This window comes from Hemitrygon akajei, chromosome 2 (assembly GCF_048418815.1).
Source record: "Hemitrygon akajei chromosome 2, sHemAka1.3, whole genome shotgun sequence".
NCBI lineage: Eukaryota > Metazoa > Chordata > Chondrichthyes > Myliobatiformes > Dasyatidae > Hemitrygon > Hemitrygon akajei.
In genome coordinates this window covers 119,375,017-119,447,105 of record NC_133125.1, presented here as the reverse complement: position 1 = coordinate 119,447,105, position 72,089 = coordinate 119,375,017, and the positions used below count along the sequence as shown (strand labels likewise).

Below are 72,089 nucleotides of genomic sequence, written 5' to 3'. Positions count from 1 at the left end.
TGGCTCTGAGCATGTATTCACAGGAGTACAGAAGAATGAGACGGGATCTGGTTGAAATCTATCAAATACTGAAAAGCCTAGAAGAAGTAGATGTGGAGAGGATGGGGAGTATAAGGCAAGAGGCAGAGTCTGAGAATAGAGGAATGTCCCTTAGAACAGCGATAAAGAGTAATTTCTTTACCCAGAGGATAGTGAACCTGTGGAAGTCAAGTTATTAGGTTTATTTAAAGAGGAGGGTGATAGGCGGGAGTATTCAAGGACATTTTCAGTCTATCACTGCTACGGGTGGAAGTTCCCACTTGCTTCTAAAAGGGAACAATTACACCAGTGTCTAAGAAGAATAATGTGAGCTTCTTTAATGACTATCATCCAGTAGCACTCACATCTACAGTGATGAAATGCTTTGAGAGGTTGGTCATGACTAGACTGAACTCCTGCCTCAGAAAGGACCTTCTGTGAAGATCACAATCTGTGCAGATTGGTGATAATATCTCCTCGCTGACGATCAACATTAGTGCACCTCAGGGGTGTATACTTAGCCCACTGCTCTACTCTTTCTATACCCATGACTGTATGGTTAGGCATAGCTCAAAGACCATCTATAAATCTGCTGATGATACAACCATTGTTGGTGGAATCTCAGATGGAGATGAGACGGTGTACAAGACTGAGATATACCAACTAACGGAGTGGTGTCGCAGCAACAACCTTGAACTCAAAGACAGTAAAATGAAAGAGCTGATTGAGGGATTTTAGGAAGGGTAAGATGAAGGAATGCATACCAATCCTCAAGTTCCTGAGTGTCAAGATCTCTAAGGATCTAACCTGGTCCCAACATATTGATGCAGCTATAAAGAAGGCAAGACAGCAACTATACTTCATTAGGGGTTTGAAGAGATTTGGTATGTCAACAAAAACACTCAAAAACTTTTATAGAGGTACTGTGGTGAGCATTCTGATAGGCTGCATCACTGTCTGGTAAGGGGTGGGGGGGGGGCTATTGCACAGGACCAAAAGGAGCTGCAGAGGGTCATAAATTTAGATAAATTTAGTTGGCTCCATCTTGGGTACTAGCCTACAAATTACCCAGGACATCTTCCCAAGGAGTGGTGTCTCAGAAAGGCAGTGACAATTATTAAGGACCCCCAGTGCCCAGGATATGCCTCTTTCTCACTGTTGCCATCTGGTAGGAAGTACAGAAGGCTGAAGGTGCACACTCAACTTCTCCCCCCTCTGCCATCTGATTCTTAAATGGACATTGAACCCATGAGCACTACCTCACTTTTTCAATATATATTATTTCTGTTTTTGCCCAGTTTTAATCTCCAATACACACACAGCATACTGTAATTCACTTATTTATTTATTTATTTGTTTGTTTGTTTGTTTATTTATTCTTTTATATTATGTAATGCATTGAACTGCTGCTGCTAAACAAACAAATTTCACGACGCTTGCCGGTGACAATAAACCTGATTCTGATTCTGATTAGTCAGGGCATTAAAGGTTATGGAGGGATAATAAATCAGCTATGATGCAATGGCAGAGCAGACTCGATGACGTGGTGACCTAATTCTGCTCCTTTTTTTTATGGCTTTATGGGAAGATTATGCAAAATTCATAAAGCTGAAAGAAAGGCAGAAGGAAAACTACCTACAGTTTTCCATCACATTAACCAGAACAATTTGGTTTGGAAATTGGATTATTAATTAACTAAAAATATGATGTGCATTGCATTAATGCTAACAGAAAATGTTAGAAATGGGATTATGCTGCGTTATATCCCAAATCATACATGGTAGCATATTGGTTAGCACAGTGCTTTACAGTACACGTGACTGAGGTTCAATTTCCACCATTGTCTGTAAGGAGTTTGCACATCTCCTCATGAATGCATGTGTTTGCTCCAGCTGCTCCAGTTTCCTCCCACAGTCCAAAGACCTACCAGTTGGTACGTTAGTTGGTCATTATTAATTGCCCCATGATTGGGCTAGGAGTAGATCGGGGATCGCTGGGCTGCATGGCTTGAAATGCCAGACGGGCCTATTCCACACTTTATCTCAATAAATAAATAAATGTTTTGATGATTTGTCACTATCTAAACATTAAGGCAGTGTAAAATATTCTGTTGCTGGCAAGGCTTGGATGAATAATGGGTGTCTTTATAGTATGTATGCAGTTTAAGTAGGGGTAAATATTAACGTGCCAGTCCCCATGTCCCAGATGCCAACTCATTGTCACTGAAATCAAAACAGATGAAAACATCCCCCACGAATTAATAATGCCTGCAAGATGGCTTGATGAGAGGTATAAGCTGTAAATTGGGAGCTATGGAAAAGATATTCTGTGGCTGCTTCAAATGATCTTGCGGAAAAGCAATTGAGAGGTATTGTGACTGTGACTAAGTCACTGAAAACAGAAGCTGGTGGTCATAAATGGTCTTCATCCATCATTAAAAGCTGACATTCTTTTGGAAACAATTGCAGTAGCATCTCCCTGAACAAAACTATACTGTGTTTTTATATTCTTAAGAAGAACAATAACGCAGGTGATTCAATACAATGTAAATAATTATAATAACATGGTCTACTTCAATAATTTAAGTCCAATAAATAGTTCTGTTGAATTACATGTTTACAGCAGGAGCACACTGTATCTGACAAAACATCTCTGAATGCCCAAACAACTTTGAAGGTGAAGATATTTCACATAGGTGATCTAAAAGGTTCCAAGTCCTGAAGAAGGGTCTCAGCCCAAAATGTCAACAGATCATTTCCTTCCATAGATGCTGCTTGATCTGCTCAGTTCCTCCAGCATTTTCATTGTGTTGGTCTATATGATTGTGGCAAGGGACACCTTCATAAAGCATTCCTTACCTTCCAAGACATGCTTCTTCTCATTACCGCCAACAAGGAAGAGCTATGCGAGCCTGAAGACCCACACCTAACATTTTAGAAACGGATTCTTCCCCTCCACCATCAAATTCCTGAACAGTCCATGAGCTCAGAGAAACTATCTCATTATTTCTCTCTTGAACTGTATTTATTGCAACTTATAGTACTTTTATGTTTCCTACTATGCCGCTGCCAGAAAACAACAAATTTCATGTCATGTGTCATGTTGTAACATGACCAAAGTCACTGGAGAAACACAGCTGGTAGATACAAATGTATCCTTTTATTCAACAAAATGAGGCACTGTCTGGAGGAAGAGGCCTATTTGACTCAATATTACATGAAATTTTATATGCAGAAGATCAAAGGACAATTCTATATGAGGGGTGACTGATAAGTTTGTGGCCTAAGGTAGAAGGAGTCAATTTTAGAAAACTTAGCACATTTATTTTTCCTACATTTACACACTTAGTCCAGCAGTTGTGGAGCATACGGATCCCTTCTTTGTAGAAGTCAGCGTCTTGGACCTCCAGAAGTGGTCCACAGGATTGGGTAATTGATAAGTTTGTGGCCTAAAGTAGGAGATGAGTTATTACTTCAAACTTTCTGCATTTTCACTCAGAGTTGAACTGTATGTGCATGTAACAAGATCTGTATAACTCATCTCCTTCTACCTTAGGCCACGAACATATCAATCACCCCTGCTGTGGACCACCTGGAAGTTCATGATGCTCTTGTTACATGCACGTGCAGATCAACCCTTTGAGTGATTATGCAGAAAGTTTGAAGTTAATACCTCATCTCCTTCTACCTTAGGCCACAAACTTATCAATCACCTGTACTATGGACCACTTCCACAAAGAAGGGATCCGTATGCTCCACGACTGCTGCACTAAGTGTGTACATGTAGGAGGGGACTATGTTGAAAAATAAATATGCTAGGTTTACTAAGATTGACTCCTTCTACCTTAGGCCACAAACTTAATTAATCACCCCTCGTATATACAATCTATCTACAATGTTTCCTTTGAATTACATATAACTTCCACACTTCTTTGCACCCACACTCCAGACATCCAAAATCAATGTTCATCAACATTGTCTGATTTTTCATTTAACTGCTGTCCATAACTCTAGGAACCTGATGTCCAGGGTTGCATTTTAAATTTAAACTACAACCCACATTCAGGTCTAAAGATTTGTACCTGAAGTTAGTTGCCAAAGTTAATATTTTGCTATGTACCTTAAGTCCAGAATATGCAATCATATAGTAAACCTCATTCTGAATGTGATTCTAAGCAAAGCAGCATTTTTTTATATTCTGTTGGACCCTATTATTCATTTGTATTTCTTAACCTTATCAATCCTCCAAAATGCATCACATCACCACACCGTGCATCTAACATTATGCTACATACCACTGAGGTATAAAGTAGGCTCATCTTCAGTGGGCTTATTCTTCTATTCTAAAATCAACCCACCAATATAGCCATCATTAACTTGCAATTGCCTCGAGAAACATAGTGGTGGTAGCGGCATTATGAATAGAACATCCTTTGCATGTATATCTTAGCAGCCTGGAAAGAAGCACTCTTGTATGGTTTAGCATACACAGATCCTTTATAGCCATACAAACAAGCTGCAGTGAATTTACAGAGCTGCTCATTCAGGTTTCCCAATGTCAGTGAAACACCCCGATTTCCTTGGCTGCTTAATTCTAGGGAAGACACTCTCAAATCTTGCCAAACACGTGAGATTGAGACATCTCGAACCTACCCCAATCCCTGGTTTGTGTGGGTTTGCTCCTCTGTTACAAACTAGCGCAACAAAGTAACAGACAGTACACTGCATACAATTAAGGTATTATATTTATGAATCTTAACTAAAGGGTTAGTAAAGAATAACAAAAAGAAAAGGGCCCATTCTAATTAAACAAGGTGCACATTGGATCTCATCTTGAACTTCTCTGTAACTCACGCCCCGGGCCTTCAGTCAGTGTGAACGCCCACAACGACTTCCATACATCGCTTGTAATCCATCTCGAACAAACGGGTCTCCCACTGGATCGCATGCTATGACCAATTCTCACCAGCGTCTTCTCTCTTCATCTCCTGCCAAACAAAAACCCCAAGCCCAACTTGAGTATCCCTCACCAGAGAAATCTCCCCTTAATTGGATGACACACATTTCTCCTCATGTCTTATTTTCAACAATAAACCAAACAAACTGAAAACAGAGCAAGCTGAAAATAAGCTGTTCTTACAGAACTGCTGCACTGATATACATGCGGTAAAGATATGAACCAGGGCATTACATCAGTAAAGTGTCTTTTTAACTAAACATCTGAGATAAAATAAGCTTTTAGTAAAGTCAAAGCATAATTTTCATAATTAGGACATAGCATGTGAGCTAAGATGTTCATTTACATCCATTCAAAAAGGAAACCTATAGGGACAGGAGTAAAAGTAATATTTCTCTTGGATTATATTTGTTACTTAATTTGCTGGGTGAAGTGCGTCCAAAAGCTCCAATCTCACCCAACATAAAAGGAGATATTTCATTAAATGAATGACTGGTGCTGAAAAAATGTAAGCAGTCCTGAAATGTGCACTGAATTGCCTAGGCTTATTTCCTGATGGGTGTGACGTGACATGACTGTAGGATAATCCAATCCTAGTTGCACCATATAATGGATCCATTTTCTTGGCATTTGAAATACAAAAAAAAACTTTATTTTAGGAAACATGATTAAACGACAGAAACTTGCATCATATTGCAATACCTGTTACTTAGCTACAAGTGGATCACAATGGAGCAGGCAAATATGCAGGGAACAACATTACACCAAACATTTTCTATGTGATTTATACTTCCATTTAGCACTGCAAACAAATACCGTAGAACTTTAGACTTGCAAATTTCACCTATGGAGCTTATGCACTAGACTGTTTAAATACAGATTTCAAAAGATTAGCTTTAAAAGGGACCGTATTAATGCTTATGCTTCTCATGCATTTTGTTCTGTTGTTAAATTCTGCTTGTGAAGTGGTCACACATTTGGTTTTTAATCATTTATTTTGCACTGGGTGTGTCCATTGCCAAATATCTTTATAAACCAAGAAAGTGGAAAACAACATAGAAATACAAGTCAAGGCTTGACATATCTCCTGTGGAGCAGGGTTTCCAGTTTTCTTCTGAGCTAGCATTTAATGTAGCATCTGATCTTGTGTTTAATGCAAATTAAATATTTTTTATTATATTTTGTGAACTTATCCAAAAAGCAATGACTACAGAGTCTGTAATTCACCAGGAAGCTGTGACAGAACAGATTTGTATGATGCAATACTGACACTTTGTCAAATCCCAGTGCACAGTTGGCCCTCTCATAAAGATTAAAGATTTTATGACATTTTCCTTAGCTGCTGCCTGCCGTGCAGGTTATTTTCGATGATCCAGCATCCAGTTCTTTTCTAGACTTTATGGGAGTTTGATGTTGACACATATACAGATTTCAGCAGTGATTACATTTCAGATTTATTTCACTGGTTGTCAAGTGCTTTGCAATATCTGAAATGAACAATAAAATTTAAGTTTTATTTTCTTCAAGTCATCCACTTCTAATACTGATTGTAAGTTAAGATGGTGTTACTGAAGGCAAGTGACAACTTACTGGTGGTTCCCAAAGCAAGCAATGCAGCTAAATACTTTATCAAAAACATTTTCTGCAGAAGTTTACAGTAAAGATCACTGCAAACAATGAAGGGATCTAAGGCGATGCTGAGTTGAGGTTTGAAGCATGCAGTGTGAGACAGAGTCAGAGAGAGGTAGATGCACGTTCGAGAGGAGTAGAACAAAGTGAAGGCGTATTTGAGATGGAGTGGAGTGAATTTGAGGCATGTTCAAGATACAGTCGGGATGTGTGAAGAGGAGAAATGCCTGCCTGTAAGAAGACGGATCTCAAGGTTGTATAATGTATACGTACTTCGATAATAAATGCAGTTTGAATTTTGAACTTTGAAGTTATTTCAGATTAGTTCTGATGACGTATAAATTTGGTTATGAAAGTGATATTCTCAATGAGGATGCAGCGTAAAAATTGACAGATGTTAATTTACTCTGTGACGATCCATGGAAAATCCACATGATTGGCTTTTTTGTACAGAATCTGGTGGTGTTTGATCTTGTGTAATATTGTTCATACATAATTATACTTGATTAAAAATGGTGAATCATAATTTGCTATGGATTTGCTGTTACCATTAATGGATCAAAGGATGCATATGAATACAGTACAGTTTTGTTTTCATTTATCAAACAAAGAACCTCCAGCGAGAAACAAATTCACTAGACTTTCCACCCCCTGTGTTTTACGACATCAGTTTTAAATAAAACACTAACGTACATGCTTACTATTTCCCTCAGGGGTTCAAACAGTTGTCTTAGTTGTAAAAGTATGCTGAGAACTTAGGTATTCATTTTAAGGTCAGTCAGCATCTCCAAAACATACAAGTAATTTTACCTATTTTAACCTCTGTCTACATAATCAAAAAAAAAACTGGCTCTCTTCGCCAAATATTTTGAGAGAAAAATTTAACTGGCATTGCTTCTATCCCTGTGAATATTTATCTGGTTATTTAATTTACCTCCATTCCACCTCTGGTAGTAATTGTGATTGTGTGCACATGGAATCAGTGAATGCCTCATTCATGCAACACTGTGCTGAGGCAAGCATTCTGTCACACCCTTTAGTTTTGATTACTACAATCCATTTTGAGTATTTGCCACCGTCCTTACTATCAATGGAAATTCAGTCGTGTCATTCATGACTGCATCTCTCCCTTCAGCTCAGGCATCATCTGCCCTGACACAAAGTAAACCTTCGTCAGAATCAGAATCAGGTTTAATGTCTGATGTTATGGCATGTGTTGCTAAATTTGTTAACTTTGCGGCAGCAGTACAATACAGTACATGATAATAGAGTGAAAGAAGAAAACTGAGAATTACTGTAACTATATATATAAAATCAAAAAACATAGGATGAGATGTTAATACCCCTCATGCCAATGGGTTTGTGAGTACTTGCATGAGACTCTCTTGACATATGGGAGTGGCACAGGGTTGACGCTCAAGGCTTTTCAAGTGGGCACCCTCCTTCCTCGATGTTTCATTCCATAGCCCACTACATCCCTGGAGGACTCGACAGTGACTTCTGGCATACCACAGACACCCGCCATTGTGTATTCCCACTCTCTTGATGCTATCTTGGAGCCCAGGAGGGGTCTTTTCACTTGATCGAAAGCCAGTGACTGCTTCTTTCCACCATCTCAGATGTGGCTCTGATATTTGCCACAGAGTCTGACCATGGATCCCTAACTCCTTCAGCAATATGATGGTGGATGTGGCAATAAATCCCTAACAACCCACTTCCACAGGACAAACTTTGGCTTTCCAGCCCTGTCGCTGAGCTTCAGATGCTGGGTCTGCATAGCGTAGTCTATTACACTCTCATGCTTCAGCTACTGAATCCTCCCACAGGGCTCAGAGTTCTATGATATAGACGGACTTTAGTGAATTGGACCAGAGAACCAAATCTGGCCTGAGGTTGGTGGTAGCAATGTCCGATGGAAAGATAAGTTGTTTATTGACATCCACCAGCATTTTCCAGTCACAGGCCATGTTCATCTGTCCTGTTTCTGGCTTAGGAGGGAGATTAGTTGGTCTTTTCCCTCTCTCCTGGACAAATGCTGCTGGTGTCAGAGCATTAGTCATTCTAGGAGCCAATGAATTGATTCTTCTCCTCTTGGTCTCGATTGCTGCTGCCAGATTTTTCAAGACCTGTTTGTGATACCATGTGACCTGTCTTCCTTGTCTGATTTTTCAGGTTATCAGATAGTTAAATTAAATAAGTAGTGCTAATAAAAGGAAATAAAAAGTTGTGAGGTAGTGTTCATGGGTTCAATGCCCATTCAGAAACCAGATGGCAGAAGAGAAGAAGCCGTTCCTGAATCATTCAATGTGTGCCTTCAGGCTTCCGTACCTCCTTTCTGATGGTAGCACTGAGAACAAAGCATAACATGGGTGGTGGGGGTACTTAATGATGGATGCTGCCTTTCTGAGGCACTGCTCCTTGAAGATGAAGCTAGTGCCCATGATGGTGCTGACTAATTATACAGTCGCTGCAACTTGCTTTGATTTTGTGCAGTAGCTTCCCCCCACCCCATATCAGACAGCGATGCAGCTGGATTGAATGCTCTCTGCAATACGTCTGCAAGAATTTGTGTCCTGACTTCCAAGCTCCTCTACTCTGGACTGAAGTAGAACCTCCTCAGGTCACTTCTGCCTGCATTGACATGCTCAACACCTCCAGAGTTATAGAACACAGCAGCACAGAAAAGGACCTTTAGCCCATCAGGTATTATTGATAACTTTCCTGTAGGTATGTGACCAGAACTGCACACCATACACCAAATCCTATACAAATTCAATGTAATGTCCCAGACCCTGTACTCATTACTTTGATTGTGGAGGCCAATGTGCCAAAATCTTTCTTTTTAAACCTGTGATGCCATTATCTGTATTCCCAGATCCCTTTGTTTTACCACACTTCTCATTTCAGATTTGTCCCCCCTAAGAAGAACACCTCACATTTGTCCGCATTAACTTCTTTCCGCCATTTTTCTGCCCATTTATCCAGCAGGTCCAGATCCCACTGCAAGCTTTGATAGCCTCCTCGCTGTTCATAATGCCCTGTTCTTTGTGTCATCCGCATATTTGCTGATTCAGTTTACCACATCATCTTCCAAATCATTGACATACATGACAAACAACAACAGACCCAGCTGTGAGACAGCACTAGACACAATTCTTCAGTCAGTGAGGCAACCATCTACCACCACTCTGTGGCTTATTTCACTAAGCCAATGTTGAAGTTGACTTTTTACACCAGCCTTCTATGCAAAACTTCATCAAAAGCCTTGCTAAATTCCATATAATCAACATTCACCAGGCCTTTCCTTGTTCAACTTTCCTGGTAATCTGATCAAACATCTTTATAAGATTGGTCAGGCATGACCTAAACAAACAAAGCCATGCTGATTATCTCTAACCAGGTCCTGTCTATCCAAGTACTGCCCCTTTGAATACCTTCCAATAATTTATGCTCCACTGACGTCAGGCATACTGGCCTTTAATTTCCAAATTTATTCTTTGAACCTTTTTTGAACAACAGAGCAGCATTAGTTATCCTTTAGTCCTCTGACACTCACCCATGGCTGAAGATTCTTTAAATATCTCTGCTATGGCCCCTACAATTTCTGAACTAGCCTCCCACAGGGTCTGAGGGGACATCTAGTCCTAGAGACTTACTCGTTAATTTGCCTCAACAGCAAGCACCTCCTTTTGTGCAATCTGAAGATGGCCAACAACTACACTACTGCTTTGCCTCAGGACTCTGTACCTATCTCCCGAGTAAATACAGATGTAAAAAGTCAATTTAAAATCTCCCCATCTCTTTCGGCTCCATGCATAGATGAACACGCTGATCATCAAGTGGACCAATTTTGCCCCTAACTATCCTTTTGCTCTGAATATATCCATAGAAACCTTTGGGTTCTTCTTCACCTTGTCTGCCAGAGCAACCTCATGCCTTTTTTAGCCCTCCTGATGTTCCACTTAAGTGCACTTACCATGCATTCTTTTGCCAGAAAACAACCTGTCCTAATTTACACCTGCCAAATTATTTCTGATGCCATGAGAATTGGCTTTTCTTCAATTTATTCTTTTAATTTATTCAATTCTTCAATTTTCTTCAATGGAGGGTTATGGGCTGAGTGCAGGTCAGTGGGACTAGGTGAGTGTAAGCGTTCGGCACGGACTAGAAGGGCAGAGATGGCCAGTTACCGTGCTGTAATTGTTACATGGTTATAATTTAGAATCTCAACCCAAGGACCAGGTCTATTCTTCTCTTCTCCTCCATAATTTTATCTTAAAATTAATGGAATTATGATCACTCGATCCAAAGTGATCCCCTGAACACACTCTGTTACCAGACTGGTTTTGTTCCCTAATTGGAAATCCAGTATTGCACTTTTCTCATTGTGATTATGATATATTGATGAAGGAACACATTTGACAAAATCTATCCCATCCAGTCACTTCACAGTACGGGAGTCCCAGTCAATACATGGGAAGTTAAAGTCACCTACTAGCATAACTGTATTTTTCTTGCAAGTTTCTGCTATCTCTCTTCAAATTTTCTCTTCTAAAACCTATTGACTATTGCAAGCTCTATAGTATAATCCAGTTATGGTTTGGAAACCAGGTAGGGAAACACCAATGCCCTTGAAAGGAAATTTCTACAAAAAGAAGTGGATATAGCATAGTCCATCAAGGGTAAAGTCCTCCCAATTACTGAACACATCTACATGAAACCCTATCACAGGAAAGCAGCATCCATCGTTAGAGAACCCCACCACCCATGACATGTTCTCCTCTCGCTGCTGCCATCAGGAAGAAGGTAAAAGAGCCTCAAGACTTACACCACCAGGTTTAGGAACTGTTACTACCACTCCACTCTCAGGTTCTTGAACTAAAAGGAATAGCTTCACTTGCCCCATCATTGAGAAGTTCCCAAAACCTATGGAGTCACTTTCTTCACCTCATGTTCTCGATAGTTATTGCTTGTTTATTTATATCATTATTTCTTCTTTTTGCATTTGCACAGTTTGGTGTCTTCTTCGCTCTGGTTGAAAGCCCTAGTTTGGTGGTCATTCATTGATTCCTTTATAATTACTACTCTATTGAGTATGCCCACAAGAAACTGAATCTCAGGTCATAGATCTTGACAATAAAATTTACTTTTTACCTTTGTATTGTGGCCGTCCCTTTCTTACTCATCATTTCCAGTCATATAGCCTCAGTAGATGAACACTCCAGTCTGTCCTGTCTGAGCACTGCCATGTCACTTTTCCTAATGAGTGATGCCACCTGTACCCTTTTAATACCACCCTTTCTGTCATGTCCAAAACAACAGAACACCAGAACATCGAACTGCCAATCTGCCGGCCTGCAACATAGTATCACTAAAGGCTACAATAGCATAATTCCACATGCTGATCCATGCTCTAAGCTCATCTGTCATAATTTCATTTCTCCCTGCATTGAAATAGATGCAACTGAGAGCATTTCTTCTAGCATGCTCAGCCTTTTGGTTCCTCTCTTTGTAAGTGTGCTTAACATATACTTTCCCTACCACCACTTCACCAGCTGCCCTGGCAAACTAGTTCCCATCCCCTTCATTTCCAATTTAAGCATCCCGCAAGGATATTGGTCCCCCTGCAGTTCAGGTGCAAACCATCATAGTTATACAGTTCTCAGGAAGAGATCCCAATGATCCAAAAATCTGAAACCCACCCTTCACCATCAAGTCAAATAAAGTTTATTGTCATTTAACTACATATATGTATATAACGTATATAATGTGTGCAAAAATTAGACACTTCTTCGAACCAATGTAAAGCAAATAACACACGTAACATACTATAACTTATGAAGGTAAGGAAAAAATCTACAGATGAGTCAAACATAAATAACAAACTAAAGTGCATTAATATTATTATTGTAAGGTACGGAACAGATTAAACAGTGACACTTCATATACGATGCGGCAGGGAGTTCAGAAGCCTAATGGCCTGGGGGAAGAAATTGTTTCTCATCCTGTCTGTTCTTGTTTTTGTATATCGTAGTCTCCTGCCTGACGGTAGAAATTCAAAGAGGATGCTAGATGGATGGATGGGATCCTTAATAATACTAGGCACCCTGCAGATACTGCACTGCTAACAAATGTCCCCCATGGTTGGTAGGGAGTCCGCTATGATCCTCTCAGTTGTTCTCACAGTCCTTTGTAGGAACTTCTGGTCTGATGCTTGACTGCTCCCATACCAGATGGAGATGCAACTTGTCACAACACTCTCAATGGTGCTCCTGTAAAACACAGTTAAGATGGGAGAAGGAAGCCTTGCTTGCCTCAGTCCTCCTATGAAGTGGAGGTGCAACTATACCTCTTTGTTCAGCGAGGTGATATTAAGAGACCAGGTGAGGTCATCCATGATGTAAACTCCCTCTCGAAGGTGGAGCCATGTATTCTCAGAGGATGTAGTTTAATACTAACAATGACCATTTGGGTTGGAAAGTTTCAAATAGACCTTGAAGATAGTCATCAAAATGGGATAAGCTGCTATACAAGACTGGAGGAAATAAGGTCATACATCATTAACTAACTAACTGACTTCAGAAACTCCACACTGTAACCCACACCCAATTTTCCCAATCCTAGTGCCACCAGCCCAACATTCATCGTTACGTTCTGAAAGATAACCAATATGCATGAAACCAATATTAGAGCCATGTTGAGGAATTCCCGTGGTTTTGGAAGCATGGCAAGATTTGTTAGGAAATGGTCAAGAGGTTGTATAATAATTGAACAAATTTTTATTAAGGAAATTGTGAAGTTAATGACATCAGGTCAAAAAACGTTTAAGCAATATAAAGGGCTTACAAATAACAGGTGGATCACTTAATAATAACAACTTGTTGGAAGAAATGATCATCTGCTTGGACCTAAGTGCCCCTTCACAAACACAGAAAGCTTTAACAATGTATTTAATTCAACACACAGATAAAACAGATACTGTAATAGATTTCAAAAACATATAATATAGTTGGTTAAAATCTGCCAAACAACATGTATAAGGAACACAATTGATTAGTAATGAAATCCCACACTTCTTCTGTTGTAAACCTTAAAGGAGTGAATGCCTTGACCAACCAACATTGGTCAGTCCTATTTGCAAGTGTAACACAGTCTAAGGCGGTACATCTGGAGTAAATCAATCAGTTGTGAAACAATAAAGATACAATAACAATGGACTGATAGTTGCAATGCTTAATTAGAATGCCCAGCAAAGATTAATATTTTAAAATCAGTGGCATCCACAAAGAAATTGTAAGGAGTTAAGGTTAAAGTTCCTTCCTCACAAAGTGAGGAGTCGTCAAAATGCAAGGGATAATTGGACTAAATCATGACAACCTGTTTTTTACATTGATCTGTTGGTGCTAATTCAAACATTGTAATAAACACACACACATCAATTTAAATCTTATTAACTTCCATAGCATGCGTGTTTGCTCCATACAGAAAATAGAAACAGTTCAGCTCTTTAAATTTAAAAGGGTGGAGAATAATTTCTCTATTAAATACTTCATATAACAAAGCTCATACATGCTGAAAAAGTAGGTGTCTATTGTGAAACTTCATAGAGTTAGAAATAAGGGGGCCCATGACTGGCTGGCTGAGTCAATTGTCTGGGTACTATATGTAATAAGTAAAGATATGCTTGTGTAGTATAACAACTGAAATGATTGCTACACCTGGCAAATAACTTGCACGTCCCTCCTACCAAGTTCGTCAACAAAGGCCGTTAAGATGGAAACTGGTTATGAATTGAGAAAAAAAAAGGTGGAGAGAAAAATGAGAAAAAAGGAAAGGCTATCTTTGTACTATAATTATAGAAAGATCCAACGTTCTTTGTGCTGCTGAGCCAGGGAGATTATGATGCAATAACTTGTTAAAACTCACATGTGAATACTTGCTATTCAGTATAATATTGTTGATTTGACTTTGATTCAGTGAAGTTGTTAACTCAAATGTTATTGTTAGTCACATTGTGAAGAAATTATTGCAATTTATAATAAATGATGAAACACTTAAAACATGACTATACTACTAAACACAGGAGATTCTGCAGATGCTGGAAATCCAGAGTAACATATACAAAATGCTGGAGGAACTCAATGGATCAGTCTGCATCAATGGAAAGGAATAATGAGCCAATCTTTCAGGCTGAGACTCTTCATAGGGATTAGAAGAAAAGGGAGAAGAAGCTGGAATAATAAGATGAGGGAGCACTGAGAGGTTGGAGGAGCAACATATCATGCCTCCAACCTAACCACATGAATATCACTTTCTCTAAACTCTGCCAATTTCTCCCTCATCCCCTTTCTCTCTTCCTCCATTCGTCTTTAAGAAAAATGAAGGTCTTGCTCTAAGTGAGAACTGGAATTTGATTGTAAACAAGGTGGGACAGCAGAAACCTGATTGGATGAGAACTAACCAATCAGGAGGAATGGAAAATGGGGGTATATATACCACCGTACTAGACGTAACTAAGCATCATCCATGATGAAGATGGCAGCATTTGTTATTGAAACATTGGTTAAAATCAATACCTTTACCCAGCTGGAAGCCCAAGAAGAGTTTACTCAGTAAATCATTTGTTTTTATTTCAAAAAAAGCAACCTCCTATATTTTAAATCACTATCAGTGATATGTTTTGTAACTTCAAAGCATTAAAATGAAGATGAGAACCTAAAATATAAGTATAACTTCATCTTTTACTTCCTGTGAAGTGAGCACATATCACATGGTAGCGTGATGATGTATGCAAATAAAGTAATTTTACATATAATCTGTAGTGAATTATTTAAATGAACAAGAATGCTTAATCAAACCATATATTTACAGGATTCCTCAAATATTATAGAAATATTAAATACACTACCCTCCTCCCTGCTTAGCTATAAACTGCAAATCAATATAGAATACATCAACTATTTATACACAACACTTTATAATACAACAATTATATACAGGCATTCACAGCGCAGTAAATTTTAAATTGTCTCATTCAGGCCAAAAAAAAAGAATCATTGTGGAGGATTATTTACTCTTGTGGGATAACATCTTTCTTAATAAGGTGAATCACTCTGCTAGGCAGGTGAGACTGTGGCTGTGAAACATTTTCAGGTTCTGGGGCCTCCTCTGTGGTGGTTGCATGGGTTGAATCTGAGACTGCAGGAAATTGATTCTGACAACTCTGGGCACTGTTCTGCTTCTTCCTTTTTCTCCTTCTAGATTGGGAAGGTGCATTTAGTTCACTTAAGTATTCCCCTATTAACCCTTCTCTTGCCCCCTTTATGATCTGATCTCTCCTCTTGTTTCCACTTCTGAAAAATCATCTGATGAATCCTCTGTTTCTGCATCTCCATTGATTTCTTTCTTTATGGCCTTCCATTCATCCAGCCGAGCTTTAGTCTCTGCATCTACTTCTTCAAGCAGATTTTTGCCTTCAATTTGAAATTCCTGCAATAACCTTAATGCACACAGAGTGAATTTTGGTTCTTTATACTCTCAAAAGCTGAACGCTTGCAACTTTCTTGAAGCCCCTTGGACTCTCTCTCAGCTCAAAATGTAACCACATTTCACAAATGACTTCCTGATTAACATGTCAGAAGTTCTCTCAGATACGTTGCCTAAGAAAACTGTTGTAGTTGACCCAATGCTTTATCATTTGCAAGACTCCTCTGAACAGCATGGCCTTCCTTGGTCCAAAATGCTTTCCAACCAGAGGCACAGAGGTCGGCACTACACCTGTTTGTCTTCTGTTGGGCAATGGTTCATGGTGTTCAGGATGGAGACACTAGTGGCAATATCCGGTATCTTTCTTAATTTGCTTTCATATGGCTTCTTTGCCGGGGATGTGGCATGCAGTTGGTGGATGGATCTACAATTAAGTTGTAGTTGTCTCAGCCAATCACATCCACATGATGCTGGTCCTATTTTTACCACATACAAGCTCAATGTGGCTTGTTGATTGTTGTGTTTCATGGCAACAGGTGTCATTCCCACAGGAGTTATTTTTTCTCCAGTATAAATTCTTAGTTGTATATCTGCAGGCTTCATTATAGTATTTTTGAAAGGCTGTTCAAACTATTTTGTGAAATGACTGAAACAACCGAACCAGTGTCCAATTCCGTTTTAATTAATTTGCCATTCGCTTCTGGCGTAAGCCATACTGCTTACCTAGTGTTAATTTTCATACTGTAAATCTCAAGGCTGCACAATCCTATGTCATTCTCATCATTATCAGATTTTTCATCAACAGCATGCAGATTAGTTCTCCTTTCGTAACTGCAACTTAACCTTTTTAGCCTTTTCTGTTCCCTGTGCAGTCCATTTGTTCTTTTTTTCTGCCTGAAATGCACTTTATATGTGTCTTATTTTGTTGCATTTTCTGCATGTTTCACCTTTAAACCTGCATTTGCTTGGCACATGTGAGACCTTGCCCCAGTGGTAACACAGTTTGGATGGAAGTTTTTATCATGCTCACTTTCATTCCGGACTGCAACCAAATTGTGTCTCTGTCTGCGGTTTCCACTGAAATGGTGATTTCCATTGCTTATTTGAACGCAAGCTCTGCTTCAGCTAGGAGCTGTTTTTGAATGATTTCTTTTAAGATTGTACAAACTAAATGATCTTTCAGTGCATCATTAAGATCATTACTGAGCTGACAATGCTCAGACAATCTCTTCAATTCAGCCACATTTTCTGAAATGGATTTCGCTTCTTTTTGATTCCACTTAGGCATTCTGCAATCAACAATGGCTTCGGTTCTAAGTGTTCCTACATTACTTTTACAATACCAGCAAAACTTATTTCAAATAGTTTGGCTGGAGCAGTTCAACTTAGAAGAAAACAGTGTGATTTAAAACCCAATGCACTCAATAAAATTGGCACTCACTTCTCATTGTCCATTTAATTTGCTTCAAAATACTATTTCAATAGTTCAGTATACATGAGACAATTACCCGCTATGTCATCAAATGTCAATCTTTCCAATAGAGCCTGACATTTCTGACTTTTTAAATGATTATTATCACCTGGTACTCACTCTTTATAAACCCTGAATTCTTTCGTTTATGGCCTTTTGTTTAAACTCAACGACTCTGCACGTGCTGGGCTGTTTCGTTTAAACTTGAATGTTCCTTGTAGCGTTTTATTTTATTTCAAATGTTTTGCTCCACTTAAACAACTCAGTAGCTATCTCAGGGTTGTTTTAAAAATACCTTGCTGCCTGTGTTATATTTTGCAACTTAACTTAATTTTGCACATGGGGGAGAGATTGATGCTCTTTTTAACGTTAGTGTGATCTTTTTTGCACGTGGAGGGGTTGATGCTTTCTTTGAACAGCTTCCATAGTTTTCTTTGTTTCGTGGCTGTCTGGAGAAGATGAATCTCAGAGTTGAATACTGTGCGCATAATTTGATAATATATGTACCTTGAACTTTGAACCTTGAAATAGTTGCCAAATATATCTGGCCTAAAAACTTTTCCATCAAATGCCTCTTTGTGAACGAATACTTCCAAGATATTGTAAATGTTAGATTCATACATATCAATGAGCCTACATTGGATTTTCACTTCAACATACAAAAAATGTGATTGTCATTAATATCAGATTTTGTGCATCTCTTTGACAGCGAGAAAGAAGTGATTGTGGATAAAAGATACTCTATTTTAATTCGATAACCAAGGCTCTCTGCTTGTCTACAACCACCTGGAACATTGGGTTTAGATTACAAACGAGCTGACTGCACTGAATTCAAATTACATTTACATGGAAAAAAATCCTTTTTGTGACATGCAAGGCCCCTCAAACATAAAATGGTTCAATACAATGACAATAGTATGAGCAGAAAAGGCAGTATTGTAAATTAAAGAGAAATAATATTGTACTAAAATGTTTAAAAATTAAAAAGCGTCGCTCTGGAGCGATTTTATTGAAGCACACCTCTTGACTACAAAAACTGCTACTAACCATCTCCGAGTCGTGTCACGTCATAAGAACAGACTCCGCAAAATAACAGATCCATTTTATCAGAAGGCTTGGCAAGCAGAGGACACTAAACACTTCTGAAAATAAATTCAATAGCATGCAGCCTAGAAGCAAATCAGGAGCCAATCAGTGCTGTATATTCTTGGCAGAGACAGAGATAAACTAAAAACAAACTCAGTATTTAAAAGACTTCCTCAATGGTATGCAGACCCATGCAAATAAATGGAGATACTATTAAAGGGAAAGTTGTGAATTGATCAACGCTGTTTGTTGTTTCTTGTTGTTATTTCATACAGTTATAAGTAATGCCTTATGCATGCAGCAAAGTGAATAATTCATATTGTTAAAGTAATCAATGTCTTGATGTTTACAATCAGAAACATGCATGAGAAAATACAAAGAAAAGATGGTATGACAAACATATTGTAGGTGAATGCTGTGACTTGACAATGGAAATTATTTTCCTGCGGATAACAATGCCTGATTACTTCAACAAATATGAGCAGTCAGTATTGCATTAAGCAGGCAAGAATACATTCAATATCCACCTATCAACTTACTGAAGTGGGAAAAGGAAATGCAGCTTTCATTTAAATACAGTGAGTTCTAGTTAACTGGGCCATCAGTTAACTGAGACAGCTAATTACTTGGAACTAAGAGCAAAACTTTTAAAGAGCAAAAACTAATTGACAAAAAAGCTGAGATTCCCTTTGTTTACTTAGGACACTATGCCACTTAATTGGGGCAGGAGACTGTATCAGACCTGCACAGGCAGGTGTCTCCTGGTCTACACCTAGCTAACAGGAATTACCTGCCAGTTGTTTCCAACTCTTCTCCTACAAACTATTTATACCCAGCACTCATCCAAAGTTGTTGTTCAATCAGTGAACAAGTTAGCCTCAAACAATTTTTCCAAGCCTTAAGTAACTGATTACCTTGTTGAGTTAAGCAATTGTTCTCTCTTGTTTTGTGTCGCCTCATGGCTTGCTATTTTGGCAGTTGATTAGTGAAGTATTGTTTGCTGCTAAATCATCTCCACTGATCTGCTTTAGGACTAAGCATCCTTCATGTTTCCTGAGAAGATGGGTGAACCAACGATTAACCCAGCAGAGTATGCTCACTTAAAATAAGTTGTCTGTCGATGGGAGTACATGATCATGAAACAGTAGGAAACTATTGATCATCTGCTTGCTGCTGTTAACCATCTCTTCATCTCAATACAGAAACCCTGCACTAGGTAACTTCCTCCCTCGGAGCCCTGGATTCTGGTTCCTGAACAACTTGATGGATCCCCAACCTGAATCTGCAACTTCCTGTCCCTAGTGCATCTTACACTCCAAGCTCCAACTATATCTGTATTCTGTGGACTGGGTTAGAGTTGCCTTTATCATCTTTCTCCTGACTGGGCGAGTTGTGGCCTGGGGTGCCACTAACTGGGACAATAAAACCACCATCTGCAATGAATGAGGAATTCACTGCTGAGATGTTTCGGGTTTACGACCACCTGAGAAGTGGAAGAGGGCAACGGATTGGATACTTCATCTGCATCATGGCTCAGTGCTGGTGGTATTCTGGACCCTCGCAGTGGAGTGCACTGGAACGTGGAATGGCTACTGGCCAAGTACAATCACGGCCTCTCAGAGTACCTGAAAGATTGACTGTATACCTGGGACATGCCCACCGACCTGAAAAAGCTTCATCACACTGTCTCTCTAAATTGACAAGTGTCTTTGATGCACCATCAATAACTCTCGGAGACATGAGGCGAGATATAGGTTTCTATTGGCTGGAAGAAAGAACAAGCAGCAAATGACCACCACACTACATCCTGGAGACTGAGGCTGGGGCTATGTCTCCAATCGCCTTTATACCGGGGTCCGTGGGAGGAGCCACGATCTGTGGGAGGAACCACAGGAGCAGTCAGCAGGGGGGCGTGTCCAGACAGGTATATGCAGTTCACCACAGTCTTATGGAACAACTCTCCTATTCATCAGCCAGAGACATTCCAAGCTGCAGTACCCTCCTCATCAACGTGCAGGTTGGAGAACTCCCTTAATAGTTCAATAGTTCGTTTAATTGTCATTCAACCATACTTGAATACCCATGAATAAAGCCAAACAAAACAGTGTTTCTTCAAGGCTAAGGTGCAAATCACAGTAACAACAGTAGCAACAGTCACACGTGGCACAAAGAAAATATAGCATATATAAGGTAACATCAGTAAAACACAGTCATATGAAAAAAAAATCATCCAAGACCCTGAGTCCATGAATGTTGCAGATTCTGTTTCTGAAATCTGCAATCAAACATGGTATGATTTATCTGCTGCTGAGCAAACACTGGAGAGCAGCACTGACTCCAGCTTGGACTCCGCACATACCAACTCCGGTGCAGTGCACTGACTCTGACATCTCTCTCCTGGGTGGCTGTAAACAGGTGACACCACTACAAACATGGCCATGGAACTCCCCTGCCATCCACTGATTAATCAGTGAATCTAACTGCATCATTCCACATTAACAATATGCAAGAGTCCTGTGATCACAAGAAGAGACTAAGATGATCATTCACTATTAGACTGCACACTTCCTTCATGCACCGACGTCTCTCTGATGCACAATCTGCACCGTCCAGCTCCTTCAGTTTTTCCGCCAATGAGCAACTGTCTGATAGGGTAAACTGGCTGTTTTTAAGTTATTAATATGTAGCAGGGATTTGCTGTCATCACTTAAAAAGGACAATAGCACCTTTGGTTGATCCCAGGAGCGTGAGTGTCAGTGCAGAAACAACTTGAGCGCTTACTGTAGAGCACCAATCGCCCACACATCAAATGCCCATTGCATCAGGCAAAAAACGGCACCAGCAGGTAGAGACAAGGGGTCCTCTATGTTTAAACTCCCCACAGCCTCTCATTCCAGCACCATAGCCTGACCCACTCTGCCCTCCTTCACACCCTGACAGCTCTACGCACACAGGAGGCTGTGGTGGATTCTGGTGCAGGAGGCAACTTTCCGGACCGGATTGTGTACCTGCAGCTTGGATGCCCAGCTGCGCCTGTCACACAGCCCTTCTGCGTCACAGCCATTGACGGACATCCCTTGGGTCTGGAAGGCCTAGAGCTCACACATGGCCTGTGCACATGAGCATTGGAGAGTGTCGCAAGTCCATCCAATTCCTCCTTATTGACTCACCCAACACTCTTCTCGTCTTGTATTACCCCTGGCTCACAACCCTCATTTCACCAGGTGATCTATTTCACTGCTGAGTTGGGGACCTAGCTGACTGCATCCTCAGGTGACTTAATCCTTTAAATCCATAGAGACAGAGGAAACCTTTGAACTCACCAAATATCCACAGGGATACCATGACTTAGCTATCACCTTATGTACATGGGAAACCTGCACCCTGCCACCTCACAGACCTCGACCTCCTTCCAGGCACCACCCCTCTCTGAGGTCATCTGTTCTCCCCCTCTCCTCCTGAGACATAAACCATGAATGCCTACATTGCCAAAGTGCTAAAGCATAACTTCATTCGACCAGATGATGCAGTATTCATTTTTTTTTCAAACAGAAGGATGTGTGTCCTTTTTCCTCAACAAAGTCACTATTTAGAACCATTAGTCTCTCCATGATGGATAGTGCACTTGAAACTCTGTGGGCGCAGATCTTCACCAAACTGGATCTATAGACAGCGCACAACCTTATCTGCATTTGCCAGGGGGATCAGTGGAAGAAGTCAGTCATAATACCCACTGGCCATACAAATACTTGGTGAAGCCTGTTTGGCTCTCCAACATTCTCTCCATTTTCCAAGCCTTCATTCATGAGATCCTCCAAGGTGGGCTATACAGGTATGTTTTTTTCTACCTTGATGACATCCTCATCTGCTCCAAGGACCCCCAAGACTACAATTGTTATGCCCATTCACTCCTTCAGTGTCTCCGCAAAAAACAGCCGTACTGCAAGTTAGAGAAATGCCAATTCCACACAACAGTCATTTCCTTCCTGGATTACACCCTTTCGCCCCAAGGCATAACCAAGAGAAAGTGTGTGCACTTGCTGAATGGCCCCACCCGTGTTCCCTCAAACAGCTACGAGCTTCTTGAGGCTTACCAACTTCTACTGCTGTTTTATCAGGAACTGCAACAAAATCACCACCATTCATTTCCTTCACCAAATCTCCTACCTCACAAATAGCCTGGTCCTTTGCTGCAGACCACACTTTTGAGGAGCTCTCGATTTGCTTCACTCTGCCTTCCAGATCTTTTGTGGTAGAGTGGATGCATCGGATGTGGGCGCTGGGACCATCCTCTCCCAGTGAGGACTGGGTGGGAAGACATGCCCTTGTGCCCTTGTGAGTAGGAGACAGTGAGCTACTCGCCATGGAATGGAGAGGTTGCCTGATGGGAAACATTGAGCTTTTCCTGATGTAGAATGACCAGCCGAACCTCATCTCCATTCAGCAAACCTGCCAACACAACCCACATAAGGCTCACTCAGCCATCTTTCTTCGAACAATTCGCCTTCACCATCTCCGACTGACCCAGTTCCAAGAACACTAAGATGAACCCCTGTCACAAAAGTTTGACCCAAATGAAACCCAGACTGACCCTCAGCCCATCAATCCATCCTTGCAGATCCTTGCCTTGATCTTCTGGGATCTTGAGAACCAGATCAGCCAGGCCCTACAGCATGAGCATGAGCCTGCACCGGCTAACACACAAGACAACTGCACATATGTGGTGGTTGTGAGCTCTGAGTCACTACAGTGGACTCACACGTCAACTCTTTCTAGCCATCCGGACACATGACAGACTCTGGATTTTCTGTGATGCTTGTTCTGGTGGGCCCCCATGATTACAGATATACATTAGTTCATTTCTCTGCCCTCAAAGCACCTAGTCCATTGCTTCTAACCAGCAGTCTCCTGGGTTCCTGCAGTCACTACTGGTCCCTCAATGCCCGTGGTCCCAGCCCAACATGGATTTCACTGTTTGATGAGATCACAGTGATTATGACAGAGGTGGACCTACTTCATTGCTCTCCCCAAACTTCTGTTAGTCGCTGAGACAGTGCATCTGGTTCTCCAACCTATAGTTTGCCACAGGCTGGGGCCCACAATTTATTTCCTGCTTCTAGCGAGCCTTCAGTTTCCTCCTCCGCACCACAGTGAATTTGTCATCTGGCTATCATCAACAAACCAGTGGTCGGTCAGAAGGAACTAATCAGCATGTGAAGAAGTTTTTTGCGATGTTTTGCTGCCTGTAACCCTTCCTCATGGGAGAAGTATCTGCTCTGGGTCAAGCTATCCCACAATCGAAACACCTCTTCTGTCATGGGTATGTCACCTTTTGATGTGCTTCATTGGTACCAGCTCCCGACGTTCCCTGCAGAAGAACCAAGTGTGGAGCTGCCATCTGGCAGGGCACTGGTTCACTGCCCCCAGAATACTCAGAAGAAGGCACAGAGGGCCTACTGCCCTAAGCCAACCACTGTTAAAACCCAGCCAGACTACTCTAGCCTGACTATCCACCTGAGATCTGCCCCTGCCCACCAACTTCCACAAGCTCTTGCCTCAGTTCATCGGTCTCTTCAAGATCAAACATTGTATCGATCCAGTCACTCACTGTCTCCAGATGCTGCCGTCTCTCAGATCACACCTACCTTCTATATGTCATGCCTCAAGACCATTGTTCATGGATCTCTTAACCCACCTGAGCATGCACAAACAGAACCTACGATAGTGGAAGGTGGTCTAGTGTCCACGATTCATCAGTTGATGGATTCACATCATTGTGGGTGGGTTGTGCAATACTTGATCAGCTGGGAAGGGCATAGGTCTTAGGTGCTGCCTAGTTTCACTTTGGATACATCATTCATTGGAGAGTTGCACTGGACTCATCCAGATCATCGTGGCTGTTGGATACTGGCTATAGGAGGGGAGGTCTTGTTAGGCATGCACAGACAAGCAACGCCACCAGCTAACAGAAGTCATTGGTTTCAACTCATCACCTGCAACCTATTTAAAACCAACTCTCTTCCACAATCCTCGTTTACTCATTAAACCAGCCATCCTCACCAGTTGCTTCTAGCCTTCAGTTAATTGTCATGTTAAATATCTTTTCTCCGTTGTTTTGTGGCCCCTCATGGCTTGTATTTTACAGTTTATTTGTCAAGTTTTATTTACTGTTATATTGTCTCCACTGTTCTACTTTGGTATAAAACCTCCTCTGCATTTCCTGACAGACTGTTACCAAATAAGTCAATAACTAGCTCAGATGGGGAGCGACCACTCCCTGCTGAACATCAACAGCTCCTTGGTTGAGATTGTAAAGAGCACCAAATGTCCTGGTGTTCACCTGGCAGAGAATCTCACCTCGTCCCTCAACACTAACTCCATAGCAAAGAAAGCCCAGCAGCATCTCTACTTTCTGCAAAAGCTGAGGAAAGTCCATCTTCCACCCCCCATCCTCACCACATTCTACAGGGGTTGCACTGAGAACATCCTGAGCAGCTGCAGCACTGCCTGGTTCGGAAATTCACCATCTCAGATCACAAGACCCTGCAGCGGATAGTAAGGTCAGCTGAGAAGATCATCGGGGTCTCTCTTCCTGCCATCACGGACATTTACACCATATGCTGCACCCGCAAAGCTAACAGCATTGTGAAGGAACCCACGCACCCCTCATACAAACCCTTCTCCCTCTTGCCATCTGGGAAAAGGCACTGAAGCATTCGGGCTCTCACAACCAGACTATGTAACAGTTTCTTCCCCCAAGCTATCAGACTCCTCAATACCCAGAGCCTGGACTGACACCTTATTGCCCTATTGTCTTGTTTATTATTTATTGTCATGCCTGCACTATTTTATGCACTTTATGCAGTCCTGGGTAGGTCTGTAGTCTTGTGTAGTTGTTTTTTTTCTCTCTCTGTGTTGTTTTTTACATAGTTCAGTCTAGTTTTTGTACTGTGTCATGTAACACCATGGTCCTGAAAAACGTTGTCTCATTTTTACTATGTACTGTACCAGCAGTTATGGTCGAAATGACAATAAAAGTGACTTGACTTGACTTGAGATGCGTGCACTTGTGTGGTTGTTAGTCCCTCACCGTGCTAAGAGCAAAGAGTTTTAAATAGTGTCAGTTGCGTGTGCTTGTGTTCAAAGAGCAGTGTTTATTGTCTCTGATAGTCACAAAAAGATAAGCAGTAAGGCAATTCAGACCTGTTTTACTTGCTGTGTTTTCAAGCAATCAGGTTTGGAGATAAACAGGAAAGCCCTGAGGTAAAAATGAAATTATTTCACTACTTAAATAAGTTAGGAACTACAAAGAACGTGAAGGCATTGACAATCATCTTGAATGCTACAATGAAAAAAGATTTGGAAGATGCAAACATTGACAGCATTGTATGAAGGCAGTCAGTTATCTACACTAGTTGTTGGTGCTGAGTTAATTTTGCTGTCAATCAAAAGAACCTGTATATGGGATGAATTCCTCTGTCGATAACTCTTAGGAACTAATACAGTTTTATAATACTGTAGCAATATTGGTAGAGGACTAGCCAATCAGGATGGATGGACTATGGGGGTATAAATACCACTGGACTAGACATGCCCAGGCATCATCCCTGATGAAGATAGCAGAGATTGACATGAAAACGTTGATTATAATCACTACCTAAAGCCAGCTGGAAGACTAAGAAGACATTTACAGCGGGAAATCACTGGGTCCTTTTTCAATATTTGTAGTGTTCTAATTTGTTGTGTATTTCATTTAAACACATAACCTGTTACTCAGTTAAATGGTACTTTGTCTTTTCATGCCTTTTTAACTATTTCCATGAAACTTTGGCTAATTGGGGCAGCCACTTATCTAGGCCAAAATGTATTGGTCTAGATGTGTCCCAATTAACTGAAATCCACTTATTAAATATTGAGTAAGATAGATTCTACAGATGCTGGAAATTTTGAAATTTTGACCAACAAAAAGTGCTAGAGGAACACAGTAAATCAGGCAGAATCTGTGGAGGACAATAAACATTTAAATTTTGGGGCTGAGACCCTTCATCTGGAGGGTGGGCGGAGGGAAAGGAGTGCAAGCTGGCAGGTGATTGATGAAACCAAGTGATGGGGGGCTGGGCAGTAGGAAGCTTGGAGGTGATAGGTAGGAGAAGTCAAGGGCTGAAGAAGGAATCTGATAGGAGTGGACAGTGGACCATGGAAGAAAGGGATTGAGGAGGGGAACCAAGGGGAGATGATGAGCAGGTGGGAAGGTGAGAGGGGAAACAAAATGATGAGTGGAAAAGAAAAGAAAGGCTGGGGAGAAACTAACCAGAAGTTGAAGAAATTGGAGTTCATCCCATCAGGTTGGATGATACCACGTTTGATAGGAGGTGTTGTTCCTCCACCCTGAGTGTAGACACATTAGCCACACTTAGCCATTATCCAAAAACTGGGACAACCCTTCAGCAAGAAGCAAGAGGTTGGTACGTAATCTATGAGTCATTGGCTTCACTGTTTTGGTTACAGTGTTTTGCTAACCCAATTCTTGCTTTCCAAATTGCCCAAACCAAGCTTGAACATCACCAGGCTTCTGCCAACTCCATAACTTCATGTCCTACTTCTCTTTGAAATCATGCCAGAAGAGTCACTGGATACTGAGGTAATCTTACAAAAGGACGGCACTGTTGGTTTCATAAACTTCTTTGATCTAAAATGTAATGTTCAAAATCCAGGACAAATGAAACCCAGCTTGGGCTGATTCTCTAGGCATCGGTTTTCAGACATGGAGCATAAAATGGCAAATAGGAAAGCATTTCACTTCTAGCAAAAACTTGGAAAACCATGAACAGGGAGTGTGCAATATCTCATTGGTATTCATCATATATTCCAAGAATATTGAAGTGAAGTAATTTCTCCTGAAGATCATTAGGCTACCAGATAAGGAACTGTTTATTTAGTGATTGATATACAGCCTAGAATAGGCCCTTCTGGCCCTTTGTACCATGCAGCCCAGCAACTCCCTGTTTTAACCCTAGTCGAACTACAGGACAATATACAATGACCAATTAAGCTACCACCCAGTATGTCTTTGGACTGTGGGAAAAACTGGAGCGCCCAGAGGAAACCCAAGCTGTTGCAGGGAGAATGTGCAAACTCCTTACAGAAAGCAGTGGGAGTTGAGCCTGGGTCACTGGCACTGTAAAGCTTTGTGCTAGCCACTATGCTACCTTCATAGTGGTGTTTAACAATGGTGGCATTAACCAGCATGAGGAAATCTGCAGATGCTGGAAATTCAAGCAACACCCACACAAAATGCTGGTGGAATGCAGCAGGCCAGGTAGTATCTATAGGAAGAAGTACAGTCGATGTTTCGGGTCGAGACCCTTCGTTTTCCCCCCCTCCACACATGCTCAATGGTTATGTGATGTTATGTTTAAATCTAGAGAAGATTTGTTGTTTGATTTCCAATTCTAACCAAGATTTTCAAAAGTTATGGGGACCCTTTCTGAACTATTTTAAAAATCTTTTAATTGTTGTTATAATATAGATCTGGGCTATTATTATAAAATACTATATGGTAAAGTACTCTTTTCTTTTTCTCTTGTTTTTCTTTCTCCAACCGGTTTTGTCTTGGTAGGGAGTATAGATTTGTTTATATAATATAATTAACCATACTAGTATATTTCATCGTTCAATTTATTTTATCTGATAGATCATCAATATGGGACACCGTGATTGTATCACTGTGATTTATATATAGTGCATTTTGTGCTATCTTATTTTGATTTATAATGAGTATCCTTATGAATTCTGTATTTGTGTATATGAAATTCAATAACAATATTGGAAAGAGAAAGAGACACTTTGTCAGGACTAACAGAAAAAAGAGATTGTAAGAGATTTGAAAGTGGGAGGGTAAGGGATAGACCCAAAATGATAGGAGAAGACAAGATGCCTGCCCTTACACTTCCTCCCTCACCACCATTCAGGGCCCCAGACAGTCCTTCTAGGTGAGGCGACACTTCACCTGTGAGTCTGCTGGTGTGATATACTGTGTGCAGTGCTCCTGGTGTGGCCTTCTATATATTGGTGAGACCCGACGCAGACTGGAAAACCGTTTCGCTGAACACCTGCGCTCTGTCCGCCAGAGGAAGCAGGATCTCCTGGTGGTCTCACATTTTAATTCCACGTCCCATTCCGATAATCTCAATCCATGGCCTCCTCTACTGTCAAGATGAAACCACACTCAGATTGGAGGAACAACACCTTCAATTTTGTCTGGGTAGCCTCCAACCTGATGGCATGAATATTGATTTCTCTAACTTCCATTAATACTCCTCCTCCCCTTCTTACCCCATCCCTAGTTATTTATTTATTTATCTATCTATCTATCTATCTGTCTATCAATCAATTAATTAATTAATTTCCTCTCTCTTTCCCTCACAATAACTCCTTGCCTATTCTCCATCTTCCTCTGGTGCTCCCCTCCCTCTTTCTTTCTTCCAAGGCCTTCCATCCTATGATACTCCTCTTTCTCCAGCCTTGCATCCCTTTTGCCAATCAACTTCCCAGCTCTTTGCTTCATCCCTCCCCCTCCTGTCTTCTCCTATCATTTTGGGTCTCCCCCTCCCCCGCCACTTTCAAATCTCTTACTATCCCTTTTTTCTGTTGGTCCTGACGAAGGGTCTCAACCCAAAACAACGACTGTACTTCTTCCTATAGATGCTGCCTGGCCTGCTGCGTTCCACCAGCATTTTGTGTGTGTGGCATGAACCAGCCTTGTGTTTTCCATTTAAAACAGTGCCAAATATTTGATGAAACTTGTCTGAAATTAACAGAGCAGGTCCTAACAAGTACAAAATGTCTGGTGTGCTTCATATATTCTCTGCAATTGTTTTGTACCAGAGTATTGTTGATTGTTAGTCTCATCAGTGATAAATACGAATGAGTGCATATTGTGCAGAACGTAAAACAATTGAGACCTCTGCATCACTGTCTGGTGGGGGGGGGGGGGGGAGCGGGGATATTGCACAGGACCAAAATAAGCAGAAGAGAGTTGTAATCTTAGTCAGCTTATCATAGGTACTAACCTTTGTAATATCCAGGATATCTTCAAGGAGCAGTGCCTCAGAAAAGTAGCTTCCATCATCAAGGACCCCCACTACCCAGGACATGCCCTCTTCTCATTGTTACCATCAGGTAGGAGGTATAGAAGCCTGAAGGCACACACTCAGTGATTCCGGAGCAGCTCCTTCCCCTCTGCCATTCAACCTCTAAATGGACATTGAACCCATGAACACTACCGCACTGCTTTTTCTTTAAATTTCTGTTGTTGCAGTACTTAATCTCAATTTGACTATTTACTCTGTGTGTGTGTGTGTGTGTGTTTATTTATTTAATTATTGATTGATTGTAATTCAGTTGTGTTTTTTTCTACACTTTCCCTGTTTTGCATTGTACTGCAGCTGCAAAGGTAACAAATTTTGCAATATATGCTGGTGATATTAAACCTGATTCTGATTCTGCTACTGAATATCTATGATAAGTTTCTACTTCATTTACCGTACGTGGACCACATTTGTCGGATGCCTTCCTTTACCACACATACGGCTCCTAATATACTTCGGTAATATCAGTGGAATTGGTGCAGGCCCTGGAAACAATACTCTATGGAAATGAACACTAAGAGTAAGTCTAATTCAATAGCAGACTGGGAATAGGATGGAAATGCACATTGAGAGAAGAAAGTCCTGTATCCTGACTTTATTTCCATTAAAAGTTCAGTGCACATTTTCTTTTTACAATAAAGGCACCCCTGCTTTATTTGCAAAACTGTACAGAATAAATAGTTTACAGGAATATTTTACAATTTTGTAAATGAAAAAATAACTTGCAGACTTCTATGCTGTATTTGAAACAAATCATATCCTTTAACATTATGGTCTTTGTGTGCTTTTCTTCCCAATGTGTGTCAGTTTTTAAAACTTTTGCAAATGAAAGATTTATTTAAGAAGTAATTTTTGTTTCAATTTTTTCATATAAATATCTGCCTTGAATGTAGCTCCAGACCTAAAGGAATTGGGAATGCCTCGTGATATAACTGACAGGATAGAAACGTCACAAAGAGAATATGATTCAGTCTAAATACAATGTGCAGCCACATTTGGGTCTGCTTCTTACAGTAGTTATTTCAAGACTTGCAGATTTGCAAGTTCAGAATATTCTCTATAATTTAAAATCCAGCAGCAACAGATTGGATTGTCAGAAATCATGTAACTCACCTCCCTTATTAGATGATGAAATCATTACAGCAGACCAGAAGAATTATATATTAAATAAAATGAAATAAAATCACGAGTTTACATCAATTGAATGGATTTGATTCTGTTTTGTCACAGTGAGTTGTCACTGGTCCTTTAGGGATCACGTTCCATGATTTCATCCACTGCTCCATAAAAACTGCAAACCTGTAGCTTAGCTTTGAAAATAAGGCTTCCCAATAAATTTGCATATGGGTAGCAACCATTCATTCGGGAACCCTCTTTTGATCACTACTGATTCACCTGATAGCATCATTATGTTAACTTAATAGGATTGTCTGTATAATATAAAATGATCGTCCTGACGCTTAATAAAGCTTTGTGCTTGACAATGCAGTCTTTACACTGTGAAAGAAATCCTGTGGGGTGTTACTATACCTGTACCTACGTTCTCTATTGGCTATTCCCAGTGGTTTGCCTATCGATCCCTGAGTTAAATAAGGATTACTGCTGTATTGTTTGGAGAGAGACAAAAAAAAAGAGAATCATCTGTAAAGGCACTAATGTCTTAGTACAGCAAATAGGCTTGTTTATCACAATGTAACAGGCAAGTTAAAAATTGTCAATGCCGCTGAAAGATTCATGGTTGGTTCAATGCCGTCTGCTGTTCCAAAACCTCTAAGTAGTCAGGTTCAGTTTGTAGTTTTGCCTTCAGTTCAAAATATTCATTTTTTGTCTCTTCAACTACAACTTTTTTAGGTCTTGAATAGATGATTGCTTCCATCAATTTTAGCTCTTCTTGTCTAGATGGATAGCGAACATCCAGATCTGACTGTAATGGTGAGATATTTTTCTTCAGGTATTCTGTGATTCCAATTTGCTGAAGCTCCCTTTCTTTTTCCATTATATTTCTGTACATTGAAGTAGGATCACGGAGGGACATAAATTCTGGGGCTCGCTCTATTGCACTGAATTTGATGTTGGGATTTGTGAGCAGACGTTCTTTTTCTCTCATCATGTGACTCCTGTAAATCATTCTTGGCTCATTCCCATCTTTGATCTCATTGTCCAGTTCCACATCCCTCATATTATAAGAACGACTTCTGCACATTGGACCTATTGCATTAATCGTGTGCTGCTCATATATATTTCCATCCGGTCGTTCTTCAGTGTGATGGGTTCTCTTGTGTCCATATACACTGTATTGGACCTGCAAAGGACTGCAGTCCTGTACTGGAGTCGTTTTATGTTTCTTCTTCGACCTTCTCCGACGGTGAAGCACAAGGACCACCATCCCAGCTGCACTGAATACGATCAATAAGAACACTACTAACAAGCTGAGGATCAAAACAGAAAGTGGGACCGTGTCCATGATGGAGCCCAGGAGGCTGGATGCAGTACTAGAAGCTGCAGTGGATAAGTCAATAACATTAGCTTCTGTTGGTGGGCCCAGAATAGTTATTAATCCAGGACATATCAATTCATTGTTTAACATTTTCAAATCTTTCTTGGCAAACTTTTCAGGGGATTCACACATAATCTCACTGACTGTTACATTCTTATGGAGTTTTTCCATCCATTGCTTCAGGCTAATCAAGTCACAAGTGCAATCCCAAGGGTTGTCTTCTAAATCTATCTGAACCAGGAATTCAAGCTGATCAATTACATTGCTCACAGGAAGATGCATCAAATGATTATTCTTAAGGTTTAACCGCAAGAGTGGAACACCAGAAAATATATGTGGAGGCAAACTATGAAGAAGGTTGTTGTTCAGATACAAGACCTTGAGCTGCAGTAGGGCACTGAATGTCCCTGGTAATATCTCCTTGATTATATTGTGCTCCAGATACAGGTATTGAAGACGTCCGAGACCAACGAACATTTCTTTCCTTAATCTCACAATGCTGTTACCATTTAAGTACATCTTGTGAAGATTGGTGAGGTTTGCAAAAGCACCATCTTCAATTTCTGTTATTCGATTATTCCCTAAATGTAGCAAATCCAGGCTGCCGTAGCTGAGTAGATCAGATTTTGTAACAGACTGGATAATGTTATCTGTCAAATAAAGCTTGACTGGCTTTGGTGGACTTGGTGAAAGGTCCGACAAACTTTTAATGTTCCTTTCTTGACATTTCATTATCTGGCCCACATTATGTTGTGTGCTGCAATGACACATAGTCAGACAGGGTGATTTTGGAAAGACCACAGGCCTTGTTGTCACAATTCTCTCATCATCCTCTCCGTCAGGTTGTAGAATATACAGATCTTCTTTGTTTTCTTTAATAACTGATCTATTTTCACTCTGGATGTTGATGAGGGAATTGTCACCTGCTGGAGTTACCACCAAATGAATTGAATTTATAGGTTCTTCAAAGTCAGGACCTGAACCTGCAGGGCAAATTTCCATGGCTGTTATTTTAGTTAAAATCTTACCCTTCAGTCTAAATGGGTGCACACAGACAACATCACCAATATTAGACTGGGGTGGCATGTTTTCCAGCCAGGATCTGAGTGGCAATAAATCACAATCGCATTTCCACTGGTTATCCTCCAATTGGAGCTCCATTATTCTGCCTATATGCTCCAGCAGACCAACATATGGAAGTGAATTTAAGTGATTTCCTCGAAGGTCCAAGTGTGTCAGGGGTACAAAGCGAAATATGTTGGTGGGGAGAAAGGGGATCGCATTGTCATTCAGGATGAGTACTTTCAGCCGGTTAAGCTTACTGAATGCACCAGGCTCAATAACCTGGATGAAATTATTATCTGCCTGGAGGAATTCCAAATTGTCCAAGCCTAGAAATGTGCCCTCACGCAGAACTTCCAAATTGTTGCCATTGATATGCAAGCGTTTCAAGGAACTAAGTCCGGTGAAAGTCCCAGGTTCCAGGTTTTGCAAATGATTCCTGCCAAGATGCAGTGATAAAGCATTCCTGAATCGGATGAAATCATTGTGATATATTACACTCACAAAGTTATCTTGTAGGTTAAGATTGTAGTTATATTCCTGCGGTGGCTTGACTTGAGATATTTCGGTGATATCCTTGTTCTGACAATTAATGTGCAGCAGACTGTCTCTTTCTTCACAGGAGCACAGCCGCTCACATACTTCCTTATCTGAGGCGTTTGAAGGCGCTGCTTCATGGAAAGTGATTACAACTAAAGCTGCACTTAGTAGTAAATGCCAGGTCATCATTTTCTCAGAGTTTCACAATGTTTAAATACCTGTTGAAACAAAATGCACATAGTTTATAACCTTCTGAGCATGGCACATAGGGAATACAAACAAATCTCAGATTCAAATCCAAAAGCACAGTCATAAATAGTGACAAGAAGAAACAGTTTGCCCTCAAGTGTATAGGCAACTGTGCAATAACTAAATGTTCCTCACAAATTTTGGCCACTGTAATTTTCTCCTAGTATGTGAGTGAGTGGTAGAATCTGGGAAATGTTATTGGGAATGTGAGGACAGAACAAGGGGACTGGTGTGAAATCAGAGTAATTGGGTGTTTGATACAGACTACAATCTCAATTAGCTGGGGTCCTCTTTCTACACTGTACGGTTCTATGAGCCTCTCAGGGTCAAATCTTATGTCCCGTCATGAGGTGGAAATGGGTAAGGCTGCCAACAGGGCTCTGGTGAAATCATATAGACTAATATTCTGTACAGTGGATACAATGGCTTACAGAAACAACGATGAACTCCCAACAGAGGTCACTGGTGGCCTTGGCTCCACTGAGAGCTAAGGGCCCAAGAAGAAGAAGCCTCTATGACTCTGTGACATTTGTGCCATCTCACAGAAGAATCCCATTCCCCCCACTAAATTTTCTTCCAACCTAACCTCTTCAAACTCCAATTAACTCTCCCTTGGTTCTCCCACTCAGTGACATACTAGGAGCCAATTGCAGTAGTCAATTAATTTAAGAGCCTACAGACAACACACACAAAATGCTGGTGGAACACAGCAGGCCAGGCAGCATCTATAAGGAGAAGCACTGTCGACGTTTTGGGCCGAGACCCTTCATCAGGACCTACAACTAAGAGCCTACAGATCTTTGGGAGGTGGGAGGAAACCAGAGCTCCTAGGGGAAACACACACACAGGCACCACTTTAGGCAGACAACACATTAGGTCTGGAGTGAACTCCAGATCACTGGAACCGTAGAGCAGCAGCACCATTACTAGTTGTGCTACCATGCCACCAGTACAATTAACATGAATGATTATGATAAAAAACACATTGGATTACAGATTAATTTGCTATGCAAAGCAGATTTAAATGTGTACTAATACTTGCAGGTAGTGTAGATCTATAATCTGTGCTCATTCAATAGAAGACTTCGACTCAAATAACTTATGTCACCAGCATACTGTGCAACATGCACAAAATGCTGGAGGAACTCAGCAGCGTCTATGGAAATGAATAAACAATCAACGTTTCAGGGCAAAACTCTTCTTCAGGACTGAAAAGAAAGGGGGAAGATGCAGAATAAAAAGGTGGGGGGATGGGAAGGAGGGTAGCCAGAAGGTGATATGTGAATCCAAATGGGTGGTAAAGGGGCTGGAGAAGAAGGAATCTGATAGGAGAGGAGAGTGGATCATAGGAGAAAGGGAAGGAGGAAGGGACCTGGGGGGAGTAATAGGCAAAGAGATAAACCTTGTTTTGTCTGGATTTCCAGCTGTTATTCAATAGCTAAACAATAGACATGAAAATCCGATACTAATGCTAGTAGAACTAATGGTAGTGTATTGATCCGAATAGGAAATCACCCATGTATCAGGAGACAGGGAATAGGATGAACTGACAGAAGGTGATTAGAGATTTCCTTTTAGTATCTGTTTTGTATCAACAAAACTTCTAGTTATTACTAATTTGGAATAAGGTGCATTTGTATCTGAAAATCATAAGGACTATGGCCAGAAGGAAATTGCAAAGAGATGAATTTATTAAGGAATGAATTAAATTTGGCAAACTGCTTTCAAATCAGTTAAAAATGAGGTCATCCACACTAGCTATCAAAACCAATGTGCTCATGGGAGCTTCACATTCATAAGAAATGCCACCAACCCTTAATTAATCTGGATGCAAATCAAAAAGCATATTTTAATGTATAATATCTCAAAATCTTGATATAAAAATGGATGAACAGAATATACAAAACTTTAAATTTTTCCACCAGAATAACAAAATATAATTTATCAGTTGCAATGTTCGGTGTTGACATTATAAGATATAGGAGTAGAATTAGGCCATTTGGCCCATTGAGTCTGTTCCACCATTTCATCATGGCTGATCTATTTTCCTCTCAGTCCCAATCTCCTGTATCCCTTCAAGCCCTGTCTAATCAAGAATCTATCAACCTCTGTCTTAAATATACTTAATGACTTGGCCTCCACATCCATTCCATCAAAAATATAATATCATTTGTATCTTTAACATAATTACAATATAATTCAGGCTGTTGAATGATTTAAAAAGTTAATCATGAATTATTTTGTAATTATAAAAAGATCATGTAATTTTTGGAGTTAAACTGAATTGAAGAATAGTAATGGAATACCAATGTATTTTAGAACTTTAAAAATAAATAGCTTTGTTTTTCGAGAGGGAGGAGGAGAAAAGCAGGGAGAATATGTGGGTCAGAGAGTCCAGCATTAGAGGAGGAAGGCAAATTGGGACATGGAGAACAGTGTTCATAGAGAGTAGGAATAGCTAGCTGGGGGAAGGAAATTAAGGGGCAAAATGAACAAGAGGAAAGGAACAGAGTGTAAGGGAGTGAAGGTAGAGAAAAGGGAGGTAGTGTGGGAGAACTGAGTTGGAGGTGGTATAGTAGTTAGCAGAACACTTTGACCCTGGTTCAATCCCCACCATTGTCTGTAAGGAGTGTATATGTTCTCCCTGTGACCATGATGCTCCAGTTTCCTCCCATTGTCCAAAATGGTAGGTTAATTGGTCATTGTAAATTATCTTGTGATTAGGCTGGGGTTAAATCAGGGGTTGCTGGGTGGTGCAGTTCAAAGTGCAGGCAGGCCCTATTCCGTGCTGTATCTCTAAATAAATTTTTTAAAAGTTAAAAAATACGGAGAGGTTGATGAAAGGATAAGTGGAAGTGCAATAAAGAACCTTGACTTCATACTTCGGAGAGATCAGGTTCTTAATGCATCACACCTTAGTGTCCCATCCATTATTTCTACCTCTCACACTTTCCCTTTCCCCTTTTCAATTTTTTCCCCCACTCCTTTCTTTTCCTCCTGATATTCTCTTTCCACTTCCTTCTCTGGCTCCTCTTTCACTGTCCTTCTCTATTTCCCTTTCTTTATTACATTGTACTCATATTTTTCTCTCCCCACCTCTCTCTTCACTAATCCATCTGTGTCTCTTTCCACAAAATTCTTCCTTCACCTCTTTCAGTCACTCCTACCTCCTTTTCTTTCTTTCTGTCTTTCATCTCACTTTCTCTATCTTTCTCACTCCCGCTTCCCTCTCTCTCGATCGTCCTTCTTTATCCTCTCCCTTAATTCACTCTCCATCTGCACTTTCTCCCACTGCTTTTCCTATCTCCATCTCTCTCTTTCTTCCTACTCCTTTAACCCTCCCCTCCACATACTCTCTATTTTTTCTACCCACTCTCTTGCTTCTTTTGCCTTTTCTCCTTTATCTTTTTCCTGCCCCTCTCCCTAACTCCTTGCACTTTCCTCACTCTGCCCTTACATGTCAATTCCCTACTTTTCTTTCTCTCTCCATTTCCCCTATTCTTCCACTCCAAATTGTTTCCCCTTTCTTTTTTCTTCCTTTCTCCTCATTGCCTTCTTGGCTTCAAATCTCTATCCCTTCCCTTGTCTCTTGCCCTTTCCTGTTACTCATTTTCCTCCTCCCCCTTGTTTCCTGTCTCTCCAGCCAATTTCTCCAATTGTCTTTTTCCCACTCTCTCTTCTTGGATTCCTATTTTCCTCATTCCCTTTTTTTCCTCTCCTCTTTTCCATCTTTATCCATCCTACCACTCTTTCTAATGTTCTCCTGCTGCCTAGCAGATGGGGATGCGTCTACAGTTTTGGATGTCAGTGGAGCAGACTCTGTATGGTAAACCCGTCGGCAAATGCACTGAACTCTTGGTAAATCTACATAGCCTATAAGCTGACTGTAAATCACCAGCACATCATGAGAAATGAAGGGAGACTGTGTTGAACTTTTGAAACAGATCTTAAACTAAGAATGAATGTTGAATAATCTGTTTAAAAAGATACAAAAGCTTTCTCTGAACCCTGCAGTGTGGCTATTGGCAAAGATTTATGTCTCAACACGTTAGTGACAAAGAGGGACCTCGCATGTTTAGTTCTGCCACAAACAAGCTTTTGAATGTGGTAAGCATTTAGATTCAGACAGTTTATGGCCCTGTAGCAGGCAAACATGCAAAAAAATACAAAAAGGCTGCATCAATCAAGCTCTCACAAATTAAGTTTTTATATTAATATGAGGAAGGGTCAGGAAATAAGTTATCAATATACAGACAACTGAGAACAGGTCTGATCAATGTACACATTCTGAGTGATCAGCAAAGGTGGGTAATGTTAAAATAATCTTAATTTAACATATGATTAACATTTACAATTAAAGCATGGCTTAAAAAAAGCTGTGGACAGAGTTGGCCGTCTGCATAAATTGAGAACAGCTAAGTAGTTACTGCTGTGAGCTACAGACAAAATCAGAGAGAAGTGCATGTGGCTATGAGTTACAGGTACAATTAAGACTTCCGTCTAAGAAAGCTATCAAGTATAATACAGTAGCTCTTTCAGTGAACAGTCCTTTCAGTTTCTCATACTTTATGTTGTTCATGTCATATAATATCTTGTGACATGATTTAGTAATGTCTGCAGTTAAATATTTTTATTTGTAAGGTTTGCACCCTCTGCGTTTTTGGAATTGTTCTGAATTTGTTGATCTGTGAGCCCTGCCTAGTTTTTATTTTCAGAGGTAAGTTGGCAGAAGTTTTTACTCTATACGCACGGTTCAGTGTGAGCTCTAGAGGATAAGTATGACAAAACTACTACAGGAGGCAAGTTCTCCCTTCATTCTACTGGGTGAGGACTGTAACTAGAGGAAAAATGCTTAGAGAGCACAAGCTGTTGAGATTAATGTTCGGCTTTGGTGGTCATGGGGGAGCAGGTCTAAAAGCATCCAGATTTAAAAGTGGGAATTCCTGCTGGAGTCTCACAGATATTGGACAGCAAGAATTAAACAAAAAATAAACTTGTGAAATATGGGAATGATAATAGGCCTACAAAAGGGTAAAAATGGAATGATTAAAAGCTAGGAACAGTAGCGGTCCAAAGAGACTTGGAAATCTATAAACACCAATTGTTAAAGTGCCTTGGGCAGATATGATATTCAAAGGGCTACTAAAATAAGATAAATGGATGACGGATACAAGGATAGAGTGATACTACATTTATCCAAGCCTCTCATACACCTCGCATACCTTGAGTACTGAGTTCATCTCTGAGCACCAAACTACAGTAAGGTATCATTTGCCCTGGAGGCTGCAGAAAAGCATTTATGAGGTGTGGACTCCAGGAATGAAATTATAAAGCAAATTTACAAATATATTGGGATGTACCCATTAGAATTCAGAAAGAGAATAGATCATTGGAATAGATTGTGCTCCAAACTGAAAGTATTGAGTCTTCTTTCTACTAGTAGATGATCCTAATCGGACACAAGTTCAAAATAAGAAATACATTTTTTCAGGAATGAACTTAGACACTATACAAAAGGTAGCCAAGAATTGAAACCTTCTTTCACAATCAGCAACAGAAACACAGTCAATGATCAGCAAAATTAGTAGGAAAAATGTTGAGTTGCAACATAGATTAGCAGTGATCTTATTGGGTGATAGGACAGAGGTGAGAGGAGAGAGGATGAATGGTCTGTTCCTTATTTTTTCTACACAGGTAATTCTGCCATTATGCAAGTGTAAACTGAGTGGATTATGAAACATCATTTGTATTACATAGGCTGGATTGTTCATAGCACGATTTTGATCGGGAACTAGAGAACGACTTATGAGTTAACTTGAAAATTGAGAATTGGGGTAAAAAGATCTATCTTGCAAATAAAAGTAGTATTGAGGAGAATGTTTGCATGTATCCGCCCTGCAATAATCAGACAGCACTGCCTCTTAATATCACAGCCAGCTAGATTTAGTGTGACAGGCCATTGGAAAGTGACAAGCAATTGCTTCCATTGATATTTACAACAGGATAATTTATTAAACAATATAACATACAGAATTTAATATAGTTAACTTATATAAACTAGATTAACTTAGATTCAGTAACAAAATTAAACTTTTAAGAAAAATACCTTTATTATTGCAAATCTGGAACTGCCGAGTGTCTTGTTTTCATAATACGTTCTCAGTCATGCGAGATTTCGCAGAAACAACTTTCATGATATTTCAGAACTATTAGTACTTATATAGGCCTATGCATTATCAAGCTGAGTGCAAAATATATCCAATGATCCTAAATATCCTGTATATTACATGACCTGTAGAGAACAGGAATGTTGTGAATGCAGAGTCCAGGTCCTTCAAATCTCACTCCCTACCACAATCGACAAATTTGCATAGCAAATTCAACCAGTGCATATATTCAGAAACAGCTGGTCTCACGCTCCAGATAGCAGTCAAAATAGGCTTTAACAAAGTAACAGGTGCTACAATAAAACCACAAGCTCCAATGAAAAAACATCAGCCTGTAATTAATCTACTTTTTTGCTTCTGGAGATTCTGCCTGACTTGTTGAAAATTTCAATCATTGTGCTTAATCTCTGCTATCCAACACCTGCACTATTTCATATTTTGGATTTCATCATTTCTCTCAACTCATACATATATTTTTTTCTATGCACAGTTCTCCAAATGAATCAGTTGTGACTAAGGAAACTTCTCCAATTCAGCAACTCTCCATCCTATAACAGGAATTATTTTTTCTCCCTCCTTTCTCTGGATCTTAAATCACTTTTGATATCCCACTCTTATGGAGTGTCCTCAACCTGAAACATTAACTCCGTTGCCCCTCTCACGACTTGCAAGAAGATTCTTCTCCATTTTCTGATTTGACTGTTGACTGGGTCTAGGTAACGTGGAAAGTGAGAGAATGTTTATAGTTGTCTAAAATGTTTTGCATCCATTTGAGTATATTTGCAACACCTGTCAAAGATAATGTAACATCAGAACATCAGAAGCTGTTAGCACACCAGAAGCTCCCACAACATCAAATAATGTTCAAATAACAGACTGCATCATACTGTTGGCTCATCATTGGTTCTGTAAAGAAGCAGTGGCTAGTTGCAAGGGATATGTCAACACATCCCTGACATTGCCAACTATGAACTGTAGTATGCAAAATACAACACACAGTGGAGATTAGTTGGCAGCACAGGTTGCACTTCACCTTGCCACTTCATGTTCATTCCAGGCATAGCTGATGCATCTAGCATAATCTCATTCAAGTAATTTTGTTAAGAAGTAACTGGGTTCTATTGGAGATACACCTCCAAGAGGACCACAGCCTTGTCAATGGGTTTGAAGGCTTATCTACCTCAATGACCCAGAGAGCTATGTTAGCTGGAGACAGGGCTTTATGCTTTTATGGCTTTTGGTAGGGCCTCCCATGCCGAATAGGTCAAAGGGTAGAGGCCAGACTAAGAATGATCAACTTGGTCCTCCAGGTTTGGGGGTTTAGCTCAGGGCTAACAACCCTGACTGGTAAAGAAAAATCATTATGGAAACAGCAGTGAAGAACCCTTCTGCATCTGAGTGTGATGGTATTCCCGAGTCTCCACCCAGGACTTATGTGAATAACAGTAATGGAAACCAAGAGGAACCTATTGAAATGATGGAGGAAGGCCTGAAAACCAGCAGAGATGGAGGACCTTCACTGCTGCCCAAAATGCCAGTAGCGTAATGGGCAGTAAAGTAAGTGAGTAATTCAAGACAAAGGCAACTGCAGATGCTACAGTCTGGGGCAAAAATCAAACAGCTGAGGAACTAAACACATCAGGTAGCATCTGTAAAGACAAAGAGACAGATGATGTTTACAGTTAAGACCAATGTTTCTTCTAATTTGTAATGGTCCGTGAGTGCAAAATTCTTGTGCTGTGCAATTTTTTTGCCCAGTGACAACAACATGTACACAGAGTTTTATATATAGAGGTATTTATTTTAACAGCTAGAAAAGCCAAGTTTCCAAATATCATTCCACTTCTTTCCCCTCGTAAATTTTCCAGCAACTTTAGCTTTGTGACAATACATGCAGGTAATACCAGTTTCTGTATTGTGCATTAATATTTCTTGTAGCTGCACGTTCCTGACCTCATGAGCTTTTGGTGTAGCAGTTTCAACTGTTTCATTAAGCTTTTCTGCTTTAAATGAACTAACACTTCAACATCATTTGCATCAGAAACTGGAAAAGGAAATGCGATTATGTACGATAGTGATATTTACTCAACATGAGGTAAAGTGTGATAACCTTAAGTGCGCAGTTGAAATTCCTTTTTGTGCTTCACTAGTAGAATAATATGTGTGCACGCGACGGAACATTGGTCAAAACCCTACATCATAACCCCGACCCACCAAGCACCTTCCCAGCAGTTTGCTTTGTGCTCCAAATAGCTTGTATTATTCCATTGACTTGATTGATCCTGATATATTAAATCATTCACATATATTTGAATGCAGTTTAAGTTTTTAAAAAATTTACTTTGATTTTCATATTTACGATTCTGATGATTGGAAAATTTGGACGAGGCTTTCTACAGTCTTCGGATGGCCATTGCAAACAGCCCAGACACCTTCTCTATCCCACCATGCCTCATGGAAGAGTGGCAGCAAAAGGCATGGCAGAAGTTTGCAGTCACTGCCAAAGGCATTCTATGAGAGGTGGACTAGATCAGGCCAAACATTGAATGAGGAACACTATGGGTCAGGTCACCAGATACACCAAATCTCATTTCTTTGTCATGAAAATGCACGTCAGCAAACATCTCTGAGAAGAGAAGCTGAGCAAAACTTCACACTGGGCATCTTTCACTAGAACTGGGAAAGAGAGAACAAGTTAGTGCAAAGTTGCAAATGAGAGGAATGTAAGGATGAACGAGACAACAGGGATTTACAGTATGTGACAAGCTGAAGCCAGGATTGCCATAGGGAAGGGACAGTATGCATAGTATCTCCTGTCAAAAGAGCTACAGGGGACAATTCTTCATCATCATAATTATGTGCCATGTCGTATGATGTGGGTGATTATAGTCTCATGACCATGATTGTTCTTGGCAAATTTTTCCACATAAGTGGTTTACCATTGCCTTCTCTGGGAAATGTCTTTTCAAGACGGAAGACCCCAGCCATTATCAATAACCTTCAGAGATTGCCTGCCTGGCATCAGTGGTTGCATAATTAGGACTTGCGATATACACCAGCTGCTCATTTGGCCATCCATCACCTGGCCCCATGGCTTCATATGAACGTGATCGGTGAATTAAGCAGGTGGCACATCTTGCCCAAGAGTGACCAGTAGGCTAGGGATGGGAAGAAGAGTCTTACACCTCCTTTGGTAGAGACATACCTCCACTCTATCACCCTTGGACAATTAAGAGAGCAATAATACAAAGAATTATAATGAGTTGTGAAATGCAGGCTTATAAGTTATGTCCAGTAAATCAGAGCATGCTGATGGAAAAGAAACGGAGCCTATATTACAGATGGATGACTTACAAGTAGAATACCATTTTTGATCCAAGGAGAGAATGCAAGTAGCCTGAAGTTGGAGTCTAGAAGGCTTTACTACGATTAGACAAATGATAAGTTGTTCTTCAAGTTCAAGTTTATTGTCATCTGACTGTACCAAATGAAACGACATTACTTCAGACCATGGTGCACCCACAGATACACAGAGTATATAAAACAAAATATTATCATAAATAAGTTTAAAGTAAAATAAAACAAGCTTCTTCAATCTAATATTGAGCTTTATTGTTTCAAAACTATCATTGTTTCAAAAGAAGCAATGGCACTAACTGGACAATAGCAGGTAGCTGACAGCAATCCAAAGGTTGAAACCTCAAACCCAACAATTCAATGCTTGTTGTAAAATCTTAGACTTTTGAGGTTACAAATGAAAAAAGAAAAGATAATTCTATATTACTGTGGACAGACCCTGCTCTGTACAATCACACTGAGGGTTTCCCTTCAAAAATTATCAAATATGCTGGGACAAATGATGGAACCCATTTCCCTGCCTTCCACATCTTAAAGTCTAGCATGAGTTGCAAATGTTTTCTAAATTGTAAAGAGTGTGGTGCAATGATCATATTCCCTGGTCCTGGGAAAATAGAAAGTTAGGGTCAGAATATATCTTCAGTGACTTAAATAGTTCTGCCATTCAGGCATTTACAAAACCTATGAACGCTGTAATAGACAATTAGAATGTAAGAGCATTCAGAAGTAATAGAAATGAAAATAAAATGAAAATATCTATATTTACATTTCCTAAAACCTTATCATATGGTTGCTGTTAATGAGGTCTGAGGTCAGACGTAAGGTCAAACTTGGCTTACGATCTAAGAGGCAATTCTCAGAGGAATTTTGGGGTATGCAACAAGAATATGTCAACACATTCAATGCTTCTAGACTGCATGCAAAAATATCTGGGATTACTTCAGCAAAAATGGTTGATTGTTCTTGGATGCGTTTGGAACCGCCAACCACAACCAGTGTGTTTTATCCCATTCTCATAAACGTTGCCAGAAAATGATTTAATTCCCTAATGCCTTTCCACAGGAAAACACATGCTGCGAAATAGAAACCCCCTCAAGATTTTCCTCTCTGTGGTGTACAGAAATAATGTATGTTGCATACCTCAATTAGAAAAATTATGCAGAGCAAATCACATGCTTGCCTATTAAGTGGACATAAGATTAACTGGGCACATATGTTCAAAGCTAATCACAAACATTTATATTCAAATGAAATACAAATGAATGCAAATAGTAGCAACAATAAGAACACAACGCACTGTATCAAAAATGCAAAGTTGGTCATGACTGAAAATAAATAGTTGTATGTGGTTGTTGTAGAAGTTATGAGTAAAGGGAACATGAAAAGAACAGTTATCTATATTGATCAGAAAAATTAAAGGTAGTTCATGCTTTTCTGCCAGTTGAATTCCTTTGAAGGTATTGCTATGTTGTAAAAACATGTACTAGTTGGAATAAAATTGTTTGGAGAAGTTTAGTAGAAAACAAACTAAAAGATACAAAATTTCCAAGTGCATCCAGATAAGAGACCATTGTATTATTACCATGTGTGGGCATGTAAATCTGAGCATGAGTACATGCTTCAGTACAAATGTAAATACTTTGTTGAACTACAGTACAGTCTGTTGCTTTCTACGTCAGTACTTTGCATTTTTCAAACACAGCATAGCTGCTTCTTGCTTGATGCTATCTGCCATCCTCAGGAGTGCAAATATCATAGAGAAATACTAAATGACCTTTTCCCTATGACCTTTAAGCATTTCATCAATTGACAATGCACTTCAGTTTGCATTATCTGAACAGCAATACAAAAACATTCAATAGATTATGAAAAAGCCAGATGTTACTTTATGAAAGGGCTTTTTTTTAAAACCAAACAAGTGAGCAGACCATGCTCAATAATAAATGTCACATTATTCTAAATACTGTTGCCCATCAGCCTTAGTCATATAAAAGAAGTGAACAACTGTGTTTTGCAGTAACACTAAAAGATGAATTTATTGCAATCTATAGGTTATAAATTATTGTTATGGAGATACTTGAGGGAATTAGAGTTGATCATAACACCTTAATTTCTCTATTTTCTTATCACTAGACTTCAATGCACTAGGTTTCCCAGCATCAGAAGGGTCATCTTCAAAAGGTGATGTCTCAAAAAGGCAGCATCCATCATTAAGGACCCCCCTCACCCAGAACATACCCTCTTCCCATTGCTATCATCAGGGAAGAGGTAGAGGAGCCGAAGACACACACTTAACATCTAAACACTTTAACAGCTTCTTCCCCTTCCACCATCAAGTTTCTCAATGTACAATGCACCAACCCATGAGCACTAACTCACTATTTTTACACACAGCAATGCACTAGCTCTCTTTTTGTACTACCTATTTAATTTGTTTTATTAATATAAATATTTATTTCTTATTGTATTTTAGTTATGGTTTGCACTGTACAGCTGCAAAGCAACAACCTTCACAGCATTTGCCAGTGATATTAAACCTGATTAAATCTAATTCTGAATCTGCAAGGCCCATCATTCTAATATGAGCTCTCTTTTAAAACAACACTATCAAGTTAAGAGTAAATCAGATCATTCATCTGGAAAACTTTTTTGTTTATAGTAGACAATAACCAGATCCTGGCCATATCTTACTAAGATAATCTTCATGTTATTGTAACAAGGAGGGTTCTGTGATGACATCAAAAATATAGGGCAAGAATTATTTGACAGGATGTAATGAAACCAAAGTATAAGCACTTTATTGAAATGTTACATGACAGTAACACATCAAACATGTCCATTTAATGCTCGATTGTTATTCTCAAAGAAAAAAGCAACAAAAAAGATTTGAAAATGATATATTATTTTGAAGTATTTTTTAACAAAATGGGATATGTCTTCATGTTTTTATTACATATTAAAACAACATCAGGAAGTAGAGAAATGCACTAATATACAGTAAATTTTGGAGGAAGGAAGGGAGAAGGAAATTATTGGAAAAAAAAGAGTGGATAAGGCTGACTTTGGATGTGTCAGTGGGGCCTGTGAGGTATGATGATGTCCTGCTCTTTCTGAGATCTCTTGATATGGAGACAACCTTCTTGCATCTCTGTTTGTTATATTGCAACATATGAAACAAATGGTCCTTGCATTGTACTTACATGCTTTTATTGGGCTTAACTATATTGAACATACATGTGGATATAGTGCTTCAGGTTGAGTAACCGAAATCCTCTTTTGCAATTGCAGCAAGTTATGTTTAACTATATTAGGAACAGACGAAACTGCATGCTAAAGTTAAACACAGACATTTCAGAATCTATAAGGAGAGTATTGAATATGATTGGAATTGATTGAACTGCCTGTAACAGCCCTGGTATTTAGGGCAGCAATGATGCTCCTCCAACTTCGACAGCTTCCATCATCATGTCAGCAGCTTCCTCACCATTTTCAAAACTGCAGTCTTGCAAATTCTGGAAGGAGACTCAAGAATACCATTTTATTCAGATGTAGAATTCTTCATTGCTGGTTCTGTAACAAATATAGTTTTACCAGTCAGGTTGTTAGCTCTGAGCTGAATCCCTGAAGCTGAAGGACTGGTGGACCACTCTTAGTCTGGCCTCTAGCCTTTGACCTGTTTGGCATGGGTGACCCTACCAAGAGACAAAGCTTGAAGTCATGACTCCAGCCAACATAGCTCTCAAGTTCTGAGGCATGCAAACCTCCAAATCCAACAACATTGTTGTGGTCCTCTTGAAAAACTGAATAAGAATGCAAATTGGGTGACCACTTTCTGGAGTTCCTTATTTCACAGAGATGACACTGAGCAACCAATAACCTGTCACTTTCTCCACCATTCCTTTCCCAATAGGTACAATTGCAATGCATCTCAAGAAACTCAATGTGACCCTGGAGAGAAGAGCCTGTTGGCCATAGGGAAACTTCTCAGAACAAAAAGCCAGCTATTTACTAAAGAGGTTTGCAGTCACTCAGATAAGGAATAGTCTTTAGAATTCTCTACCTCATGGAGTTGTGAACAGTGAGCCATTCAAGGCCAGGGCAGTTTTTCTTTTGGATTATTTAGGGAAATTAAGAGTTAAGCAGAGCAGTGGAGCTGAGACCAAAGATCAAATCAGTCATGATCTAACTAAATGGTAGAACAAGCTCAGGGAACTGAATTCACTGCATGTAATAGTGGGTCTTATGCTCTTATATTCTTACATTCCTTATATTCTATGTTCACCTCAGATGGCAGGCAGGGCCAGAGCTTTAACAACTCATCCAAAAGACTATCAGAGGCAATGGGAAGTCCAATTACAGTTGTACCAAAGTGTCAGCCTTCAGGTTATGCACATGTCTCGGAAGGGGGATTAAAATTATGACCTAACATACAGAGGTAAGGTTGCTCCCAAGAGGGGAATTGTCATAAAGGGGGCATGGAGACTGGACCCAAATGCAGGACGCAGACACTGAAGTACTAGGAACAGGACAGGACAAAGCTAAAGGAAAGGACAAGTTGTGGAGACCGTGGCATTCGTGGAGATCTTGTAGTCCTAGGAGGTCTTGAGGCTTGGCTTGAGGCTGGTTGTCTTGAGGTTCTAGGAGGCTAGCCTCCTGGGTAGTCCACAGAACTCCCAGGCAGGGATCCGGGCAGGTCGCAGGGCACAACCCAACAGAGGCGAGGAACAAGAAGGGACAGAACCAGCTAGGGACTAGGTACAAAGAGCTAGCCTCCTGGGCAGGCTGCAGAACTCCTGGGCAGGGCATGGAACTCCCAGGCAGGACACAGGGCACAACCCAACAGAGGCGAGGAACAAGAAGGGACAGAACCAGCTAGGGACTAGGTACAAGGAGCTAGCCTCCTGGGCAGGCTGCAGAACTCCTGGGCAGGGCATGGAACTCCCAGCCAGGACACAGGGCACAACCCAACAGAGGTGAGGAACAGGAAGGGATGGAACCAGCTAGGGACTAGGTACAAGGAGCTAGCCTCCTGGGCAGGCTGCAGAACTCCTGGGCAGGGCACAGAACTCCCAGGCAGGACACAGGGCACAACCCAACAGAGGTGAGGAACAGGAATGGACAGGACCAACCACAGGGCAACAGCAATCTGGCCTGGCTTACCCAACAGTGGCATGGGACGGGAAAGGAGCTCAGTCTGGGGTGGCTTCAAGACTCAAGGCAGCCAGAAGACTGTACGGAACAGCCAAATCCATAACTCAAATAACTCACCTTTCAACAGTGGTTACACCAAGCAGAAACTGACAGGATGACCAATGACCCACCCCACAAGCTACACTCAATCCCAGAGCCCCTTGTATTCACAGCCAACTGATGAGCATCAAGTGCAGATGCTTGAGCCCAACCAAACCAACATGAGCCTCAGTTGCAAATGCTTGAGTCCAAGCCGAAGCGAAGGACAGTTGGAGGACCCGGATTCCGGAGTCCGCGGACCAGACCGTGAACCGGAATGCAGACTTTGGACCGGACCGTGACAGGAATGTGACAATAAAACAATTGAATGAACTCTTCAAATCAATGTATGAAATAGCAATTTGAAGACTGAAATCAGAACAAAAAAAATATTTTGCCCTTGAGCATTCAGATTAAAACAAATGTACTGGTCTTTCAAGTTCATGTACAATTAATTTAAATTTTATTTGGTGCAAATATATGAAATCCAGTAAAAGCTGGATGTAACGGGGCCAAGCTACCATTACTTATTGAATGCTCCTAATGGCATGCACCTCAAATAGTCTCATACGACCAAGTCCAGCTCCTAACCTTCACATGTGGCTTAGCTGCTAAGCCCAGCAGAACTGTTTCTATCAACAGAAGAAGGGACAAAGGTGGATTGCTGGTGCCTTAAAACCAGTAACTTCGGGCAGATGGGGCTCATCAGCCGTGCTTGTCAGCTCAACTAGCAGAAGAAAATCTCTGATCTCAAACCTCCACTGCCTTGCGGTAATGTCAATTCATGCGGAAGGCTTCAGGAATAACCCCCGAGGGAAAAATTTGAAGCTGGAGTCCCTAAGTCAGCCCTACACTGACTGGCAACTCCTGTGACACAGTTGGTGCCAAACTGTACTGGTCTCTGCCATTCCTAGGGGTTCATTAGATGCATGGAGAGGGCAAGCTCCCTACATGGACAACAGCATGCTCTCCTTACGGTACTGCCCTGGAAATGTATACCTAGACAGGTAGGAGACAACATCCATGGTCAACCATGAACAACAGAGATCTCAGAAAAGCAAAATGAACAATAGTTGTAGGTTCAAGTAACGACAATAAATATATAACATCATAACATTCTTATAAAGTTGTTTGTTTTAGTTACATAATTCTGTTCACAGACAAACAGCAGAGACTAGAAAGGACTAGACCACCAGGGAATGGCAGTGTGCACTGAAGCAATTGAAAAATTGAATGCATCATCACTGTCATTTATGGAGACATTATAATGATCATGACTGTGCATTAGAACAATAAGAAGTTTCAACTAAACCTAACTTCCTCGGATTGTGCAAGCTGACAGCTAAAAATCTGGATGGACATTGTAATCTGGTGCAGATTCTGATGTGGTGGATGAGGTAACTGGCTGGCATGTGGTGTGAAGTGCTTTGGTATTATATTACAAATAATAAACCAGTGATGGTGGGAAGGGGATGCCTGCTCGCCAGCTGAAGACAATAAACTATGACTTCCCAGATCCCGCCTATTTCACATTCGTAGTGAATTCATATTATCAAGGATAGCAACATCTTCAGAGTTTGACTAGTGAAATAGGTGAGTAAATATCATCCATTGAAAAAATATGAAGATATTCAAACTCCAGATGAAGATTAATATTAGATGATCATAGAAATGTTGAAATATACTGTACAAAATTGGGCCACTTTAGCCCATCATGTCATACCAAATGTACAAACCCCATTTCCAGAAAAGTTGGGATATTTTCCAAAATGCAATAAAAACAAAAATCTGTGATATTTTAATTCACGTGAACCTTTATTTAACTAACAAAAGTACAAAGAAAAGATTTTCAATAGTTTTACTGACCAACTTAATTGTATTTTGTAAATATACACAAATTTAGAATTTGATGGCTGCAACACACTCAACAAAAGTTGGGACAGAGTTAAAATAAGATTGAAAAGTGCACAGAATATTCAATTAACACTGGTTTGGAAGACTCCACATTAAGCAGGCTAATTGTTAGCAGGTGAGGTATCATGACTGGGTATAAAAGTAATGTCCATCAAAGGATCAGTCTTTGCAAGCAAGGATGGGTCGTGGCTCACCCTTTTGTGCCAAAATTCATGAAAGAATTGTTAGTCAGTTCAAAAGGAACATTTCTCAACGCAAGATTGCAGAGAATTTAGGTCTTTCAACATCTACAGTACATAATATTGTGAAAAGATTCAGAGAATTCAGACACATCTCAGTGCGTAAAGGGCAAGGTCGGAAATCACTGTTGAATGCGCATGATCTTCGAGCCCTCAGGCGGCACTGCCTAAGAAACCATCATGCTACTGTGACAATTATAGCCACCTGGGCTTGGGAGTACTTCGGAAAACCATTGTCACTTAACACAGTCCGTCGCTGCATCCAGAAATGCAACTTGAAACTGTATTACGCAAGGAGGAAGCCATACATCAACTCTATGCAGAAATGACGGCGAGTTCTCTGGGCTCGAGCTCATCTCAGATGGACTGAAAGACTGTGGAACCGTGTGCTGTAGTCAGATGAGTCCACATTTCAGCTAGTTTTTGGAAAAAACGGGCGTCGAGTTCTCCGTGCCAAAGATGAAAACGACCGTCCTGATTGTTATCAGTGAAAGGTGAAAAAGCCAGCATCTGTGATGGTATGGGGGTGCATCAGTACCCACGGCATGGGTGAGTTGCATGTATGTGAAGGTACCGTTGACTCTGAGGCATATATTAGGATATTAGAGAGACATATGTTGCCATCAAGGCGACGTCTCTTCCCAGGATGTTCATGCTTATTTCAGCAGGACAATGCCATACTACATTCTGCACGGGCTACAACAGCATGGCTTTATTGACACAGAGTGCATGTGCTTGACTGGCCTGCTGACAGTCCAGATCAATCTCCTATTGAAAATGTATGGCACATCATGAAGAGGAGAATCAGACAACGGAGACCACGGACTGTTGAGCAGCTGAAGTCTTATATCAAGCAAGAATGGACAAAATTTTCAATTGCTAATCTACTACAATTAGTATCCTCAGTTCTAAAACGATTAAAAAGTGTTATTAAAAGGAAAGGTGATGTAACACAATGGTAATCATGCCTCTGTCCCAACTTTTGTTGAGTGTGTTGTAGCCATCAAATTCTAAATTTGTGTATATTTACAAAATACAATTAAGTTGGTCAGTAAAACTATTGAAAATCTTTTCTTTGTACTTTTGTCAGTTAAATAAAGGTTCACGTGAATTAACATATCACAGATTTTTGTTTTTATTGCATTTTGGAAAATATCCCAACTTTTCTGGAAATGGGGTTTGTACATTAATACCATTTGTTTGCATTAGGCTTGTATCACCCTTTTCCTTTCTTACCCAAGTACCTGTCCTAATCCCATTTAAATGCCAGTATAGAATATGCCTTCGCTGTCTCTTTTGGCAGCTTGTTCCAATAATTCATCACCTCTCTGTGAAAAATATAGACAATAGATCTCCAGTTTGGACAGTACAGAGTTAGAAAGTAAACAGAAGTTTACTTCTTAGAAGAATAACAACTTTAAAGGAAGATTAAAATTATATTGAAGTTTCAAGCTAGGAATAGTGTTTGAACTATTACATTGAACAATTGTAGGCTTCAATTTTGACATTGTGATAACTACTTCATTGGAAGCATTGTTTGAAAACTAATGAGTGATGCAAAGTGAGTCTATTTTCAGGAGCTCTTGAATTCTTGATGTGCACTTTGTTTATTGTAAGCAAAATGTCTGTCTATTCTCTGCTCAGTTAGGTCAAAGATATGAAACCTCCTGTTGTTACTTTCATAGACAATCTTTTTATAGTTCATCTGAGTCTTTTGAAAACTGGGAAAGCTGTTCTACCATTGTTTGAACAAAACAAAAAACCTGGACAGTATTGAATATTATAATATATTTGCCACAGCACTCTGTATCAGACATTTAATTTATGACCTTTTAATTAACTCTTCTCATTTAACTGATTCCCTTTAACCTTTTCGTACCTACCTATCACTTCCCCCTGGGTCCCCTCCTCCTCTTTTTTTTCCTCCAAAATCCACTCTCCTTTCTATCAGATTCCTTCTTGTCTGGCCCTTGACCTTTCCCACCTACCTGGTTTCACCGTTGACCTTCTAGCTCGCCTTCCTTCCACTCACCACCACCCTTTTATTCTGGGCATCTTCCCCCTGCCTTCTCAGTTCTGAAGAAGGGTCTCAGCCCAAAATGTCGACTGTTTATTCATTTCCATAGGTGCTGCCTGACCTGCTGAGTTCCCTCAGCATTTTGTGTGTGTTGCTTTGGATTTCCAGCATTTAATCTCATATTTAATTTCATTAGCAGATGACACAATTAGAGTACAAACCAAGTGTCTCTTTGTCACCACCTGATATTAAAAGAAAAAATAATCACATTGATTATATTAACATGGTAAATTATGATACTGAGCTTGAAGTACATTGGCTTTGTAATTGATAAACACAGAAATGTATACAAATGTGAAGTGATTTAAAACCTGGATTCTAAATTCCCCTCTACTCCTGTGATGTTATTGTAATTTTTTCTTTCAGTATAAACAATTGTTCTGCTACTTAGCACATCAGCCACTTGCACCACTGAAGCCAAATCTGTATTATGCAAAAGCAAGAGAAAATCTGCAACTGCTGGAAATCAATACAACACACACAAAATGCAGGAGGAATTCAGCAGGCCAGGCAGCATCGATGGAAAAGAATAAACATCTTTCTTCAGGACTGGAAAGAAAGGGAAGAAATCTGAGTAAGAAGGTGTGGCGGGGGAGGAGGAATAAGTACCAGGAGGTAGGTGATAGGTGAGACTGGGGAAGGGGAAGAAGTCAAGATGGGTGAAAGAGCTAGGGATGGAGAAAGAGGAATCTGATAGGAAAGAGCAGAAGACCATAGAGGAAAAGGAAGAAAGAAGGGCACCAGAGGGAGATGATGGGCAGTTAAGGAGATAAAGAGACAAGATGAGAGAAAGAAACAGGAATGGAGAATGGTGAAGGTGGAGGGCATTACCATAAGTTCGAGAAGTCGATGTATCAGTTATGTTATGCACATCAGTTAATTATAAGCATAGTATTATAAACTTAAAGAGATGCCAAAAATTAGAAAATCACTTTGTTTCTCATTCACAGGGTGCATGGACTTTTTTTCATTCATGTCTCAAATACTAATAGTAGCATGCAGTATTTTAAATTTGCACATTTCCCATGAATCAAAGATCAGCTGGAATTCATGTTAATACATCATATCTGCACTATGCACCAAAAGAAAAGGCAGTTTTAACAACAATGGTGAATTTCCTAGATAATATTCAGAACAAAAAGATTACGCTTTCATTTAGTGCACGTTAGAATAAATATTTAGAGTAGCATCTTAAAATTTCGAGATAAAGGGAGAAAAGCTCCTTAGAAAGTCTAAGAAATCATCATTTTGTTTCCACACTAAAATTACATAAATTCACTCCTCTGAAGTGAAATACAAAGGGCCAATTCTGTGGCAGTAATTACTGTTTTCCTACCTAAATGCTTGAATTATATGAATTTAATAACATAATTGGCAAATTAGATCCAGCAAAGAGATATTATATTTAGGAAGAAAAATAAGTAACTTCCATATTACTTGCTAATTTTTGGGGTAAGTTGTGGTGATTTCAGAATACTTGCACAAATCACATAACCTAACAACAAGCCAAAATAAAAAAACATATTTGGGATTCATTTTAGAGCAGGAACGTACATGGTGTATTTGCAATAAACCTTGCATGGAGGACAATTAAAATATCCTGAGTAGTTCCTGGCTTATAATTATTGAGGGACTGAAAAGACTGCAAAAATGACTTACAGGAATGATATCAAACCTGAGTTTACACATAGTCAAGAAGGTTGAACCACCATAGTGTCCTTACTACTAAAAAGGTAAGTCTTTACAACTTGGTTTTTATTTAATGTAGTGATATCAGAGGAACACTTCCCACTGTGAGGAAGCGTACAATTAAAATCAATGATTAAAAAAATGTAAAACATAATATACCAGCATAATATTCAAATTACCTGTCTAGGAAATTCAAGTGCTACAGATATTTATTTATCTGACTGTGCTTGGAATTGATGGAAGCATTTAGCTTATTGGCCAAATGAGAGGAAGCTCTCATTTGAAACATCCTTTTCAGGATGTTTCAAAGTGCTTTAAAGCCAATGTGTTATCTTCAAATTTCAAAGTAAATTTTATCAAAGTACATATATGTCACCACATACAACCCCAAGATTCATTTCCCTGTGGACAGACTCAACAAATCTATAGAATAGTAACTATAACAAGTGAAAGTGTACCAAAGTTTCATTTATAATTAACATTATGTCGACAATTTCTGGTTTACTGGCGTGCAAAGAGGGTATGCTAGCAGTACTACTTCATTAGGAGTGTGAGAAGATTTAATATGTCAACAAAGACTCTTACAATTTTCTATAGGATTACAGTGGTGAGCATTCTAACTGGTTGCATCACAGCCTGTTATTAAGATTCCAATGTACAGGATTGCAAACGACGAAAGAGGGTTGTAGATATAGCCAGCTCAACCATGGGCACAACCCTCTTCCCACCATTGAGGATGACTTCAGGATGTAATGTCACAGGAAGCTAACATCCATCATTAAAAACCCTCATCCTCCAGGCCATGCTGTCTTCTCACAAATACTATTTGGCAGCAGGTGCAAGAGCCTGAAAACCCATCCTCAATGTTATGAGAATATCTTCTTCCCTCCCACCATCAGATTTCTGAATTGTCTCTGAATCCATGAACACTACCTCATTATTGTTCTTTTGAACTATTTAATTTTGTATCTTTTAGCCATGTTTACCTTTTGCACTGTATGACTACCACAATAAGAAGACATTTCATTATATACTGTATGTCTGTGATAACAGACCAGATATTAATTAGAAAATTGAGCACTGAGGGCCTTAGCTAGAGAAGATACACTCACTGAGTGTATGTTTGTGGTCTGCTACTGCTGTTGCCCATCTCAGACAACGATTTACTTTATGAGTCCACTGCTTGTTCAACACTTTCCAGTGTCACACTGGATTGGAACTGATAGCCAGGATTTTACTAACTGATCTATACTAACAGAATTCCTTCACCCCAATACCTAGAATATATGAATTTTGCATTCTAATGCTTTTTCAATCATCAACTATCCTTATATTAATAACTTTATGAGTAGGACATTTGGCTATGTACGCGCACATGAGGGACAGAGGGATGTGGACAAAATATGAACAAATGGGACTATCCTGGTGGACACCATGGTAGGTAAGCATGGACAAAATGGGCTGAATGTCCTGTTGCATGCTGCATCACTCCATGACTCAAATAGTGCCTTTTATTCTGAGCATTATTGATTATAAAATATATATTGCCACTAAGTCTTAAAAACTTATTTAGTCTGTCCTAATTATACTCATCTGTGCATGCATAAATATGGATCCTAAAACAAATTGGTGAACTTATTTGGTTTTAGAGAACATAGAACATATGTACAGCACAGGAACAGGACCATCAGCTCACAATGTTGTGCCAAACCAACTAAAAAGTAAATTTAGAAAAAAAAACTAATCCTTTCTACCTGTGCCACGCCTGTATGCCACTATCTCTTAAGCCTTGAAGTATTTGCATCTATCACCATGCCAGACAGCAGATTCCAGGTAACCAGCACTCTCTGAACAAAAACATACCTTATATCCCCTTTTAAAATACCTCCTCTCACTTTCAATGTATGCTCTCTGGTATCAGACATTTCTACCATGAAAAAAAGATACTCCCTGTCAAATGCCTTAAAACCTCCATCGGATGTCCCCTCAGTCTCTCCCACCCCAGAGAAGATAAACCAAATTTGACCAGCCTCTCATGATAGCACATGCCCTCTAAACCAAGCACCTAAATGCTAATCCTCTTCTACATCCCCTTCAAAGCCTCACCATCCTTCCTATTGTGGGGCAACCAGAACGGTATGCAATACTCCAGATCTGGCCTAATCAGAGTTCTATAAAGTTGCAACATAACCTCTTAACTTTTGAACTCAATGCCTGAACTAATAAAAACAAGCATTCCATAAGACTTCTCAACCTTCATGATATGCAGGATCTGAAGATGACAAGTGATGATAAAAGGGATTGTGGACTAGACCATATTAATGCCTAGGCAGCAGCTCTGTACAGACCAGCTAGCTCCAGAATGAGTGTCAGCACATGCAGAGCTGCATAAGTATGTGAAGCACAGGAGATAGATGTAAATACACCAAGACTCTGCACGGATTTGAATCAATGGTTCCATAGGCTCTTTAACTGAAGGGCTGGATGCACTTCAAGCCTGTCTCCCCATCTAAAATGGGATTTATACCTGGAATAGTGATTGGAATTCAGTCACTATTCTATATGGAAATAGTATGTAAAGTCATTTATTTTTTTTAGGCTTCACTCTAATTAGTATTAGTGAATTTACATAAGTTGAATGTGTTATAAATCTATTATTTATCTATTATTAAAGTAACTTTGCTCTCTCTTTTCACCCAATACAGTCAAAAGGCCATCTTTCAGTATGAACTGTCAGGATCCCATCAGAAAGTTCTGGGGGCCTCAACAAGAGTAATTTGAGGTTTAGTAACTATCCCCAGAATAATGAGCACCTAAATTAACAGCAGCAGTAAAGTTTCAAATACCTTATGACAACATAAATTATATGTTTACCATTTGAGCAAAATATTGAACATAAAACATAGAACAATACAGCACAGTACAGGCCCTTCTGCCCACAATGTTGTGCCAACCTTTAAACCCTGTCTCCCATATAACCCTCCGCCTTAAATCCCTCCATACACCATTGCATTTTGTTTAAAGAGCATCTTGTTTTTTTTTAATTTGCTTTCAATTTTCTTGTTATTTCCAGCAAAGTTCTTTCCATCAATTATTAGAAAAGGACTAATTCAGTATGCTTTAAGATTACTGCAAAATGTTCTGAAAAAAAATTAACCTAAATATGCTTCCATACCAGTATTTCTGTTGCCTCTTGTGAAAATGGAGCTTGGTTTAATTAAGAATTTGCTCATGATAAAACAGCAGAGATTAGAGGATCAGTTTCAGGCACGTAGACTACCAACATAATCCCACAGCTATCAGAAGACTGTAATTAGAAGCAAAGTAGGCCATTCAGCCAACAGACCTTTTTTCATTGATTCACAGAAAAACTTCACACATGCTCCCATAATTTTACAGGTAATGTAAACATTGTTCTCATTAAGATTCAAATCAACAGTCTGATTACTTTGGGTTTCAGTGCACTCTGTAAATATTAAACACTTATCTAACAGAACTGTAACTACAAATATGTTTGGGACAGTGGGACAGGGCAAATTTTTCCAAGTCTTAACTTCACTGGCTGCTTTGCCAATAAACAACCTCCTGTATGAAAATCTTACAATATGGAAATTAGATGTCCATAAAACTAATGAAAAGTAAGAAAAAAAAACTGCTGATGGTTGGAATCTGAAATAAAGTAACAGCAAATACAGATAAATTCAAGAAGCTAGGCAGCATGTGTGGAAAGAGAAATGCACCTTATTTCTTCAGGTCAAAGAAACTTCTTTGGCAACAAAATTTGGAATCTAAATTCTTGCACTTAGTAGACATAAACTTGTTCAGCTTTGTTTTCCTGTAAGTTATGTTATCCTTTGCATCCTTTTTGTTTGACCCAGCATCTTTGGCTCTCCAAGGCCACAAGACCTGTGTTGCATTTGTTTATATTCTGTTTCTTTTTGACCTCTGGAAGATGTAAATAACACATGCTATCTTACTGTAGAAGAAATTAAAGAGGAAGTCAATTAGATATTTTACGTGCATACATGCACAGAGGTAATTTGCTGAGCATGAAATATATATTCACAAAACTATTTTCACCAGAAAAAGTCGGTCCTTGCTCAATTTTTATGAAAAGGATGAATGTTGAAATGATTCTATCTGCCTACCTTTAGATCAATCATTTGCTAAGTAGCTCTGTCATTTGGACTTAACAATAATGTTGACTATTATTTTTTTCTGTGCACTGTAAAAGGTTCTTTGTTGAACAAAGCTCATTTCTCCACCCTAATGAGGTAAGTTGGTGAATATATAGTAGGGAAGGGATTGTAACACCATTTCCCTCCCTGACTCTGATCCGTAAGACTCAGTTCTAGCAGTATAATGCCCTGAAGTAACTCTTTAATCTCATAGTTTAGCAAAGTATTTTTTTTCAGAACAGCATTGTGTGTTTCCCTATAATCCTGCATGAAAGATCAGTTTTCACCTGAAATTAGGTCTTCCAAACCTATTCATTATGTTTAAAGAATAATGTGTATGTCTCTTACTTAAGACATTTACTACCAATGCATATTTTTATCCAGCCTATAGAGAATGAACTCTTCATAACACACCTATATATATTGGAATAATTATTGTGGTTGCTTTTGTACATTTTTTTAAGATCTCCAAATCTTCAGCTTTATGGAAATCAGAACAACACCCAAGGGGACATAGGGATCACATTAGATTATAGAGCAATCATTCAAATCAGAAACTGTAGAAGTACACAGAGAAGTTGCCACAGGCAGCTGTGGACTCTAAGCCTTTAAGGCAGAGGCTGATAGATTCTTGATTGGTCAGGGCATGAAGGGATACAGGGAGAAGGCAAGAGATTGGGGCTGAGAGGTTAAATGGATCAGCCATGATGAAATAGTGGAGTAGACTCAATGAGCCAAATGGCCTAATACTGTTCCTAAAACTTATGGCCTTGTGGTCTTAATTGGACATAGATTTGAGAGAATCATGAACATCCCAGATCTTGAAGTAGATTTTGAACTAATCATCCTGGCATTGAATTGGTATTGAACATTGTGAATCTTTTACAAACATAACTGGATCTTCACTTTTATTGTTTTCCTAAAGTGCATTAATTCTGCATAATGATGCTGGGAATCAATCTTCTGAAATTGTACTCTAATTAGTGCAGTCAAATTTAATTAGCCCATCCAGTTCATATTGATCCAGGAACTGATTATTAAAGTTTCCTTCTCACTCAAAATAAGCATATATAGGTCATAAACACAAGAGGTTCTGTAGATGCTGGAAATCCAGAGCAACACATACAAAATGCTGGAGTAACTCAGTATGTCTGGCAGCATCAATAGAAATGAATAAATAGTTGCCATTTCAGGCTGAGACCCTTCATCAGGAATGGAAGGGAAAGAAGAAGCCATCAGAATAAGAACTAGAAGGTGATGGGTGAAACCAGGTGGGTGGGGGAAGGAGGGAATCAATTAAAAAAGCTTATGGGGTGTTAGTTTTCATAAGTCAAGGGATAGAGTTTAAGAGTCACGAGGTAATGATGCAGCTGTATAAAACTCTAGTTAGGCCACACTTGGAGTACTGTGTCCAGTTCTGGTCACCTCAGTATAGGAATGATGTGGAAGCATTGGAAAGGGTACAGAGGAGATTTACCAGGATGCTGCCTGGTTTAGAGAGTATGCATTATGATCAGAGATTAAGGGAGCTAGGGCTTTACTCTTTGGAGAGAAGAAGGATGACAGGAGACATGATAAAGGTGTACAAGATATTAAGAGGAGTAGATAGAGTGGACCAGTGCCTCTTACCCAAGGCACCACTGCTCAATACAAGAGGACATGGTTTTAAGGTAAGGGGTGGTAAGTTCAAGGGGGATATTAGAGGAAGGATTTTTACTCAGAGAGTGGTTGGTGTGTGGAATGCACTGCCTGAGTCAGTGGTGGAGACAGATACACAAGTGAAATTTAAGAGGCTATTAGACAGGTATACAGAGGAACTTAATGTGGGGGGATATATGGGAAGCAGAGTTTAAGGGTCGGTACAACATTGTGAGCCAAAGGGCCTGTACTATGCTGTACTATTCTATGTTCTAAGAACCTAAGAGGTGATAGGTGGGAAAGGAGGGCTGGAGAAGAGGGAATTTGATTGGAGTGGAGGATGGACCATGGGAGAAAGGGAAGGAGGAGGAACATCAGGGGGATGTGATAGGCAGGTGAGTAGAAGAGGTTAGAGTCCAGAGTGGGGAATTGAAGAAGAGAGAAAGATGAGGAGGAAAAATGAGGTACTAGAAGTTGAACAAATTGATGTTTATGCCATCTGGTTGGAGGCTACTCAAACAGAATATAAAGTGTTGCTTCTCCAATCTGAGAGCAGCCTCGTTGTGGCAGATGAGAAGGCTATGGATTGATATGTCAGAAAGGGAGTGAGAATAAGAATTATTAAAACTTTGGCCTTGGGTAATCCTGCTTTTTGCAGATGGAATGGAGGTGTTCAACAAAACAATCCCTCAATCTACGGCAATTCTTATCAACACAGAGGGATGCAAACACTCCTTCCAGGTGAGGCAGCATTTCACCTGCAGACCTGTTGAGGTCTTTTATCTGGTGCTCACAATGCATCCTCCTCTGCATTGGTGAGACCTGACGCACAGTTAGGGTGAGATTCAGCAAGTTGTGGACATGCTATGTTGGGGCCAGAAGCGTGGCAACGCTGTTGGGCTGCCGCCAGCACAATCCTCAGACTTTGTGACTGGTGACACAAAGTGATGCATTTCACTGTCCGTTTTAAGGCCATATAATAGAGGAGCAGAAATAGTCCACTTAGCCCATTGAGTCTGCTCTGTCATTTCATTCATGGTTGATCCATTTTCCCCCTCGGCCCCAGACTCCTGCCTTCTCCCCTTTTCCCTTCATGCCCTGACCAATCAAGGATCTATCAACCTCTGCCTTAAATATACCCAATGACTTGTCCTCTACAGCCACACTTGGATGTACGTGTGTCAAGTAATGCTTATCTTTAATCTTTATTTTGACGATACTGTTCTACTGTCCTGCAAGCACTGACATTTAAAATGTTTCAACAAACATTTGCAGCAAATAATTAACCCTTACAGCCATTTAGTGTAACTTGTTCCTTTAATTTCTCTTTACGTTTATCACTGTATTTGTGTCTCTCCAACTCTTTCAGGTAGTGAATTCCAAACTTCCGCACTTTGGGTTGTTTTCTCTTCCACCCATCTCCCCTCTGATTACAGAAATCTATATCTATTTTAAACTTGTGATTCCTCAACTCAGCCGGAACGTCTTTCATGTTTCCACTAATTATAATGCCATGTAAAAGTAATCAGCCCCCAAGACTTTGTTGAAATAAATGGCTCTTACAACTAGGGATTTTGATCAATTTAACTGAGATTCTTTATTTGTGAATCACATGCTCCTTTTGTTCACATATAGATCCCAAAAAACAAGAAAGATTGTCAAACATAAGAAAAACTAAAAATTCAGAAACCGAGATGTCAGCCATTCAAAAGTATTCATCTTCACTCCACACCCCCCCCCCCCCCCACGCCCCCACCAACCCCAGTTAGCACAAACTCTCACAGCTATTACAGCCAGTAACCTCTCTGGATCAGTCTCTGTTAGCTTTGCACAAAGTGATGGAGCATGATTTGCCCAGTCCTCCCTGTAAAATTGTTGAAGCTCTGCCAGATTAGTTGGGCGGTGGCAGTGGACAGCAATCATAAGTCTTCCCAGACATGTTTGATCGGATTATGGTCAGGATTCTGACTGGGACACTCTAGGACATCAACTTATTCATTTGAAGCCCCCCCCCCCCCCCAAATGGTTGCTCTCAGAGTGTGCTTTGGATCATTGTCCTGTTGAAAGACGAACTACCTCCCCTCTTAAAGCTTTCTGGCAGAGACTAGAAGGTTTTTAATCTCGGTTCTCTCTGTATTTAGAACCGTTCATCTTCCTATCAATCTTGACCAGATTTCCAGTCCCTGCTGTTGAAAAGCATTCACATAGCATGATGCTACCCTCACCCATACGTTATCTGGCTGATGCATAGTATTTTACACACATTGCCTGGATTGGGGATCATGCCTTATGAGAATAGGTTGAGTGAACTTGGCCTTTTCTCCTTGGAGCAGCAAAGGATGAGAGGTGATCTGATAGAGGTGTATAAGATGATGAGAGACATTGGTCATGTGGATAGTCAGAGGCTTTTTCCCAGGGCTGAAATGGCTAACATAAGAGGGCACAGTTTTAAGGTGCTTGGAAGTAGATACTGAGGAAATATCAGGGGTAAGTTTTTTACGCCGAGAGTGGTGAGTGCATGGAATGGGCTGCTGGTGACGGCGGTGGAGTCGGATATAATAGGGTCTTTTAATAGACTCCTGGACAGGTACATGAAGCTTCGAAAAATAGAGGGCTACGGGTAATTCTAGGTAATTTCCAAGGTAAGGACATGTTCGGCACAGCAATGTGAGCCAAAGGGCCTGTATTGTGCTGTTTTTTTTTTCCTATGTTTCTATGTTTCTTTTTATGCCACACATACTGCTTATTGTTAAGGCCAAATGTTTCACTTTAGTCTCAACTGACCACAAGACCTTTTTTTCACATCTTTATGGTATCCTCTAAGTGATGCTTTGCAAAGTCTTTACAAGCAAGGATATGTTTTTTTAGCCAGGGCTTCTTCCTTGCCACTCTTCCTTAAATATCCCTCTTGTGCAAGGTCTCAGAGATTATGGAGACATGAACTTCATCTCTAGTTGTAGCCACTGTCTTCTACAGCTCACTCAGAGTGACTGTTGTCATCACAGTAGCGTCTCTTTTCAGTGCCATTGCTCTCCGTCAGCTCACTTTAGAGGGGCGGCCTGATCTTGGCAGTGTAGTTGTGCATTTCACGATGGACTGCACTGAGCTTTGAGTATATTAAGTGCCTTTGAGATGGTCTTGTACCCTTCCCAGATTTGTTCTTCTCTATTACCAATTCCTTGATTGTCTTGAATGTTCTTTTCTCTTCATTTTGGCTGGTCTGTTGCAAATCTGACCATACTGTTGGACCCTACAGAGAAATGGTGTCTTTATCCTTTATGAATTTGTTGCAAACAGGTGATTTCCCCTGAAGCATATTCTTGAATGCCTCCCATTGCTCTGACTGATTTACGATCAAGTTGATTGTTCCACTAACCTACCTCTATTCACCTTTACATAACTTTTCATCACCTTTACAGCTTCTGTCAGGTATTCTTCCCTAATCAGCTGTCAAACACGAGTCTCTGCTAACACCTTAGATTCCGTCTGGGTAGCCTTCAGCCTGATGGCACGAATATCGGTTTCTCCTTCCAGTATTTTTCCCTCCCTTTCCCTCTTCTTGGATTCCCCATTCTGGCCTTTTACTTCTTCTCACTTGCCTATCACTTCCCCTGAGTCCCTTCCTCCTTCCCTTTTTCCTATGGTCCACTCTCCTCTCTTATCAGATTCCTTCTTCTCCAGCCCTTTACCTTTCCTACTTACCTGGCTTCACCTATCACCTTCTAGTTATCCTCATTCTCCTACCCCCACTTTTTTATTGTGGCATCTTCCCCCTTTTTCGACAGTCCTGAGTAGGATCTTGGCCTGAAACATCGACTGTTTATTCATTTCCATGGATGCTTCTTGATCTGTTGAGCTCCCCCTGCATTTTGTGTGAGATGGTTTGGATTTCCAACATCTGCAGACTTTCTCATGTTTATAATATACTATAAACTTGGTACTACACATTTTCTATTGCTTCTATTTCCTTCTAATTTAGAGAAATGTTTAACTTTACCTAATCATCAGAACGTACAGTATATTAAGGAAGAGACAATTTCCAGGTCATCCTTCTCAATCGTTTTGAATACTATAATCAACCATCATCTTGCTAATATTTCTGAGGAGATTTACAATTCACCAATATCAAACAATCACTCCCTAAGGTAGTTCCGGTATATTAATACAAAAAGGTGTACACAAAAGTTCATACTCCATACAAAGGTCAGACAAATCCCTTTTTTTATACTTATGACTGTGCGGCTAAGTACAGCACCAATGTCATATTTATGTTTTCTGACAGCACCACTGTTGAGGGCTGCACCAAATGTGGAGATCAACCAGTATCTAGGAGGGGCACAGAAAATCTGTCTGAATTGTCCCACAACAACAGTCTCTCACTCAATATCAGCAAAATGAAAGAGCTGATTATTGACTAAAGGAGGAAGAAACCAATGGTTCAAGAGTCACTTCTACAGAGATCAGAGGTGGAGAGGGTCAGCAACCTTAAATTTCTCAGTGTTAATGTTTCAGAGGATGTGTACTGGGTTCAGCATGTAACTACCATTACAAAGAAGACACAGCGGTGTCTCTACTTTCTTAGGAGTTTGCGAAGATTCAACACGTCACCTAAAACGCTGACAAATTTCTATAGATGTGAGGTGGAGAGCATACTGACCAGTTGCATCACAGGCTGGTATGGGAACACCAATTCTCATGAATGGAAAAGCCTACAAAAGATAGTGGGTGTAGCCCGTTCCATCACAAGTAAAGCCCTCCCCACCGCTGAGCACACATACAAGGAGCGCTATCGCAGGAAAGCAGCATGAAGGATCCCACCATCTAGGACAAGCTGCTGCCATCAGAAAGGAGATTCAGGAGCCTACCACCAGTTTCAGGAACAGTTATTATCCCTCCGCCATCAGGTTCTTGAACCAGAGGGATTGATTTTACTCACCCCCAACACTGAGCTAATTCCACAACCTATTGACTTACTTTTAAGATCTCTACAACTTGTGTTCTTGATATTTACTGATTGTTTATTTATTTATTTATGTATTTATTGTACTTGCCAGTTTATTTGTGTTTGCACATTGGTTGTTTGCTCCAATTTGCATGTGTGATTTTTCGTTAATCCCATTATGCTTCTTTGTATTTTTTGTGAATGCCCACAAGAAAATGAATCTCAGGGCGGTTTATGGTAACATATATATATACCTTGATAATAAATTTACTTTGAACTTTGAATTCTTTACACACTAACAGAATTCCATAATATTCTACAACAAATTGGATATTGCAATGTTTTAAAAATAACAGGAATAGCATACAGTACTCTTGGTGTTGATATTTTTAATAGTCTCTCCTTTGAGAGCAGTTAATGGTTAATTCCTGTTTTTAAAGAAATCGTTCGGTTTAGTTGATTCTATTTAACATCCGCCTCTGTCAGCAGAAGTCAACATAAAATAGATCTTTTGATCCTGGACATGAAGCAACACATTTATCATGATAAATCCCTTTAAAAACATCCACTATGTGTTTTTGTTATTTTAAGTAAATTGTTCAGGGTGTTATCTTCATGTTTGTGAGCTGGATACCATTTCATTCAACCCTGAATATAATACCATATCTCCAGTTCTGCGTAGCTCCCCACCTCATGCCAACATCTGCAGAACTCACAGCAGAGTTAGTGGATCAAAGTATGTTCTACTGCAGTCAGGGTAATGGAGCTGTGTGCAGGTGGAGAGTTTTGGTTCTTTGCATTTCATGATTATACAGTAGCATTCACTTGAATATTAAAAAAAAACATGAGTGCAAGCATTTCTTATAAATATTGTTTGGATCCAACGATATGTGACTGTCTGTATATTAACTTGATGTTAATACACAGATTTATAACACGTTGTTAGATCTATACATTATTTCGTGCTAGAAAATCATTAAATTTAATGTACGCAAATGAATTAGGTAGGTTCCCAAAGTACTTATTAGCCATTTTCATAATGTCAGCCTAATTACGCAAATGTGTTTTGCAAAGCATTGTCTCTATCCAATTGCTGGTGTTATATTGCGTCTGAATCTTGGCCTCAGTATATAATTTTATAGTGAGCTTGGAGACAAGCTAAACTGATATATGTTTTGCAGTGAACACCAGATTTTCATATGACAATAATATAAGATGAGATAAACATAACAAATCTTTATCAAAAACTATAAAAATGTATTTGTTATCCTACTTTTGCTTCTCTCTCTCATTTAAAAATCTGTTTATCCTTCTGATCTGTCCTCCTTATTTTCCTGAAGTAAAGTTCATACCCAAATTATATCTGTTTTGTAATCAGTCAAAGTGACTGGTATTGTTGGGAAGGCCAACTTTTTATTGACCATGATTAATTGCCCCCTGGGAATGGTGAGCCCTCTCCTGAAATGCTGGAGTCATTAATGACAACACTACTGAGAGTGGCAACATTTTCACAGACATTATAAAAGAACAGCAATATATTTTCAATTCAGGATGATCATGACTAGGATGGAATCTGGACCAGGGTAATTGTGCCAAGTGTCCTTATTCTTATGAGTAGCAAGGCTCACAGATTGTTGTCAGGTACTGCAGAAGGTGCTTTGATGAAATGTCACAGTGCCTTTTGTGAAAGGTACTTGGTGCATTAGGATGAAGGAAGTGAATGTTTTGCTGCTGGATGGAGTGCCAGTGTAATGGACAGCTACTGTGGCGATGGTTAGGTCTCTCTAATATTGTATTCATCTACCAGGTAAGTGGAGGAAAACCATTTGCTTTCCTGTCAGGTGCTCTGTTGTTAGTGGAAAGGCTTTGGGGCACCTTTTGTGGGAAAGTTAGCCTCTGACTTGTTCTTTGAACTACAGCGTTCATTGACTTGAACGACCTGCCCATTTCAAGGATAAAACATGATAGTCGAAGGAAATCTGAGATTGCAGCTGGATTTTTACCCGAACATAAATGGCACAATACAAGTATTTGTTCCGTTGTATCAATATAAAGGAGACTACATTAGGCATCGAAATTCCCGAGGGCATCTGTAGGCAATAGATGCAAGCTGTTGCCAATGGGCCATGTTTCCCTTACACGGCCCCGCTTAGTTGTGTCATATTCCTGTTAATTAAGTTTGTTTCAGTTTGTCTTCGCCTACTGGACTAAATGAGGAGCATCTGAAACGTTAATCAACATTAACACAAAGAAATCGACGACGCTCATTCACTCGGATCAAGTCACCCTGAAGCCGCTCGCATAACATTCTGCCAATATTTTCTATTCACGCAAGTGGATCTGTTTTCGTTCATGACAAAACCACGAGAATATTAAATATATTGACAGGGAACTGAGGTTATCAGTTCGAAACTATTCTGCAGTTTTACTTAGATTTCAAAATAAAATCTCATTTCCGTGATCCAGACAGTTTAATCCATTCACCGTTTAGTTCTAAGCAGCCAATTAAGATAAACTGTCAAAAAAAGGACTAAAGTTTCTACAACCGATTATGAAGCAAGCATCCACTGTGAGGAACTCCATCCTCGACCACGTCTCTCGTACAGAGCGGATTTCGACAACTGTGCTGTGCTCTACACTTTGAAGGTGGCATCATATCCAATGCGATAACTCACTCGCAACGTCCAATATATCAAAATCCAACAAAGAGCAGAATCATGAAAAGGGCTTTATAACATCTGAATACAGGTGATAGTATTTTCACGCCAATCTCTTCAAAGATAAGCTTATTTCTGTGTGAGGTCAAATAATATCATATCAAGAGTATACCTTGGATTCCCAAGCTGTAAAGTCTGCACAAGATGTACTGTGTAAGGAATACTAAATCCCAGTCTCCACCATCAAAACTATTTATTGCCGGGATCTCCTTTGCAAAAAGATCTCAAACTCCTCAACCGCTAGTCAATTGTCAAATACGCATTGTAAACTTGGTATCAATATGAACAGGGTCTCCGGGAGATTAGTTCCTTGTATATTAAACGCTTATATCGGACAACAACAAGCTTCTGCTTTCGTGAAGCAATGCGAACAATCTGTTTCACGTTGGAGCGGAACAGCTATGCTAAAGGGTCGTTTACCTGCGGACCAAAGGGACTGACTGTCCCACAAATAGAATCGACCTGGTTAAACTGTGACATGCCGCGCAGCGAACAAGCCAGAGCACAAACACTTAAATCGAAATGAGTTCCCCAGTGGAGGATTTGAGTGCAACGCAGGATTCACTCACCTACACACGCAGTGCAGTCAGTCCCACAACTGCCCAGTTTATCAGCAATGCAGAAGGTTAAACCAGGAACGTCAGTTAAGTTTCATTCAGTTTTTTCCCCTCAGAGAAGAAAATGGACTGACTCATCGTGACCTCGACTGTCAGTTTTCCAACTGATCCGGGATTGTACTGACACGGCGTGGAACCAAGCAAACATGCGAGCACTGTATTAGTTTAAAAAAAAAGGTTCGAAAGCCCAGTCACATTAGATGGGACAATTTATGTTTGTTGTTCAGATTGCTAGGCAGCAGACTCGGGGTACAGGTTTCCCAGAGGCTGTTCTGTCACTAAAGTCGAGAAAGGTTGGTGTATGTACAACGACACAGAAGCAAATCCACACCGGAGCTGCAAACTGGTCTTCCCTGGTGTTCTCTAAGTAATCAGATTGCCAGAGGGTTCTCACTTGGAGACTTCTTGACTTCTGAATCAGCTCGGAAGCTCCGCCCCGTTTTTAGTTCCTCTCGTCAGAAAGCTTGCGAGCTCCACCCTGGGACAAGGCTATTTGTATAGCACCGCAACCCCACAGCCCTGCTGTCACCAGATACCGCCTAGGATTTCGTGTAGGTGCGGGTATCTGTTCCTACTCTCTGCAATAGCCCTATTTTACCAGCCGACTTCTCGCCCGTTCCGACACAGGAACGATAGTGAATTGAAAATAAAGGGTTTGGTGGCGAATTCTAACATCAGCAATTAACTCGCCGGTCTTCAGTCTGTGAGTTCAGATCATAGAGCTTTGTTTCCATATCACAAACACGAGAAAGTCTGCAGATGCTGGAAATCCAAAGTAGTGTGTTGCTTTATGTTTCTATATGTTGGAATGAATTTACACGGATGTCAAAAACGCCCGGCAAACAGCGAGAGTTATACTAATAAAATGAATAGAATTGCGGCTTTACCAAGGAACGGTGCTTGAATAAAAATGTCAAACGCATTCTAACATACTATAATGAATGTGTTAAAGTTAAAGGGGAAATGATGGGAATATAGGAACGGAGCGCAGAGCCTTAGAGTTTATGCTTCATTACCCTCTCAGCACGAAGGAAATCTTCTTTCATTATTTGTATTTCTAGTGATTTGACAGAGGAAACAGGCATCTAATCTCGGAGACAAAAAAAAAACAACCCAGCAGGAACTCCTTGCTCTCCGAGCGATCAACACATGAGCAAAATGTATGGATAGTGCGAAGATAGCGCGCGCGCGCAGATTTTGCAGCGGATTGCCCTCATAGCAAGTGTATTGGCTTCAGGCGCCTAACCTTTAATCTCGTCATCGCCTTCATTCTCTCATTTATCTGTTATAATTCATCCCGTCCACCCTCTGCAGAAAATCGCGCAAAAGCAGAACTTTTAATTCGTGCACCATATTTTTAAAAAAGCAGCGTACTATATCCGGGATTAACATGCCCATGCAAAGCAGGTTTCGACGGTATTAATGTTCTTAGCAAATTGTATGACAGGTCGACGAACCATTAAAGGTGATCCAGCTGCAGTCACTAAATGCTTCTATTAAAACCACCCTAGTAGGAGGAATACGAGTCTCTCAAAGCACAAAGGTTGGGGCTGAGCGCCTGATTTCAAATTAAGATATTGCAGAGCCACATAATAAACCCTTCCCTGGTAAATGTAACACAGTCTTACTGGCCTCAAATTTCTCCGAGTTGCTTTGCCGGTGAAATCTTAGTAATGGCAGTATAAGTGTTTGATACGTAATGTTTGATGCACTTGCAGTGGAATATTTTGGGGAAACTTTCGTTAAATTATAGATTTAACCATCTCACCGTTGCCTGGTTGTTTTGGGATACTAAGTTAATTACAAGTTATCTAAACAATCAAACAGCCTAAGCGGTTCGACCTACTAAGTTGTTTTTCTAACTACAATTCAACATCGCCCTCTTCTGGCGGAAAGTCACACAGAGGAACTCAGGCAGCCCGACATCCACAATGAAGCGGAATGCCCAGTCGGGCTGAGACCCTTCATCAAGGCTCCACTCCAAACGCCGTCTGTTTATTCCCTTCAATAGATGCTGAATGATTTGCTGGGTTCCTCCTGCATATTGTGTGTGTTGCTCAGGATTTCCAGCATCTGCAGAACTTCTTGTACTTATGTCATAAGAAAGGATTCAAAACATTTTAATCTATTTGGACTTATTGTCTGTGTAATTGGTTGGCTGCAAGGAATATGACAACCTCTTGTCATTTACACTGAGCTTTGGACAAATAGACAAGTTTCTCAAAGCCCTCCCAAAACCCTTTTCCATTCTGAGTGGTAATTGGGAAGAGTTTCCCGTGAGTTATTTGGGATGTTGCCTGTGTTTAAGGAGTTTTTCAGAATTTGTTGCCAAGGTGGAGATTGGAGCAGAGTGTCTGCTTCTGGAGACTGGTGTCAGATAAGTAAACAATGTGGCCTGTCCATGGAGTGACTGAGTAACTCAGGATAACTGCAAACAAAAGGCTTCTGGACATGACTCCTATCATTAAGGATGCCCATCACCAAAGACATGCCCTCTTTTCAATGCTACCACCAGGAAGGAGGTACAGAAGCCTGAAGGCACACACTCGACACTCAACCCTCTGCCATCCAGTTTCTGAATGGAGATTAGCAAATTTCATGAAGTTTGCCAGTGATATTAAACCTGATTCTGATTCTGATGAAGACCACTACAAGATAGCTTGGATCAGCGACGCAAGTGTTCAAGGAATAACTGAAGACTATGTGGGAAGAAGCCACATATAGCTCTGTCAAGTTAACTTTAAAGAATGGTTTGAAATCAAATATTGCCAAAATGGAGAAGCAAACTAAATAAAGCACTTTGGAGTGAAACTGCCATTTTCTAATTTTTAGCCGGTTTGGCTCAACATTTTGGTTCGAGCAACCAGTTCCTGTACTGTACTGTTCTAAGTTTGTTGTAATTAGGATTTCAATGCTAAGGTTGTTGGGCTGAGAGAGGACACTAACATTAACTCATTAAAAAATCCTGCAAGTAAGTTTGAAGGATTCTGCAGACATTCTATTCTAGGAATAGAATGAAGTGGAGGATAAATGTGTGTCTAAAGGAATGGAGCAGGGGGCAGGGATTCAGATTTCTGGATCATTTCTGGATCTTTTGTGGCAGGTGTGACCTGTACAAAAAGGACAAGTTGAACTTGAATCCCAGGGGGACCAATATCCTGGCCGGCAGGTTTAATAGAGC

At 40.1% G+C, this 72,089-nt stretch overlaps 1 protein-coding gene across 2 annotated transcripts; it reads right to left on the bottom strand.

Moving 5' to 3' along the window:
- Nucleotides 1-30,376: 30,376 nt before the first annotated feature.
- On the bottom strand, nt 30,377-69,300 carry slitrk6 (SLIT and NTRK-like family, member 6). Of its 2 annotated transcripts, none has more exons than XM_073027382.1 (2): nt 68,861-69,300; nt 30,377-34,113 (listed from the first exon to the last, which is right to left on the bottom strand). In XM_073027382.1, the coding sequence occupies exon 2, from the start codon at nt 34,082-34,084 to the stop codon at nt 31,529-31,531; it is 2,556 nt and encodes an 851-aa protein (XP_072883483.1). In that variant the 5' UTR covers nt 34,085-34,113; nt 68,861-69,300; the 3' UTR covers nt 30,377-31,528. The 2 variants fall into 2 exon arrangements, with proteins under 2 accessions (XP_072883483.1, XP_072883490.1); XM_073027389.1 differs by lacking the exon at nt 68,861-69,300 and adding an exon at nt 40,251-40,401.
- Between the last annotated feature and the right edge of the window lie 2,789 nt (nt 69,301-72,089).

Bases quoted from the DNA above. Each gene is read 5' to 3' on its own strand.
- slitrk6 (XM_073027382.1), bottom strand. From the start codon at position 34,084: ATGATGACCTGGCATTTACTACTAAGTGCAGCTTTAGTTGTAATCACT.